Here is a 72,089-nt window from a genome sequence, read left to right on the forward strand (position 1 = left end):
TGCTATTCCTCTCGGCTGCTTTAGTGAACTTTCTAAAGTGAAGGTCTCCTCTTCACCCCTTATCTTCTTAATCAACTCCAGTGGTTCCCTCTTCCCTGCAGGATCAAATCTAAAATCCTTTGAATTCTAAAGTCATTCACAACCAGATTCTTCCCAGGAAAGGCATTACTCACCTTCACACACTTTATGAAACAACTAAATTGTGTTGTTTTTTAGTTTATTGTATATCCATTCCATTCTCATCTCCATGCATTCAAAATGATGGTCCCTCATTCCACAAGTGTTCCCCCTCTTCACTTCTTGGCCTCTTCAAGATTCAGTTTTGATTCCCACCTTTTGTAAGAGGCCTTTCTTACCCCCAGTCTCTACTGCCTTCCCTCTGTGATTACTGCCCATTTACCCTATGTATACTGTGTATGTATATAATGGTTTACATGCTGTCTCCCTCATTAAAATGTCAATTCCTTGAGAGGGAGGACCTAGTTTTTGTTTTTGTGTTCTTGGCACTTAACACAGGGTTCAGATCATAGTAAATGCTCAGTAAAACATACTTGTTGACTGACTGGATTGATCAGTTTTGAAGTTTTTAGAGTTATTTAACTTTTACTATTTATTTGAATGTTATAAAATTGTGTGCTACATGCAGATGATTTACTCTATGCAAAGGCTCAGATGGCCAACACTATTGATTCTCAAATAACACTGTCTCCAGTGGCAGTTTCCAAGATTTTAGACCAGTGATTTCCAAAGTAGGCGCCACCGCCCCCTGGTGGGTGCTGCAGTGATCCAGGGGAGTGGTGATGGCCACAGGTGCATTTGGGGGTCGTGCATAACTGTAAGGGGGCGGTGATAGTATGTGACAGGGGGTTCTAAGTAATATTTTTTCTGGAAAGGGGGTGGGTAGGCCAAAAAAGTTTGGGAACCACTGTTTTAGGCTAACAACCTGAAAATTTTCCAGCCTCTGAAAGTCTGACTTAGCAGACCATTACAACTGTCAGGTTAACCCAACACAAAAACTGAAAGGATTTACACCAAGTTTCTTCAAAATACTTGACAGAGAATATGTACGGGAGTCATTTTCTATCAGTTGGAAATGAAAGTAAAACATTTCTGGATTTCTAATTGTAGTTAAGAGGATAACTGGAATGAATAATTAACTTTTTAGGAAATACACTTATTGCAGAAAATCAGGTTCACTCTATTGGATGCAATACTTCAAAGGCTGAAAAAAGAGGTCAGGAGTTCACTGGTAAATCTGAGTCATTGGTCTATGGGAACAGATGAGACCACTGGGAGAGGTGTTGTCAGGGTGAGAAAGGCCATAGAATAAAACCTTGGGGGGACACATTTTGACTGAAAGGCTGGTCTTCAAAGGAGTAATCAGAATGGTATTAATTGTTGGAAGGCAGCCCATTTCCTGAAGAGCTCAGAAACAAATCTTGGTTTAAGGTATTGGAGAGGTTTTGTATTGATATGGCCATCACTAAAAATATGGCAATTCTTTAATGTGTAGAATCTTGCTGTATGGGAAATTCCCATTAAGAAACTTTGTCTGACAGGCATCATATTAAATTTGTTTGCTATCTTTGGCTAACTTCTATGGACTTTGAGTGTCTGCCTTGATGCACTATAGCAGAGGTTGGCAACGTATGGCTCTCAAGCCATATCTGGCTCTTTTGAGGGCCAGATATGGCTCTTTCTGCAGGAGCCATAAAGTCAATTTTATCTCAGGCTCTGTTACAGAAGTGCGCACTGTGAACACTGTACGGCTCTCACGAAATTACATTTTAAAAAATGTGGCATTTATGGCTCTCATGGCCAAAAAGGTTGCCGACCCCTGCACTATAGAGTGGTGAAGGAACCCAAGGTCTGAGCTCTACTGTCTGTGGAAGAGGGTCTGTAGCAATCATAGGATGATGGGGGAAAAGGGACAGCAAGGAGGGGCCAGAACCAGAAAAAGTAACCCTAAATTAATAAATAACTATGGGGGGCATTTGTTGGCTACAGAAGCAGCTATCTCTAATCTCTTTGAAGCAGCAGCTGTACCATAAGCTTTGTAAACAAATGCTAAATGAGAAGGAACTCCCTAGGAGGAAAGGGGGTAGAGAGACCTACATCACCAGGAACAGGATCCAACAGAAAAGTAGCTTCTTCCTTTTAACCTGAACTTATCCCCAGCTGATGAGCCTTGGAAAGAGTTTCAATTCTCTTGTTTAGATTTGCCAATAGAACCGTTCATCATCTGTAATTTTCCTCAAGGTTTCCCCCAAATCCCCCTCAATTCGTAATGTAAAAGATCACAAATGAATACATTTCTCCAGAGGAACAGAACTGGATATACAATGAAGAGAAATTGTAACAGGCCATACAGAAAATGTGTTTTTAGTTCTTAAACAGATTGTGCTGAGGATTAAAATATTCCCATTGAAATGCAAGTGTTTGGAAGGCATAAATTTCATCTGCTCAATTCTCCTTCTAGTTATAACAATTGTTTGGCACCCTGTATTTATTCAGTTCACTGTAGGCCTCAGCCTTCCATTTTTAGGTTAACTTCTGTAGGACTAGGTACCCACTCTTTGACTGGCTTGATCTACCTTGCCTATCTCTATTATCTGACAGACTGAATAAAGAGTTTAAGGATAAATGCAATTTCTTAGATGAAAGTCACGGCAGAAGTGCAAATATTCTTCATAAATAACCACACAGGACCTTTCTCTATCTAGAGATAATAAGATATCTTGCCCCTCTTTCTGCTGATTTTGACATATCATCCTTTTATAGATTTGAATCCTTATATTTCGCTAGCTGTATGCAGCTTTAAAACTTTTCTTTTTTAGTTTTAGAAACTGCCATGCCTTTTTAGAAGGCAATGATTATTTTATAGGCTTTTATAATGTATATGAAAATGACTGTCAATAATAGGCAAAACCCAGCTTCTGTGTAATTTCATTTCAGGATAGCTACCTGGTATAAAAAGATATTTAAGCCTTTCAGGTTTATGTAATAAACACACGGCACAAAAGTGACACAGTTTAACTTTATTTTTACTCATTTAAAGCAAAAATTTACAAAAAATCCCAACTTTTTAACTTTTCTGTTTCTAATAGATATTTGAATACAAAATGTTTCAAAGTAAAATAAATTAACACAAATAATACAGATGTAAAGATTATTTAAGCATAACAACTTCTGTATAAAGTCAAGTTTAACTCAGTTCTTCCTTCTATGTATGATGGGGGTGGGAATTAGCTATTGGAAAGTTATGGAAGGACTCCCCCTACATTTTTTTTTTGGCAGGAGGAAGGAGGGCAAAAGGAAAGAATGAGGAATTTTTTCCCCCATCCTCCTAGTTGGAGTGGTTCTATGCACAAGCTTCTGACCACACAGAAGCTTGGGCTTCATAGAAAAGTTTGGATGCATGGCCCAGGGCACACAAAGAGGGTGTGGTAGGGTAGCAATGGGGAAGACAGAGCAATTTTGTCATGGCATTCTCTGGCTCCTCTACAACACTCTGGAGCTGGCCTTTCTAATGTGCTGATTTTCAGTGCATAGAAAGAGCTTTTCTTGGCTGCTGGGAGTATGGCTGTGGCTGAGTGATTATCTGGGGGCAGCCAGGCATAAGCCCAGCCGCCTTGGAAAATTTGGGAAGGGAGTAGAGAGACTCTTCTCCTCTCTGTGGACTAGGAATACATTGTTATGTAGTTCTGAGTTTGGGGGTGGGGGTGGGAGTGGAATCTCTGTGAGATTTAGAATCATATCAAGAAATGCTTATGCCAACACTGGGTGGGGGCGGGGAGAGGATAATCCAACACACTTTCTGTTAAAAAGATTTCTGGTACAACTTTGCACTGTGATATCTATACTAGGGGATTTAAGCTGAAAAACCAAAGAGCACTGAATAAAAATCCTCAACATCAAACACAGCAGCACAGTAAGTCTAGTTTTGAGGGTTATGTCTAAAGCACCAAACTATATTCCTCTCAATTTATATGCTCTAGAGAAAAATTCAGAAAAAATTAATTCAGGAAAAAATGTATCTTATACACATGAGAATTTTGCTGCAAGAGGAAAACAGAGATGGATTTTTCATCTCCATTAATTTATCTTAGGTAAATTCAAAATCATATAAAGAATGCTCTATATTGTGATCTAAAAAAAAATAAGTCCTAGAGATGTTAAAAAATTTCTTGACAAACTTTAGCACTTGAAAGCTTACAGGGAGGTTTTTAAAAGTTTTCCACAGCCAGAAGATTTCTGCTGTTTAGCTTCTTGAACACATTAAATTTGATACTCCCAAATCTAAAATACAGAGTTAAAGGAGTTTCAGTTTTGCTCCAAGTTCTGAAAAATGACCACAATTGAAATACAACAGATATTTATGAACGAGTTTGAACAATCTCTGAAAAACTTTAAATCTAAGTGTAGATTTGTTTATTTCCAAACTAACTTTCAAAAGAAGGTGCAATAACAAATATCTACACACTACTGAAATATGATAAACGTGTCAAGACTTCTACCCTTAGGATTAATTTTCAGAAAGAAGAATTACTGGATCATTTTTTATGACCAACAGACTCTTTAAAAATCACAACAAAATATCTATCTACTGTTTTCTTAGCTGTCTTCCCTGTTAGCTAAAGACCTGCACTTGAACAACCTTCTCCATTAAAAGAAAGCTAAACACTTTCCCAGTTCAAAATTTAATGACATTCATTGCTTGTAACAGTTCTTGCCTATTCTTCAGTGCCTGCCTCATCGTTTGTTAGATTGCTTTTCATACTTCTCCTGGGTGTTCCGCTTCCTTGGAGGAGAATAACTAACTCTTCTCCGAGACTGGAAGTTGTGTTTGTACGGATGAGTTCTGTGTTTCTTTGGGTTTTCTTCTTTCCGGTTCTGACTTGGCTCGGGTTCCTTATTGTCTTCCTTCTGCTCCTGGTCTTGCTCCTTCTGGGAGGGTAACGTGTTCTTAATTGTATTAAGCAGAAATCTTTTATTTGTACCAGCAAGAGGACACTTCATCCTATAAAAACATCAAAACAATTAAAGGACAAAATAGCAACTTATGATAAAAAACTAAATGTTAACATTATTGTTTAAGTATTCAAATTCAAGAGCATCAAGTTTCTACATGTTTTCAGCTTTCCTTGTATGCCACCTAGTGTAAACTTGGAGTACAAGTGGAAAAGAAAAAAAATCAAAGATAGCTTTGATTTCTGAGACTGATGGCTGAACAGCTGCATTACTTCACACCAACATATTAAGACAATCAGTGCTTATTTTCACAGGGACAAAATGAATTTGAAAGCCTATGTGGCCAGGCAAATTATTATTATCATTAAATCTCTAGCCCTTAAGAAACATATTCCAAATCTGTTAGAATTGGAAGTTTTCTTATTGCATTAATTGTAATTTGATCTATGAACTCAATGTAAAATAGTCTGGAAAGATTCAATTGAACCCATATAATGGATCCAGTGGGGAAAAATATAATGTATAAATAATATGTGTATATTTTCCTTAAAAAAAAAAACAACAAAATCAGAGTATAATGCTATCATTAGAATACTTTTTTTTGTTACCTTTTTAAAAAAAAATTTGAAATCTTCATTTGTACTTTAAAGTCTATTTCTTGAAAAGTTTATTTCTTTTCTCTAGTAATAATCACGCTTCCATACTTGCTGCCCCTCCCATCTCACCTTTCCAGGCTTTTTACATGTTACTCCTCTGCAATCTGAATTCCACCTCCCTCTGGGAACATGCCATAAAACTTCAGAAAAACTGTGGCATTTCCAGAAAACCCATTTCTGAGCCTATTCTATTCAGTCAACAATTGAATAGTACTGATGAAACTGGTCCACTTTAGTAAAGTCTCCCACATTTAATCTTGGCTGGTGTTGTTGAATCAAATCTCAGGACTTTAAACAAAATAAGAAAAGGTTGTCAGTTTTCCCATTTTGTATATGTTATAGGCACCCATAAAATATAATCTTTTGGTGATTGGACTCAATCATTAGTTTTGTATATTTAGTGAAAGATTATTACAGAACTGGAAGCTTACCAGAAGAAGAAAATTGCTATTCAATTATAGAACTAAGTAGAGTCTGGTAACATTTTTACCATCTTCCTGAAGCAAATATTACTTCCTTGATTGACTTTATGGTCTAAAATTTTATTCTTAATGAAATGCCACAGAAGAGGTTTCATAAGAAACCTGATTTATTATGCTACATAATGCTACAAGACTTTATAACAACATTAAAGATAAAACTTTTAACATTGATTATGCCCAGAATTCTATAAAAAGTTAAGCATTAACCAGAGCTTAGACACAGTGACCTATTGTGGCAAGGAAGGTACATTTTCAGAGATATTGCCTCATGATGAGTTTGTAGGGTAGTGTTAAGATCCTCAAACATACAAACAATAATTAGCAAAGTTTGGTAAAATACACCTCCTTCCTCCTTCATTATTAAATTGTGTAAATAAGAAAGATGACAGTGCAATCGAGAAGTTTTCTTTAATTTCTGATTTACCAGTTTTTATGGGAACTGTGCCTATCCTTCCTACCATCTTTTTGAGAAAGATTCAAAATGCCTCAAAGCAAGTTGATATCTAGAACATTTTCCAAGAAAACACCAGCATATATTTTGAGGTCAGTACCTACTTGGTCCAATGTCTCATGCCAAATATAAAAGCTATTTGTTCAGCAACATATAGTGAAACCAGGTTTGAAAGATGAGCTCTAGCCTTTTAATTAATATATTTTGTTTTAGCAATAGAGGTAAACAAATTAATCTTCAAAACTGTTAAGTAAAACAATGAAGTACTTAGGAATGATTGCATATGCAAATGTTTATTTCTATTGTATCTTAAAAGGGCCAACGGTGCTTTTATTTATTTTTTAAAACCCTTATCTTCTATCTTAGAATCAATACTGTATATTGGTTCCAAGGCAGAAGAGTGGTAAGGGCTTGGCAATGGGGGTTGAGTGACTTGCCCAGGGTCACACAGCTAGGCAGTGTCTGAAGCCACATTTGAACCCAGGACCTCCCATCTCTGGGCCTGACTCTCAATCCACTGAGCCACCCAGTTGCCCCTAAAACTGTGCTTTTAAACAGAGCTGTGCCAATGTTTGCTCTGAGCAATTCAGTTTGCCAAAAAGAATTAGACTTCATACGTTTGTAGTAAATAGGTTGTAGAAGAAAATAAATGTTTGTATGCACGTACGGTACCTAGAGTCTGAAAACCCAGGCATTGTCTTCAAAGATTTAAAAGTAGTCGAACCAATGTTTTACCTGATTTGTATTTTAAAAAGCAAAGGAATGGTATTTCTTTCAAATCAGAAGGGAGAAAACCTATATATATTCTCCAAAACTTACATCTAATTGTCTGCCAAGTCCTATGAATTCAGACTTACTGGATCTTATATCAACCCTTTCCCCCTCACTCTCACTGCCCTACCAAAAGGGTCTTTATATTTCTGGCCTGAGTTCTTGTAAAAATCTCATAACTGAACTCTCTGACTTCTAGTTTCTACCCTATTCAATAAATCCTTTTCACTCCCGCCAAAATAATCTTCCCAATGAAGAACTATGAAGTGGGGACTAAACTATCATGCCCAAGCAAAACTGACTTCATTCAGTCCTGAGGTAACACTCATGCAAGATCTGCAAGGCTTAGCACAATGCACCATGCAGTAAAACCCCATGCCTATGCCTTGTTCCTCAAACCTATTCATTGTTTCTCTTACTATCTGATTGGTGAGATCATTACTGATCCCACAGGGTCTCCCCAGAAAAATCATGTTTGTAACACTTTCCCTTCTTCATTGCTAGGTCTGTGTATACTTAGTAGTACATAAATGTGAGTTTTTGTTAATATGAAACCCCACTATGACTTGCAAGCTTCACATCTTGTGTAAGGCCTCTACCTGCCCAGCTACCTCATTTGCTGCTAGTGGATCACTGAGGGCACTGAAGCTGCATGAGCCCTGAAACCTGTGCATTTAATACAGTGCATGTTCTGTATCCAGGAGCAAGAGTGTTAGAGGTCCTCTGTATGCCTGCCAGCAAGCTGGTCATATGACAACCCCAGCCTCTGGCTCAAAAGTCATCAGATTAACCACTGTCCACAGATTAAATTCCAAACTCAAAAGCCTTCTCCATAATAAGGTATTCCCCATCCTACCCCCCAGGGCAACAGGTGTCATGGTGGGTAGAGTCAGGCCTCAAGTTAGGAAGACCTAAGTTCAAATCTGGCCCCAAACACTTAATAGCTATGTGACCCTGAGCAACTCACTTAATCTTGTTTGCCTCAGTTTCTTCGTCTATAACATGAGCTGGAAAGGGAAATGGCAAGCCTCTCTAGTATCTCTGCCAAGAATCCCTCAAATGTGGTCACTACGTCATATATGACTAATCATCTATATATGCCCTACCCCCACATCACACCCCTGTCCAGGATTTATTCCATACCATTTCCTTTTACTTACTTTATATCACAGCCAAAAGCAAACATTCACTGTTGACCTCTTTTATTTAATAATAATCAAAACTAGCATTTATCTAATACTTTATGGTCTGCAAAGCACATTCTAAATACTATTTCATTTTATCCTCAAAATGGCATTATGGATTGTGTAATTAGAATCTGCTCCCCAGGACTCTAAATACCAACATCCCACTTTTGTTCTCACATTAGTGCTTACATTTTGGAGATAAAGTTTGTGTGTGACCCCGCCCCCCTCTCTCTTTTCCCCTGATTGTGACTGGGAAAGCAGGCTTTATGCCAGTCAGGAGAATCTATACTTTTTGTTAGATGATTAGGTCTGAACTTCTATTTCTTTTAGTTTATTTTCTTTCTACTTCAAGTGATTATTAATAAACTTTATAAAATAGAATACTTAGAGTTATTGGATATTAATTTAAATCTTACAATGTAAAGAAGAAACCAGTGTCCACTCTTGGGGATCTTACAAGTTTACTAGAGGCAATAAGCCATACACAAACACTTAGAATAAAAGTAATAACAACAGCAATAAATAATAATAGCTAACATTTATATAACTCTTACTCTGTGCCAGGCACCGGTGCTAAGTGATTTACAATTTTTACCTTGGTAAAAGGCAGGGCCTCTTATTATTCCCATTTTATATCTGAAGAAATGGAAGCCGTGGGAAATCAAAAGACTCGTCTAGGACCACAGTCTGAGACTGGACTTGAGGGCAGGTTTTGCTGTCTGTCAATGCCTCTTTCTCAAGCTGCTCTCTTCTCCCTTCTCTCTGTGTGTTTGTGAACACTATCCTTCATCAAGTGAACTGACTAACATGCCTGCTGAAACCCTTCTCTTTTCCAGGCCCAGTTTTAGCTGTCATTTCTTTATTTTGTTACTGTTAATATGTTAATTACTGTTAATTTGTCATTAGTCTATGGAAGGCAAAAAATAACCATTAATAATGAAAATCATAGGTATGAAAATTATTCTATAGCAACCAAGTTCTGATAAGCCAGATATCCAAAGAAGATATCATACCATTAGATCTGGAAAGGCACTTAATGATCATCTATTCTAGTCCAACTCATTTTACTAATGAAGAAAATGAGTCTGAGGTTAAGCAACTCATCCAATGTTCAATATTTATAGTTAAGTGTAAAGCAAGAATGTATGTCTTAGGGGTAAAGGAGTGGCAGCAGGAAAACCAAATAATGGGGGAGGTATCAAGTTGCAATAAGGTAATTATAGGTAAGAGAGATAAAGAAGAGAAAGAATAGCAATGAGCCATGCTTAAAATGCAACCAAAAGCTTATGACAGGTGAGAAATTGTTTAAGACAAACTGGCAACAGAAACTGGAGCCTGGGTGATGATGGTCTTTGATCTTACTTTTTTAATGAAGCATACCAGTATAGAGAAGCCAATATGGAAACAGCCAGCAGAAAAGCAAAGTATGTACAATGAAGGAAAAAATGGTTCCATCCATTTGTATCACATTTCAGTTATAAACTGAAAGTAACTCTATCAGAAGCACCATTTTCCAATGTTACCTGCTCTTTGGCCTAACTATGATGTGTTCCAGAAATTAGCCTCAATTTTTCTTTGGAGAAACTGAAGCTTTGAGAAATCAAGCAGTCTGTTAGCATCAAAATCAATGGCTGACATCTACAGCCAGATTTTCAGTTATTTAATACCACTTAATCCAATACCATTATATTTATGCAGGTCCATATTTGTCCTAGCCCAAGTATGTATGTTAAATTATTCACAGCCCAGAAAACAATTATTTCCATTTAGTATACTCCCTTTGCATGACTAAGGCTGTGAGACTAAAATAACATCTCTGTAAAGTGTGAGGCAAGGACAGTACTATATTCCTGAAACAGCATGGAACCAGGGTATCATTTTAATTTTGTTCTGGTTGATTATTATTTACTTTGTTGTTCAATACTACCATCTCCACCACCCATGGTGCTACAGTTTATAATATTGACATAAAATAAAGCCGCATGTGGCCACCTGAAAATGTTCCTTACTGTGACATAATCCTCACTATTACAAATGCCAATTCTCAATTATTTTGTACACAAAAGTCCTATTATGGCATGTGTAAAGTACCTTAATGGCATGTTGCACTCCCTGCAATCAATAAGCAAAAGTGTCCCTAAGAAAGAATTATTTCAGATTACAAGTATGTTTTGATTTATATAGCTATTTTCTCCCAAATAATTTTTAAATAAGTAGCATTCTTCTATTATTACAACCTCCTAGGAGCAAAATAAACATAAAATGAAGGGGAAGAGCAAGGACAATAATGAAAAGAGCAGTTAAGTAAACCAAAAAAGGTATGTAAACAGTGTCAGAATTAAGAGAGAATGTAAAGAGAATGCTATATCAACAAATCACTTGCACTGATGGGAAAGCCAATGATAATACATTCAAGGCTCACAGATTCCTGTTCATCTTCACTACTGTATGTGAAAGGAATATGGGGCACAAGAATGGTTTGGTGTCATCAGATAATACATCATAGGAACAAAGCAATGTGACAGAGTACTACTGTGAAAAGAACAATGTGAAAAGTACTAACCTGAGGATCCCAGGCACTGGGTTCTACCTCTGACCCTTATTGGTTGACACCAGGCAATTTCTCTGTGCCTCAGTTTCCAACATTTTAAGTGGTGAGGGAGCTGGAGAAGGCCAGTCCTCAAATTAGAGAGAAATGAATTTTCTTTCAAAGATACTGGCTGATTTCTTAAAAGGTCTGCATAGAATAATTTTTCCTTAGTAATCAGATTGATTTAGAACAAAGGAAAAAATACTGTATGAAACATAAAACTATTTTTAAATTTAGAAAAGCAATTAAACCTCAAATTCCATCCCTACTACATTTATTTATTGAAATGTTCTTTTCTTTACTGTGAGTTTTCTCAGACTTATTTAGAAACAAATACCATAATCAAAATGCCTCAGTCTAAACTGTATTGGCTTATAAACATGCTAATGTACTGTAAATGTGAATAGACTGAAAATAGCTTTGGAGGCAACTAAGTTAAGCCAAGTTTCTGAAATTTATGTTTACAAATTACTCTATGCTGACTAAAAGGAGGTCACATGTGCCAAAATTTTAGGCTCCATGGGGTCTCAAGTCAAGAATAGATTCTAAAGAGATCCCTCTGCTGAATTACATCCAGGAAATTATAGCACCAAATGACCACATTCCATTTGAAATAAAGAATGGCACCTTACTTTAATTTTCTTTAGTTCAGCAGTTTCTTTTTGGCATGAATAACCATCTCACCTAGATCTTTCTTACTGATCATGAAAGGAGAAGATGTAGTGCCTCTTATTTAAAAAAAAAAAAGGCAACTATAAAGGTCCTCAAAATTCTTTAAGAACACAAATCATGTTCTATCATCCCTTTGAGAACTCTGTAATATGCATTAAGTAATTAGTAAAGCAAAGTAAAATAATTCCTCTTGCTCAGGTATAGAACAAAGTCTTTCCTTACTCTTATGGAAGATGCTCACTTTTAAGTCTGCAAAGAATGAACCTTGCCAGTGGAGAAATGACCTGTAGCCAAGCATCAGTGATACCATTAGGGGTTGGCAGAAGGGAAGATGGAGAATATTCTTAGAACAACAGAAGTGACCTGAAAGTGACCCTGAGGGGCACTGCCTTGAGTCAAAAAGGAAGAACTCTACCCCCACCACCTCCCCAGCCCCAAATTATAGTTTTCTGAAGACTGCTGGCATAGAATTTCTTTTTTGGTCTCTAAGTACTATACTGAAATCTGATCCCATGTAGCATGGTACCATTCCTGACATTCACTTTGTGTTTCAGTAGTATCCAATGACCAGTCCAGTGAAAAATCATAAAAAATGAAAGCCAAAGATATTCAACAAAATACATTGAAATCTTTATCTATAATGTTAAAACTTGCATATACATAGACAGAAGGTAGTTAAATAAAACATAGTTTGGGAAGGAGAACACAGTTGGGAGATTAGGAAAGGTTTCATCTGAAAGATGGTAACAGAGATGCATCATAAAGTAAGCGAGAGACCTCTATGGGGTAGAGGTGAGGTAGGGATAAGATGAGAGACAGTGCAAAGGGCACAGGTAGTATTATGGAGTGTTGAAACTGAGAAATGGAAAAAAGGTCAGTTTGGCTAGATTGTAGAAGGACAGAAGAAGAGTTAAATCCAAACAGGTTGGGGTCAGATTGTGCAGGGACTTAAAAGCCAACTAGGAGGGTTTATATTTTATTCCAGAGGCAATTAGAAGCTGTTAGGGTTGGATTAGTAGGAGTCATATGTTCAGATCTGAGTTTAAGGAAAATTGCTTTGGCAGTAGGGTAAGAGACTTGAAGAAAGGAGATCACAGGCTAGACACTGTCCTAAGCTTTCTGTCAGGAGAAGGGAGGGATCAGTCAGATGGGAAAGTTGTTATTAAAGTTAGAAAAGGCAAGATTTGGCCACTGATTGAATATAAAAGGTGAGGAAGAGTGAGGAATGGAGGATAAAGATTATGAACCTAAGACACTAGAGAGATGGTGGAGCTTTTGACAGAAAAAATCTGGAACATCTAGATTGAAATGTTCAATAGGTAACTGTGGAGAGACCAGTGTGGGGGGAGGGGGGGAAGAGCTATGAAGATTCTAGAGTCACCTGCATAGAGATCATTAAACCAATAGGAGCTAATGAGTATGCAGAGGAAAAAAAACAAACTAGAATACTGGAGAACATTCACCAGCAAAATATGGATGATGGGTCAGCAAAGGAGACTGAGGGGTAATCAGAGAGGAGAAGAAAAAAGGAGAGAAGAGTGTCACAAAAACCCAGAGAGGAAAGAGTATCTAGGGGAGACAATGGTTAAGTGTTAAATGTAATAGTCAAGTCTAGGATTAGAAATGAGAAAATACCACCAGATTTAGTTATTAAGAAATAAACGATAATTTTGGAGATAATAGTTTCAGTTGGTAATGCTACTGGAAGACAAATGAGAGTAAAGGCAGAGAGTGTAGATATTTTTTTTCAGTTTACCTGAAAAAGAAAGGAGAAAGATAGAGAGATAGGTTAATAACCTGAGAGAATGAAAGGCTGTAGTGAAGATTTTTTTAAGGATAGGGGAAAGCTGGGCATATTTGAAGACAGAAGGAAAGGAAGGAGTTGATAGGGAGAGGTTGAAGATTAGAGGGGAAAGGGAGGATAATTGAGGTTGCAATCTAGTAGAAAAGATAGAAGGGAATGAGATTAAGTACATATGTAGAGGGAGCTGTTCATTGTAAGAAAGCTACATCTCTCTTTATCAGAGAATGAGGGAAAGGAAGAGAGTGGGACATGATGTCAAACAGGTTTTGGGTTAAAGAGAATAGGAGAGGAGAGAGCACATCATATCAAATGTCAATTTTTTTTTCCCAGTAAAGAGACAAGGTATACAACTAAGAGATCTGAGGTGATAAAAGATGACAATAATAATAATAATGATAGTAATAGGAAGCATTTATATAGCATTTCGAAGGCCTGCAAAGCATTTAACAAATATCTCCTTTTACCCTCACAACAACAGTAGGAATAGTGCTATTATTATCCTCATTTTATGGATGAGGAAACTATGGTAGAGACTTGTCTAGAGCTACATAGCTAATGAAATTTGAACTCAAGTGCCCCTGACTCCATATACCCAGGGCTCTATTCACTGTACCACTTAGTTACCTCTAAGAAGAGAAATAGAGTACCTGAGGGAAGACAAGGTTTGGAATAGTTTCTGTGGTGAAGAACCAATGAGAGAGGAATAAAAATATTACTTTGTTGCTGTGAAGGCTCAAAAGAGGTTGGAAAATATGAGTTTGTAATTTATCTACTCAGCATGGCTGTGAGATTTCATTTCTTTGTTCAGAAGCTCATGTGTAGGATTAAAGATGGTTTAAAGAGTAATCTAAGGCTGAACTTTAACTAGAGAAGAGCAGCAATTGGAAAAGGGGCAAGGGATTCAAGAGCAGAGGATAGTACAGAACTGAAATAGATAACTATTAGGTTAAGCCTGGAGAGGGAGAAGGAAGCTGGGGCAGGGTTTGAGAAAGTACTAAAGGGTAGAGGGAACAGAGAAAGATGAAGATAGGGACAGGTAGAATGAAAGCCTCCTATCATTTTAGTCAGACAAAGTCAAAGCTTCTAATTAGAGAAATAGAATACTTGTGGCTAATAGCAAGATCTACTATGTGACCATTCCTCTGTGTAGCTATAGTGGAATGAAGGGGTAGATCAAAGGACTTAAGGAGGCAGAGGTAATGGGAGCACCTATGTGAATATTGAAGCCCCATAGCATAAGGTCAAATGTTGAGGAGAGGAAGATGGTGAGAAAGGAGAGAGAATGATCTGGGCATTAGTATACTATAGCTTTATATCTTTGGCTCAGAGGAAATCTTTATGTGGACTTCAAAAGAGGAAAGATTACTAAGTGAAGAAGGCAAAGAGAAAAAGTGAGTGACAACAGAGAGGAGTATTTAGGTTCTCTAGAGATTCTCTCCAACCCCAACAGTGTAAAAGAAGGTACAGTCAATGCTGGAGAGGGTAGTTGGGATGCAGTGTCATCAGGAAGGATGCCAGGTCTCCATGAAGGATATCATGGGAAGAGTAGAGAAAAGCCAGTTCTAGATTGAAGAGAAGTTTGTTTTCTATGGAACATAAATTCCAGAGAGCACAATGAAAGGCATGGACATGGGCTGGGTTGGATATACAAGAATGACAGAATACAAAGAAGGGACAAGGAATGGTAGTCTCTGAAATCGTTGCTCATTAATTATTACAGGTCTAGGGAGTGAAAGAGCAGAAGCCAAAGGGGTAACACTTGTGAGGGAGATGCAGAGAGAAGTTAAGTTTCTAAAGGGTGATGCAGAGAGGCTGGGACTAGGTATGTTCTTTCACTTAGAAGGTTAATGAAGGGTGGTGAGATTCTGGGAATGGAGGACACCAAAGGCTGAGAGAGGGAGCTGGTCAGTGGCTGGATCTGGGTTTGGGTTTGGGTTCAGCCTAGGACTTTTCAGGCACAAGTGGCCCTGGTCTTGGACTATAGAAAAGTATACCCTTTTCATGGACCATCAGATAGTACCATGAAGGATTTATATATAGCCTAGAAATTTGTTCAAAGCCCTATCATACCTCAAATATTTCCAGAAATCCTGAAAATGCTCCTCAATATGATCATCCCTCAACTGAGGGGGAAGGGAAGATAGCCATATGATTTGTGTTCATATATGATTTCATCTTAATCACTTTCTTCCCTTCCCTCCATGGTTTGTCTCAACAGCCTTTCACCACTCTTGCTCACTCCCTCATACAACCCTCCCCCACCAAGAGAAATTCACTTCTACTTTTAAATTCAGAGGTTTTAAAGTCCAGAGCTTTTACTTCATGCGATCCTTTTGTTCCCCAAACTCAGAAGGCACTAATAGGTTTAGAGAAGTGCTCTCAATTGACAGAGTAAGTTAATATATTATTGGTTCTAAGTACCTAAGAGTTCACCCCCCCCCAAGACTTTTCTGTAGACAAACTTAATAGTCTCAACTCCTTATTGGCATTTAAAAGAGAATTAGGCTTCCATAAGGAGAATATGCTTCTTTGGCTCTGAATTGGAATTTGGAAAACATTTAAAAATAAAAACATTGTTATAAATGATGGCTAAGTCCAGATGAAATACTATTATTATATTCTAGGCATATCATAAACTAATTTGTGGCCTGGCCTACAAAATCTAAACCACCATTAATAAAGTTCCTATATGAAAGTTTAAACCAAGCAAATAATCTATAAGCAAACCTTCTCCCAAAACAAAACAAAAACCCAATAGTGTCAGAATTATTTCCCTCCCAGAGAATAAGGCCTTAGGAGAGGATCACTCTCACTAAATTTAGGACTTTTTTACCTAAGCAGCTGATCCTTTCATGCTAGAATAGTCATGCCCTAAATTTGGTTAAATATGGGGTTTTCACAGGAAAATTGTAGTTGCTGTAGTCAACCCTTTAAGATGAAAAGTTTCTCTTAAGACAGAGCCAAATGAACAGTCTATAGGTGGTAAAAATATGTGGCATCCTTCAAGCTGATCTTTGTATGAGCAGCATGATGATTTTCTAGTCAGCTTGTCAACTGAATGACCTCTGATTCCTAACCCAGGCTACTCTACTGCTATCAGATATGATACCATACAATTTTTCACTTGTTTATTTGGATTTTTATTTGGGGGTTTTGGGTTTTATATGATTATTCACTTATAAGAATGAACAATAGGGAAATGTGTTTTGCATGATAATACATGTATAACTCTGATCAAATTGTTTGTCAGCTCCAGGAGTGGGAGAGGGATGGGATGGGATGAAGGGAGACAATTTGGATCATATTACTTTGGAAAACTTATGTGGAAATTTGTTATTATATGTAATTGATAAATAAATGACACACTTAAAAAAGATATGATGCCACCTTATCCTGAAGTGACCCTTGACATTCTGACCAGAGACTGTCAAGCACTGACTGCTAGAGAACCAAACAATGTTAGATGTGCCCTCTTCATTTCCTTCTCCTCTTTTCTCCAACAGAACAGTTTTACTCAAGATACATCAGTTCCTAAGTTATGGGCAACCTATATATCCTTCATCCAACACTGAATATATACTCACTGTGCATTGAAAAGTATGTTAGGAGTTGAGGAAGATAAACAGTTTAGGAAAGACATTTAGGAAAGAATTTCTGTCTCTTGGGAGCTGTAATGATAATATGTATCATTATCAAATGATAATGCATTGAGATTTGCAAAAGGAAAAAGTATTATGTGAGGTTTAAGAAGTAAGGCTGTTACCAACTAGAACATGTGGGTCAATCAGGGAGTTTCCTGGTGGAGATAACACTTGCATTACTCTTTAATTTCATATTCTTACCTACTCTTTAAAACCTGAGAATCAGTCATAAACCAACCATTTCTTTAATTACTTTGTTATATACAAAACATTTAGTCATGGCCTAAGTGTTCCCTCTATTATAAAACTGACTCAGTATATTATCACAAGACTCCTGGGTTTAGGGTTTCTATCAAGGAAAAACATTTACTAAAAACTCCACTGTCCTACACTGCCTCAGGGGTAGAGGGACATTAGGTATAGAGAACATTTAAAAGACATTTCACACTAAAGAGGAGGAAAATGGGACATGAGATAGAAGGGTCACAGAAAGTCTTTTTTAGAATTTGGGAGATATAAATGTTTGCTTTCAAACAGGAAGGAATAAGTGGAAAGTAAAAAGTTGAAAATGCATTGGAGGAAATGACTGCAGGATCTAGAGGTAGGAGAGCTTGTGATTAAAAGTTATCAGTGGAGGAATCAGCATTCGTGAGAAGCAAGGATACCTTTTCACATATAGCCATAGGGGGAATGGATTAAGTCAGAGAAGTTTTGAGAAGTGAATGGTCTCATTCTCAGTTCAGTAACTTTCAAGCTAGGGTGTGAGAACAGGGAATGAACTAAGAAGTCAATAAAGATAGAGATTGCTGAATAGAAGTGAAGATCAAGCTAGAGCAATGGTTCCCAAGCTTTTTTGGCCTACTGCCCCCTTTCCAGAAAAAATATTACTTAGTCTCCTAGAAATTAATTTTTTAAAAATTTAATAGCAATTAATAGGAAAGATAAATGCACCTGAGGCCATCACTGCTCCCCTGTATCACTGCAGCACCCACCAGGGGGCAGTAGCATCCACTTTGGGAATCACTGAGCTAGAGGGTCTTCAATGTCATTTATTTCTATAGGCAGTACAAAAGTAAACCTCAGGCTAGAAGGCCTGGGTTATTCCAAATTCAGAATCAATGAAGTCAGAATTATTGTGCTTAGATGCAGAGACACCTTTTAGTACACTGCCTCTTATAATATCCTCTCTTAATGTTAAAACACTAAAGATTATTATGAGAACTCACCACCCCATAGGCCCCATTGTCTCTGCTCGAGTTTTCCCTCGTTTAGCTTCCTTGAGAAGTTCTTCTATTGCCTTCCTGGAGGGAGAAAATGAAGTTTTGAAAAACAAATAGATTAGCAAAGCTTAAAAGTAAATAAAACAGAAAATGTAGTGAAAAATATATATTCTAAAGAAGAAATGTCTAATTTTGTTTCAGAAAATTGGCACTTACAAGAACTATAGTGTTAGATTATCTAACTAAAATGGACAGCAACTACCATGTAAACATAGATGAAAAATACAATCTTTTTAACCAGTGGCCTTTTCACTTTCTGGGACCCCTTTAACTCTCTGGTGATGGCTACAGACTCCATCTCAGGAAAATGTTTTTAAATTAATAAATATATAAAGCACATAAAGATACAAGGGAAATCAAAGAATAGGGAAAATAAAGATTTAATATTTTTTCTCTATCCCACTTCACAGATCTCCTAAAATCTCAATGGGCTGACTCCTTGAGGATTTGTAGACCCCAGACTAAGCACTCCTCCTCTATATGCTGTTTGAGTACAATTAGAATAATAGCTGGTGTTTGTATAGTTCTTTAATATTTGTAAAGTGCTTTCCACAAATTATTTCAATTGAGCTTAATAAGCCAATGAGTCAGGGACTACAGGGATTTTAAACCTCATTTTACAAATGAGGAAACTGAGACCCAAAGAGTTCAAGATGGGATATAAGAACCTGACCCTAAGTCTAGAACTGAGCTATTTGCCTTTTGTTTTATATAGATTTCTAATGTTAAGACATTCAAGAAGTGAATGAGCATTAATTATTTCATATAATAATCATGGGAGATAATGCCAGAATCCAAGAAAAATAAAGATAACAAGTCAATGATTTTAGAAACTTACACCCTAACCCTTCTGAGGAGTTCAAGTTCAAATTTGTCTTTCATTATGATAATCTAATTCCTTCCCAATTAGACTTTCAAAATTTCCAAGTATGCTATCTTTCTTCTCTAGGACAAATAATTTTTCTTTAAAATGTCTATGAGGTCTAACCATCAGTTTTCATATTTATATACATGTATGGGGATTGGGCCTGGATACCTAACATATAAGTCCTTTATTTGTAAATCTCTAAAAATATGCAAAAAAGAGAAAAATCTCAGTAACAACTTTGCCAATTGACCTTATTTGAGGTTTAAAGATACTGAAATGGTTTGCCATTTCCTTCTTCAGCTCATTTTACACATGAAAAAATGGACACAAATATAATCAAGTGACTTGTCCTGGATCACATAGCTAGTAATTATCTGAGGCCAGATTTTAATTTGGGTCTTCCTGACTTTGGGCCCAATGCTTTTTCCATTGTACCACCTAGTTGTGTTAGGATCTTTGCTAAGTGCAAGAGTTGCAAATACAAGAAAGCAAGATAGTTTTAATATCTTAAACAATACAGGATGACTAAATCACTTAAAATTTTTTTCTTTTCTAGGTAGACTACTAGAATAAACATGATATTTACATAAAAATGTTCAAATTTATAAACAATATAACAGACATTATGTCCTTTAAGCCTCATGACAATTTCATACTACAGGCATCATCTCTGTTTTAAAGGTAAACAGACTGCAGTTCAAAGTTTACATGAGTCACATAAAATGAAAAAATGTCAGGTGTAAGATTTGAATCCATGCCTTGCCTCCACGTCCTAGGACTTGATCTTTCCAAATTTTAAGGATGTGCGATTTCAACATGTGTCCTCACTCCTCAATTGATATACCTCTCCTATACTTTTGTAGAATCTTTATCTGCATTTAAGATCTGATGATGGGACTTTCTAATTTGGCTGGCACCAAACAAGCCTCCTACAAAATCATTACTGGGGTTGTACTGGCAAACTTCCTAGCTCTCAGAACTTCTGTCAGCACAGGCCTTGAGAATCTAGTGTGGTGAGACAACACCTATTAAGGGCCATGCAAATTTTAAAGTGCTATGTAAGTGCCACTGTTGTTATGAATATATATATATATTCATTGTCTGTTCCATCTCTCTATCAGTTGCCCTGGTCATCTCAAGATGTCTCTATTCTGGAATCTTTGTCTTCTCATTAAAAGCTCCACTTTGTGTTTGTCTTTCCCTATTATAATCTAAGGTCCTTGAAAGTAAAAACTATCTTGTTTTCTTGTATTTGTTACTCTAGCACTTAGAAGAGAGCCTAATGCAGTTAGGTGATGCAGTGGATAAAAGCACTGGGGCTGGAGTCAGAAGACCTGAATTCAAATCTGTCCTCAGAAACACACTAGCTGTGTGATCCTGGGCAAGTCTCTTGATTCTGTTTGTGTTCCTTTCCTCATTTATAAAATGAATTGGAGAAGGAAATGGCAAACCATTCCAGTGTCTTTGCTAAGAAAACCCCAAATGGGGTCATGAAGAGCTAGACCCAATTGAAAATGAACAGCAAATGCTTACAGTATATAGAACACTGCACTTCAGCACACAATCTATATAAGACCAAGTCCTTTTCAGATGGAGTTTATAGCTACCTTCTACACGAGTATCTTCTTGATCTCCCTGGATACATGTGTCCCCACTATATTGTATTTATTTGGTATATAAATATATACATGTACCATACATTTGGTATATAAACGTATGCACATATTGGTTTTCTTTAGAGAACATAATCACCTGGCCTCTTTTTTAAATCTTTGTATCCTTGAGTACCTAACATAATATAGTGCTTAACAAATGCTTATATTATAAAGTAGTATAGTTGTTGTTCAGTTGTTTCAATTGTGTCCAACTGTTCATGATCCTTTTTGGACTTTTCCTGGCAAAGATAGTGATTTGTCATTTCCTTCTACAGCTCACTTTACAGATGAGGAAACTGAGGCAAACAGGATCCAGTGACTAGCTTAGGGTCGCACAGCTAGTAAGTGTCTAAGACCACATTTGAACTGAGGAAGATTAGTCTTCCTGACTCCAGGCCTCGCACTCTATCCACTGTGCCATCTAACTGCCCATATAGTCCCAATATATTTCTCTATTATGCCACTTTCCTGTACTTTGACTTTTACCCTAGTTACTATCTTAAACCTATAAGTTTAACATGAGGGTTCACTGTATCACACTGAAACAGAAACACATATACCTACCAACCAACATGAGCCCTGATATCCCCCAAATAAGCATTAAATTAGATGTTTTATAGCTGAGCTTTATGTTATCAACTACAGATAAATGAATCTGATCAGCAAACTATACTCTGACTTATATCTACCAAGAAATGAGACTTCTTATCTCCTACAGCAGTTCACTAAAAATTATCTTGTTGGGCTCTATAACAAATACTTTTGAGCCTTAACTTTTTTTTTTAAATTTTTTTTTTTAAAATTTTAAACCCTTAACTTCTGTGTATTGACTTATAGGTGGAAGAGTGGTAAGGGTAGGCAATGGGGGTCAAGTGACTTGCCCAGGGTCACACAGCTGGGAAGTGTCTGAGGCCGGATTTGAACCTAGGACCTCCTGTTTCTAGGCCTGGCTCTCAATCCACTGAGCTACCTAGCTGCCCCCTGAGCCATAACTCTTAGGAACAAATATTCTCCTTTCCTTTCTTTGTGCTCACTATATAAAAAAAGGCCAGAAGGAAAAATGCTCTTCTCTGGTCTCCAGAGATAGGTCAGTTTGTATATTTCCTCCATAAATACATGCAAGCATATGTGAACCACAAATATCCCTTTCAACGTAACTCTAAAAAAAACTCCAGAAAGAAACATAAACAGTTCTCAACTTATAAAAGGACTATATTCCAAAGTTCATTTTAAAGTTGGGCTATTTCTAGCAAAAGGTCTCCAAACTCTTCTGATCATGCACCTTTAGTTTAAAAAAAGTAAAAAACCTAAATATGCATTTTAATGTGCTTCCTTATTTTTAAAAGTATGAGATAAATATGAAAATAATATTTAACTTCACATTCAATAGGGAAACACTGGAATTATTGAGAATGGCAGTATCAAGGCCAGACCTGTGCTTTGGGAAAATTACTCCGGCAGTGGAACGATGGGAGGAGACTTCAGAGTGGGGGACAAATAAGAAAGCTATTGTAATAGTCTGGGCAAAAAGTAATGAGGGCCTTAACTAGGGTCATGGCCAAGCAAGTTAGGAAAAGGAAATAGCTAGAAGAGATACTAGAGAGGCAGAAATGACAAGATTTGGCAACTAAATGATTATGTGGTATGAGGGGGAAGGAGAAATTGAAAAAGGCCATGTTGTAAAACTGGGTGACTTGAGGTGTTAGACAGGAACATGAACATTTGGTGCATTTGCAAGGGAAGTTTAATATAAAAAGTTCAGCAATGCAATGATCCAGGGCAATTCTGAGGGATTTATGGAAAAGAATGATACTCACATTCAGAAGAAGAACTACAGGAGAGGAAACACAGAAGAAAAACAACTGCTTGAACACATGGGTTGATGCAGACATGATTTGGGATGCAGACTCTAAATGACCACTCCAGTACAATTATCAATAATATGGAAATAGGTCTTGATCGATGACATATGAAGAAACCAGTGGAAATTCGCCTCAGCTATGGGGGAGGGGGTGTCTAGAGGGGTGGAGGGGAGAGTAAGAACATGAATCATGTAACCATGGAAAATTTTTTTTCTAAAAATAAAATTTAAAAAATCTTTAAAAAAATTCTATGGATACTGACCACAAGGATCCATGATTGTAGTCTGCCTGACTCACTCAAAACTCATAAGGAAGAGGTAACGGTCTTACAAATTGCCTGTGGCACAAAGCCCACCTTCTGAGATGTACAGGTGGAAGTCGTATTACATGATATATATACATGTATGTATGTACATAAATACATACACACATGCCTGTATATATTCTTATATATGTGTATGGCCTAATATTTTAAAAGATCCATAATCTAGCTCTAACTTTTACCTTTCTAGACTTATTTTACTTTTTCTCCCTTGCATAAACAAACTCTAAATTTAAGCAAAAATTATTATTAGCGGGGGCAGCTGGGTAGCTCAGTGGATTGAGAGCCAGGCCTAGAGATGGGAGGTCCTAGGTTCAATCCAGCCTCAGACACTTCCCAGCTGTGTGACCCTGGGCAAGTCACTTGACCCCCGTTGCCCACCCTTACCACTCTTCCACCTGTAAGTCAATACACAGAAGTTAAGGGTTAAAAAAAAAATTATTAGCTATTCCCTGATCCTTTCTATTGCTGTGCATTATTTATAAAAGGCAACTAAAAAAATAAAAAATACACCATCTCCACATCTCTTAGTGATATACTTTTCTTGACGGCTATAAGAAAAAAACTCTTCCATGAAGACACCTTGATCCCTCACTGGAAAATAATTTATTTTGCCATAAATATCTTTATCTGGCCATCTTTTCATTTATAATAGTGATGGCAAACCTTTTAGAGATGGAATGCCAGGCCCTGCCCCGACCTGACCCCCCAGACCAAGTGCTAGGCACCTCCCCCCATGTGCCTACCCCACACAGGGGAGGGAGAAAGCACTCCCATTGGGCTGCTAGGCAGATGGGTGGGTGAAATGAGGAATGTCTTCAGAGTATGGAGAGTGGGAGGGGAATGGCTTGAGCACTGTGCTCCCCTTTAGCTTTGCTGCTTAAAAACTGCCCACCTTACCCCTGTGCACTCCCATTGGGCTGCTGGGCAGAGGGGCAGGGGATGTGAAAAAATGTCCACAGGAACAATGGAGAGGTGGAAGGGAACAGCTCTGCCTGAAGCTCCCTCTGCTTCCTAGTAATGAATTCGGGGGTGGGGGGTGGGGGGAGAGAAGAGGAAAGGGCAGTGCATGTGTCCAGAGAGTGTTCTGCGTGCCATCTTGGGAACCTGTGTCATAGGTCTGCTATCACTGATTTATAACATTATCTTCAAGGAGGAGAAGAGTAGAAAGCTTTTGGGTGAATCTATGGAGGGAGTTATTTAGAAGCAATACGTATTCATTGTGGGAAGGCAGGACTTGTAGCAAAGGAAGAAAAAGATGATGATTTTAGAAAATTAATCATGAACCTATCATGAAGATAAGACTTCGGCCCTATAGATATCTGCTATATTTCTTTGTTTGCCAAAACCAGGGCAGTTGAGAGGTTTACTGACTTGTACCATTTTCAAAAAGGAAGGAAATTATTAGAACTGATGCTTAGTTTAGAGGGAATGATGAAGCTAGATCACACTGAAAAGGCTAAATTACTTTACTTTTATTTTGCTTCTGTTTTCTTTTCCAAGCAGAATGATTTTTGTACTGGAAAGGATAAATTAAGACAATTATCAGGAAGCTTAAAGGTAAGTTAAGTGAAGAGATGGCAAGAAAGTCCTTAACAGACATCGTTAAGCTAAATCATGAAGCTCAGATGAAATAAATGAGGGTACTAAAAGAACTGGCTAATGTGATTGTTGAGCTAGTTGATGATTTCTAAAAGGTTATGGAGAGTTACAGGATTGGAAAGGAGCAAATGTACCAATGTTCAAACAAGAGAGAAGAGCAAAATCTGCAAGCTGGCAAGATTGATTCCAATTCTTGGCAAAATTTTTGGAATACATTTTATTAAAGAGATTGCTTCTAAACCTTATATATTTCAAACCATCAGCAAGTATCATCTATAATGGGGACAAGTTAGGAGCCTTCCCAATAAGACCAGGAGTGAAGCAAGGATGCCCATTATCACGTCTATTATTTAATATTGTACTAGAAAAGCTAGTAGTAGCAATTAGAAGAAAAAGAAATTGAAGGGATTAAAGTAGGCAATGAGGAAACTAAACTATCACTCTTTGCAGATGACATGATGGTATACTTAAGGAATCCTAGAAAATCAACTAAAAGGTTAGTGGAAATAATTAACAACTTCAGATAAACCCTCATAAATCATCAGTATTTCTGTATATTTCCAACAAAATTCAGTAGCAGGAGTTAGAAAAAGAAGCTCCATTTAAAATCACTCTAGACAATATAAAATACTTAGGAATCTATCTACCAAGACAAACACAGGAATTATAAGACCACAACTACAAAACGACTTTTACACAATTAAAACTAGATCTAAATAATTGGAAAAACATTAATTGCATATCGGTAGGATGAGCTTTTATAATAAAAATGACAATCCTACCCAAATTAATTTGCTTATTTAGTGCCATACCTAACAAACTACCAAAAAACCTTTTTGTAGAATTAGAAAAAATTATTACAAAGTTCATTTGGAAGAATGAAAGATCAAGAACATCCAGGGAAATAATGAAAAAAATGTGAAGGATGGGGGTCTAGTAGTACCAGATCTTAAACTGTACTATAAAGCAGTGGTCATCAAAACAATATGGTACTGGGGCAGCTGGGTAGCTCAGTGGATTGAGAGTCAGGTCTAGAGACAGGAGGTCCTAGGTTCAAATCAGGCCTCAGACACTTCCCAGGTGTGGGACCCTGGGCAAGTCACTTGACCTCCATTGCCCACCCTTACCACTCTTCCACCTAAGAGCCAATACACAGAAGTTAAGGGTTTAAAAAAAAAAAAAAACAAGAAAAAAAACAATATGGTACTGACTAAGAGACAGAAGGGTGGATCAATGGAGTAGACTAAGGGTAAATAACCTCAGCAATATCGTGTTCAATAAACCCAAAGATCCCAGCTTTTGGAACAAGAACTATTTGACAAAAATTGATGGGAAAATTGGAAAACAGTATGGGAAAATTTAGGTTTAGATCAACATCTTACACCCTATACCAAGATAAATTCAAAATGGATAAATGACTTAAATATAAAGAGTCAAATCATAAATAAATTAGGTGAACATAAAATAGCATACCTGTCAGATCTATAGGAAAGAAAGGAATTTAAGACCAAGCAAGAGATAGAGAACATTGTGAAATATAAAATGAGTTACTCTAATTATACCAAATTAAAAAGGTTTTGTACAAACAAAACCAAATGTAATCAAAATTAGAAGGAAAGCAACAACCTGGGAAAACATTTTTATAACAAAACTCTCTGACAAAGGTTTAATTTCTCAAATATATAAGGAACCAAGTCAAATCTACAAAAAAATTAAGTCATTACTCAATTAACAAATGATCAAGGGACACGAATAGGCAGTTTTCACATGAAAAAAATCAAAACTATCAATAAGCATATGAAAAAGTATTCTAAATCCCTCCTGATTAGAGAAATGCAAATTAAAACAATGCTGAGGAACCACCTTACACCTAGCAGCCTGGCCAATATGGCAGCAAAGGAAAGTGATAAATGTTGGAGCGGATGTGGCTAAATTGGGACACTAATACACTGCTGGTAGAGTCATGAACTGGTCCAACCATTCTGGAAAGTAATTTGGAATTACATGCAAAGGGCTTTAAAAGAATGCCTACCCTTTGATCCAGCCCTACCACTGCTGGGTTTGTGCCCCAAAGAGATAATAAGGAAAAATACTTGTACAAAAATATTTATAGCTATGCTCTTTGTGGTGGCAAAAAATTGGAAAATGAGGGGGTATCCAACAATTGGAGAATGGCTGAACAAATTGTGGTATCTGATGGTGAGAATACTATTGTGCTGAAAGAACTGGAAAGACCTCCAGGAATTGATGCAGAGTGAAAGGAGCAGAACCAGGAGAACATTGTACACAGAGATTGATATACTGGCACAGTTGAACGTAATAGACGTCTCTAATAGCAGCAATGCAATGATCCAGGACGATTCTGACAGACTTATGGGAAAGAATGCTACCCACATCCAGAGAAAGAACTGTGGGAGTAGAAACGCAGAAGAAAAACATATGATCAATCACATAGTTTGATGGGGATATGATTAGGGTTTTGATGTTAAAAGGTCACTCTACTGCAAATATGAACAACATGGAAATAGGTTTTGAAGAATGATACATGTATTATGGAATTGCTTGTCAGCGCAGGGAGTGGGGAGGAAAAAGGGGTGGGAAAAACCATGAATCATGTAACCATGGAAAAATATTCTAAATAAAAAAAGAGTCAAAACAAAACGAAACAAAACAAAAAATGATTGCTTCTAAATGGGAAGAAAATGAAGTGGTTACAGGTATCATCAAAAGCCAGCAAGGTAGTAACAACATGTTAGAGTCAGACTAACCTAATTTCCTAAAAAAAAGCAAAACAAAACACAAACATATTTATTGAGGTCTTCTCTCCCACTCTAGATCAAAACTCTCTGTGAAAAAGAAAAACAATTAAAAATATCCACCATGGTGTCCACTATTACAAAATTATGACCTAATACTGATACCCCTTGCCTCTCTGACAAGAGAAAAGATATTTTTATTCTGTTCTCTTATAACTTCACTGATTTCTCAATTACTCAGTTTGGCTTTCTTTTAATGAATCTGAAATCAATGTGTTTGTTTATTATAATTTTTTGTTTATGCTTACTTAGCTCTACAGAAGTTCATACAAATCTTCACATATTCCTTTGAATTGATAGGATCATTTCTCATTGCACAATGATGTATGTCATTTATGCCGTAGCTTTGTCCAATCATTCTCCAAACAATGGTCTCTCCCATTCTCCAAACAATTAACTCTTTGATATCACAAAGAATGCTATGGATATTTTGGCGTAGATAGTGTCTTCTTTTCCCCTTTTCTATTTTTTTTGGGGGGGTTTATGTCCAGTAGTGGGATTGCATAATTCCAAATAAATATCTACAATGATTGGAATAATTCAGAGCTTCACAAAGTATATCAGTGCCTCTGCCTTCCCAAAGTCCATCTTGGATGAACAGTTCTGTTATTTTTAAGGCACTATTTCTAGAATGTGAGACGTTATTTCTGTAACCCACTCAGAAATATCCTGTATTGTCTCTTACTCTCTTCATCTCTAGACCTATCTTTAAGGTACAATGTAAAATCTGAAAACTCAGTGATTTTACACACACACACACACACACACACACACACACACACACACACACACACACGCTCTGGAGGCATTTTCAGCATATCAGAATAAAGGGATTATAATTGAAAAGCTAGAAAATCATTATCTTTAATGTAGCCACTGATTTTCTTTGTGATTCTGCCCATTAATGTACTCCTGAGAAAAGCGGTATAACATCATGTTTGTAATTTTTATCACAAATTCCAAGTACTTCAAATCTACTGAAAATTAAGAAGCATGTTTCAAACAGGATCATTTTGTGACATGATTAATAAGTAAAAACTACAATTAAAACCTATGAGTATTAAATCAAATAAGGTAATGCTAGTACTAGCAGAATATGTAAAAATAAGTAAATACAGAACTTGAGCAGTTAGGGCAAAAAATTGAAGAGGTTTAGGTAAGAATTTACAAGTTATAATTAGCCCCTTTACATACATATGTATTTATTTTTAGACAGATAATTTTTCTATTGAAAATTTTTTTTAAATGTATAAAAAAATCTAACATAGGAATGGTTAATGTTCTTAATACCATCTTATATTCATAAAACTTTTTTTACTTTTTTAGAGCCTCTTTACATCCTATAATTCTGTCTAAGCTAAAGAAAAATCTGGTAAGGTAGATAAATTATGATCTCCATTTTAGCTGAATAAATTGATGTTCAGAAGAATTAAATAAATTTCTCATGAATGCAATATTATTAAGTAGATAGAGATAGGGGACTGGATTTGCCATTTCATTGGCATGAAGAACTCTCAGAGGGGGAAATTTCCTATACAAATGAAGTCTGACACTTTCTCTGCAAAGTCATCGTTTTAGAGTTGTCCCAAGGGCTGATAAATTAACTTGCCCAGGCCTTCTTGGCCCTAGGACAGTGATGGGCAAACTTTTTAAAGAGGGGGCCAAAGGAAAGGAAATGATCATCTGTCAGTCTGTTTCTAAGGTAATTCTTTCGAAGTTTCATTGTATTGTATCCTACTCACTGTATTTGTCAGATTAGGAATAATGTCGTGCAGCCTGATAGAACATTTCAGGGGGCCACATCTGGTCCGTGGGCCATAGTCTGCCCATCATTGCCCTAGGAAAATCCTTTATCCACTCTGCTGGGTATTGTCTCCTGATGATTTTTTTTCCCCACTCAACAATTTCTTCATATTTAACTATAAAGGGGAAAAAATTTTGGAGGCGAAGGGGAAAAGAGACGTAAATATTTATTTCCAGCAGGATGCAAATTCTCTACAGACAAAGGATTGTTTTATTTTTTTGTTTCTGTTACTCCAGATCAGTGAGTTGGTACAAAGGGAGTGCTTAATGTTCATGGAATATGTGTATTATTTTTAAATCATGAATTGATCATTGCAGTTCAGCCTTCCCAGGTTAATGTATTCAATATCTCACTACCTAATGTACTCTATATTTACTATGCCTAAAGAATATGTGTGAGTGGGGATGAGGAGAAAGAGGCAACCGTGTGGCACGCTGGTATGCTGGAGTTCAAATGTAGCCTTAGTTATTAGTTGTGTAACCCTGGATGAGTGACTTTTTTGGTTCCCTCATTTGTAAAATGGGAATAATAATGGCACCTAACTCTCAATGTTGTTATGAAGATCAAATGAAATGATAATTGTAAAGTTCTTTATCAGTGTTAGCTATTATAGGGGAAGAAGATGATTTCTTAGTATGGAAAACAACTTCTACCAATGTGGTTGGGCAGTAACTCTTCTGCAATTTATATTCATCTAGCCATGGAGATAGAGCCTTAACAACATAGTTGGCCTGAGAAACATGTTCCTCTATAGGGGGATGAGAGTGTCATAGATTTAGAGCTAGGAGGGACCTTAAAGGTCATCTAGCCAAACCCTCTCCATTTAGAGATGAGGAAACTAAGGGCCAGATGGCCAAAGAAGCTTGCAAAGGTCACACTGATGTCCTGGTTGAGATTTGAATACATGCCCTCTGATTCCCAATTTGGTGCTTTTTCTGCTATGCTTCCTTGGTGGTCTGATCTAAAATATCCAAAAGTCCTAGGCCTAGTGTTAACATTCTGAGGGAGGGATGGGTGCTGAATGGGGCATATCATCAATTTTTAACAACACCAAAAGGCTAGAGTTTTTCGATAAATTTTTTTTCTTTTCAGTTCAATCAGAAAAATAATTTCCAAGAGGTAGAGAGCTAGGACTTTGGGGTGACCCAAAAGGAATATACAATACAGTATAGCACAAAGGAACAATCAAAATAATATTGGGGGTAGGGAACATCATCAGGAGAAAGATACTGGATAAACATATGCTAAGGAATCTAGCAACATGCTGTCAAGAAGGGTAGAGAAGGAGTATTATGGTTCTCAGGCAATCTTACAGAGCAATGAACTACTGACTATCAAAACAAAGATGATGTTATTTAAGTGAGACAGGAATATGAAACCTAGGATCTTCTTTATGAAGAGGATGGAAGAGTAGTAAGATAGTGATGATGAGCTATAGAGATTAAGAACAAAATCCACATTTGTGACTGGATTTGTGGAATAGTATAAAAGGGATAGGATGAGATGGAAGAAATAATTGGACATAGGAGGAATAGAGAAGATTTAATATGTGGAGAGTGAAAAGTTTGGAGGGAACAAACTATTAGATAAAGGAGTACACTTGTGGCTAGAGGTACTGAGTGCTGTAAATTTTGTCAATTTGTTATGGAAAGCTAAATATTAAAAAAGAGTGCAGCAGATTCTGCTATGTATCTGTAAAATGTATAAATATTTGTGACAGGGTATTCATCAACAAGGGTATTTCAACAGATGTTAAATGGCTAACTGACATTTCAGATGAAATGTGCACATCTGGATAGCCATTTTGACCATTATCTTTCTTGCCTGCTCCATTATTTTTAGTGGAGCTCCTAATGCTAAAAATTACTTATTATTCACTTATATAACAGCATTTTCCAAATACCTCTCTTGGGCTACTACTCAATAGTAATGCTAACTTCACACTATGATATTTAGAATGAAAATATTTTACTGCATAAATATCCACTCTTATCAATAGTCAAAATCTACATAAAATTTTAGTGACCTTTGGCAGACAAGCCACATATTTTCAAATACCAGTGACTCACTTTAGTTATACATAAGACTGAATGTGTTCAACAGCTGCTAAGACAAACATATCTCATCAAAAGTACCTCAGAAAGAACTAACCTATGAAATAATTAACTCTAAATCAAAAGGTATGTGTGAAGTAGAAAATATCTAGGAAGGTTAACTGGCATTTCTGTTGGAAACTTTCACTGTAAGTCAATAATATCTAACTTTTAAAAGATATATATCCTATTAAAACACTAGTAGAAAAATAAATTCCAGGAGTAAACCCTTTAATTATAACTGACAGGGCTCTTTTGGCTCAATATACACAGTACCATCTCTTTAAGAATATAAATGCTTTGAAGAAGAAAAAACTGATGAAAGGAAAACTGCAAAAGAATAAGGGACTTAAAGTCCAGAAAGATGTGAATGGAAAGAAGCCAATAATAAAGAGTAAAGAAAAGCTAATATGGCAGCTGCTGTAAGTTAAAGAATAGCACAAAAATATGGCAGAAGATTAAAAAATGCAGAAATACATGATTGAGCTTAATGCTTTCTAAATGCCTTCTAATTATGTTAGAAAAAAGTCTCAAGAAATTGAGGGGGAAAAACACATAGGAAAATCTTTTTTTAAAAAGTTTGTTATCTGTAGCTTTCTATTTTTTCAGTGGATAGAAGAATTTGGTATACTGTCTTTTGACAAGCATACCACATACCGGAAAACTACCTCACCAAAAGCTTAGTTTGTAAATCACTCTCTTAATCCTAAAGAGCTTTATTTCATACAAATGATCTGCGGTCCTCTGCAGATTGTCCCATACAATGCTTCAGAGTTCTTGGATCTCAGCCCTGAGGATGGCCTATTCAGCACAAAGTCTGGTCAGCCTACTGAAGCTATTTCCTTCAGTTATGTCAAGGCTGCAGTAATCTGTTGGAAAACAAGCTGTCCTCCCCTTGTAGATCTTAGCGTCAGATTCACTAGATTATAAATTAGACCCACAGCCACTGTCAAGGAAAGGGATAAAGGAAGATAATGCAAAGCTCAAGTATTTTTCCAAATGTCTAATCAATTTAAGCCCTTTAAAACTGTTTCAACATTAAAAAATACTAAAGGACCCAGAAGCTGCTAATTTAAGAAAATGGTATTTTTATCACTGAATTAAGTAATTTCTTCTTCCTTTACCCAGGAAAGGGAAGGGTTGGTGGTGGAGAAGGCATACAGAATGCCAGAATTGGAAATAATCTATGATTATCAACCACTCCCAATCTTTTTACTACTTCAGGTGAGAAGTGGCTTGCCCAAATTCAGTCAATAGTCTTGGTAGTGGAATCAAAATTCAGCTTTTCTAAGCCCATTTGCTTCCACAACTGGCTGCCTCCTTTATATTTACCATTGTGAAAAATTCAACAAAATAGACAAACAAGAGGTTGAAATGGAGAAGAGAACCATTAAATTCTACAGTAAAGACCAGAGATATTATAATGATCGCCCTCCATCCATTCTATTGTAGATAAGGCTGGGAGTGGACAGGGCTCAGGAGATATGAGTGGTGTATGTTGGGTGAACTTGTTGACTAGCCACTGCCAATAAACTATCACAGGCCCTAGAGAGATTTTATTGCAGTTTATTTGTTTAGAGAAAGCAGCACTGGCTACTCATCCCAATACCAATGCATGCCTCACAAAGAGATCCTGGCCTCTTTTATAGTATTCAATTACATAAGTAATTCAGGTGTGGGTTCAATAGAATTTCAAAGACAGTAGAAGATGATGATAAAGATTGTCCCATTGGAAAAAACACAAAGCTAGCAGGTTAAAACTGGGGCTGTGGTTGATGTCTCAAGCCTGATTTCACTTCAGGATACCTCATGATCTTGCTTCAAGTAAATGAAGGCAGGATGTACAAGATGGGAGCCTGAACCAGAATTCTTCTCATTCCTATGGAACCATTGGAATGGAGCTAGAGATGATTTTTAGAGCTTTTTGTACATTATCAGACTACTTGCCTTTGTGACATTCTGATTTATAAGCCAGTCTTTTCTCCTACAGACTAAGAATCCAAACAAATATATTAACTCTCTCCTGAATGTGGCAAAGGTTGGGGGGAGAATTCTCCTAAAATAGAGATATCTTAAAAATTCTTATGGAGACTCAAATGAAGGCCATCTTAGTAAAAAATGCATGCTTGAAAGCTAATTATCTCAAAATTAGTTTTTAAAAAGTATTTAGCACAGTGCCTGAAATATATCAGATACCTAATGTTGGTTCTCTTCCCCTTCCCCTAATTCCTTCCCCAAATATGAAGTTTCGAGTTCTTTCTCTGAAGAAAAAACCTTCTTCCATGTGAAAATATTGGTGACGGTCAGTCTTCATGAGCTGATATGATGGAAGAAATTAATCACATCACAATCATGCTTTTGCAGATGGAACTTCTGTGAACTTAGCTAGGTAGAACCCTAGAAGACAAGGAATGCAGTCAATCACTGGCCAGTACTGGCCTTTCCATTATTATCTGCAAGATCACTTTCTACCATCACCTTTAAGGACCTCTTTGAGGCATCAGTGTAGGGCTCTCAGAAGGGGTTCTGTGATGTGGATTTCATAAGGCAAACAAAAATAGTTTCTTGCTCCTCTATAGAGGGGCTATTTCCTACCCTATTAGTTTTAAGAAAGGAGAGAGATAAAATAGAGCATCTATTATAAACTTATTATGAACTAGGCACTGTGGTAGGGTGTTGGGAGTATAATTGTAAGCAAAAAGAAAGACAGTCTCTGCCCTAGAAGTACTTATGTTCTAATGAGGACAATATGATACATAAAGAGGAGTTGAGAGGGGGCTGTTGTCAGGTAGAAAAGTAGTCTGGAGAGTCAATAGCTAAACTTGGTTAGAAGTGAAGCAGGCCTGGCACAAGTACTTTCTCCTCCTCCTAGAAAGAAAAACTAACCAACTAGAGGAAGAGACTGCAGAGATGAAAAGACTTAGGGGACTGAGGTAGAAAAAGAAAAGAATCAAGGGCTGAATCAGTTTAGAAGATTATATTCACAATAAAAGATGTTATTTTTGCTTAGGTGATACAAAAAAGTGTTTTGATATTTTGATATCTTAAAACTCTTAGGATTTAAGAAAACCACAGAAGTCAGAGTCGAGTGCAACAAAGAAAAAAAAAAAACAAAATGCAAACTACAAAATTGGATGCAGTGTCTTTGAGAAAAGTATTTCAGTGATTTAATGCAATGAACTTAGATGGCTTACAGAAGTCAGTAAACTTAACTTCTGCACAAATACGGTATAAAATTTGTTCTTAAAAGACTCCTGGGATTTTCCCTTCTTAGTTGGCAGTAGTTGTACAATTCTGGAGTATTACAAATACATTTTTACAAACTCCTGAATTCAGTGACCAGGAAGAACCATCAAAAAATCAGTACAATTAAATGAAGGACGTGAGCTAACATATGGGAGTCCTAATTGTTAAAGAGGATAAGTCTAAAGTATGGAAAATTCCATTACTGGAAAATAAAGCCTTCAAATGTAAATTTTGCCACAAAGGTTAAAAAAAAAAAAGGCAACCACTGAGAATAGCACAATTGACTGGGCAAATAAATAAATCAGAGAACCCCAAAGTAGCATTTTATTATTGAACTGCCTAATGATATAAATGAAGACTTTTCAAAGGAAGCAAAATGCTAAGTGATAAAATAGCATTATAAAATTTTTTGTAAAAATAACTAAAAATAAATTCTATCTGTTCCTTATATTTGTCCTCCCTATACCCATTTAAAAAAACAAACACAACCTTACATTTATCAAAGGGATGTCATAGTACTCTATTAAACTGTTCTATACATATGGAGAAATGCAGCACTAGAATCAGCCCTTTTACATTAAAATATAAACCTATAACCCTTGAGATAGAAAAGTGGCTGCAATTCAGCCAGATTTAGCAATGCTAAAATAGCTTAAAAATGAGAAGAGGACAAAGAACACACATACTGAATTGAGGCTGCAGGGGAAATTCTGACTGGGCAAGAAAAATGTGCTGATGAACCAAACTGTGACATGGCCACTCCTAAGGTCTATCATACATTATTACTTTTGTCCTAGCTGCTTCTCCCTCCCCAAACCAGAAAAAGGGGACCTTGAGTAAGGAGAATACTTAGCTACCTTAAGAGACATTTGAGGCCATCAAGTTCAACCTTCTCAATTTATATGCAACGCACACACACATATTTATAAGCTATATGAAATATTAAAATTTGCAAAAATAAGAGTCAAATTCCTCTGATAAATAATCAAAGGATATAATAATTTTAAAACGGTTATAATGAGTAGCAGTATCATTAATGATAACCATAGTTTGGAAAACTTTAAACAAAAATACAAATATTTTAAACAAGAAATATCTGTGCATAAAATTTTGTTAAAATTTGCAGTTATAACTTAAAACTTTTAATTTTATTAGGATAAAATAATGAAATTATATACATATTGTTTTATTTTAATATAATTTTTTGGTAAAGGGATGGGAGAAGAGTCACTAAGTCAGGTCTGGGAACTATAGCCACACTGTAATGCAAGGTGCAGAATTATAGACTTATAAAATTTTAAGATAGAATGGATCTTAGTAGTCTTCTATCAACTCTATTTGACAGATGAGAAAACTGAAGCACTGAAATTTTAACTTCTCCAAAATGATAACAACTATATTTATTAAATTCAATGCAATTTTTTTATTTTAATGAGTTTAATGAATTATAAAAATTGAAACTGCTGAAATGACTCCTGAAACCAAAAGATATCTATTAGACAATATGGGGAATAAAGTAAGGCAAAAGTGATATTCTATTTGTAATCTGATTATGCTTATTAAATTTTTGTTAACTTATGTGACTGTAGGCAAGTTTTGACCTTTCTAGGACTCAGTTTCCTTACCTGAAAAATAGCTTAGCCTACAAGTAAAATGTCTCCTAAAGGACATCTGTATGAACAGAAAGTGCTTTGCAATGTAACTTTACTGTTTGATGAGTATATATTATAGATTGTGTGCCCCTATAGCACCTAGCATGGTATCTGTATAGTTGGTTTGGGGTTTTCTGGGGGGGGGGTTGAAAACTATGATTTTATCAACATAGGGAACTCCCAAAGAAATAATTCTCTTTCAATACATGTGGACAACTCTTCTGCAACTGGGTTTTAGAAAATTATCTAGGATACTGAGAGATTAAGTGATGACTTGCTCATGGTCAGACAGCTTAATCTTAGGCAAATTGTGGTCTTCTTGACTCCAGAGAGTCTATCACTATACTACCTTTCCAGCACATACTAATACCCGATAATATTGCTGAACTGAATTTCTAAGTACATTCTTCTAAAATTTTATCATCTGGATGGTGCTTTATACTTTGCAGTTTCTCATTTGATTCCCTAAACCACAAAAGATGGTAATACATATTTCCTTGTAGAACACCTATGACATAAACACTGCTAGGAGGATTATCTCCATATTACAGAGGAAGAAACTGAGTTACAGAGATTAAGTTGCTCATACTAGCTTACATTTAAGAAGCAGATCTTAAGAGAAGATGTGCTTCCAATGCCAGGTCTCTTTATAATGACCAAGTTCCCTCTTATAGCTTATGAGAAAGTCTCAGAATATGAAAGCAGAAAGGGGATCGTAAGAGATAATTTTATCTGCTATATTTTTATAAAAGCTTAATCTAAAGCCCTGAAAGGTAAAGTGAGTTGTTTAAAGTTACATGGCAAAGTAGTGGTAGAGGGAGGACCAGAACCTAGAGTTTCTAAGTCCCTAATACTGGGGCTTTTGTTCTTTAATTACATCACATTTTACTTACAATAGCTATAAGATAAATCATATTGCATTAGAGATGCTAATGTGTATGTGCCACAAGTTGCAAAATCCCAGAAATAATGGCTAGTGTCTATTTCTAATATCATCATAGTCTCCCATGTATCTCTCCCACTCTGTACCCCACCTCCCATTCACAATCGTACCATTTAATAAAAAGTATTTTTAAGAGAAAAAAAAGTCAGAGCAACTGATTGATACATTGAAAAAGTCTGAAAAGAGGTACACCTGTGGAGCTTTCACCTCCACAAAGGGATAATTTGGAGTTATCTTCTCAAATCTCTTCGAGTCTTACTTGATCTTTATAATTTTGTTACATTTACTTTTTTTGGTATTACTCCAATTACTTTGTTCTAGTTACTGTGTACATTTTCTTGGCTCTGTTTACTTCAATCTGAATCAGTTCAGATAGAGCTTCTCATGCTCCTATATATTTATCATGTGCATGTTTTCTTATAGCATAGTGGTATTTTCTTACATTCAAATACCGGGCTTTTTTTCTGATTGTAGTTTCCAATTATCAAAAAAAGTGCTGCTATAAATATTCTGAAATATGTGAAGACATTTTTTCTTGTTGATGGCTTCTTTGGGGCATAAGTCCAGGAATGGGATCTACAATTCAAAGGATAGGGACATCTGAGTCACTCTGTGTAATCTCAAATCATTTTTGAAAATGGTTGTACCATGACACAGCTCCAAAAAAGAACAATTAATGTGAGTATCTTCCTATAACCCGCCTCACACTCTTGCCTTTTTGGGTCATTTTTAACAATTTGCAAGGTACAAGGTTATGTCAGGGTGGTTTTGATTCATGTTTCTCCTATTAGTGCTTTGGAGCACTTTTTCCTCTGGTTGTAAATACTTTGTAGTTATTAAAAAAAAAACTCTTCATATCCTTTGACCATTTATCTCCTGGGAGCATGTCTATTAGTTTTGCATATTTATATATCTATCTTTCTATATGGATTATATATCTTGGATATCAAATGCTTGTCAAGAGAAACCTGATACAAAGATGTTTTTTTTCCTCTAGTCAATCACTACCCTTCTTATCCTAAGTGAATTAATGTTTGTGCAAAAGCTTTCCAGTTTCTTTTTCTGCTGTCCTATGTTCCTTCAATTATTTTAATATCTTTTAAGGTATCCCTGTTCTTGCTGATTCTCTTTCCTTCACTTATAATTATTATTCTCTCTTCTCATTTGATGTCTCCTTTCTTCCTCTCCTCTGCTTCAGCTAGTTCTACTCCTTAGTAGTTGTTGGGTTGTTTTTTTCTTTTTTAAATAAATTAACCTTTACCTTCCATCTTAGAATCAATACTGTTTATTGGTTCCAAGGCAGAAGTCTGTTATGAGCTAGAGCTAGACAATAGGAGTTAAATAACTTGCCCAGAGTAACATAGCTAGAAAGTGTCTGAGACCATACTTGAACCCAGAACTTCCCATCTCTAGGCCTGGCTTTCAATGGCCTTTGATTTGGTCCCAGTGAAGAGATCATTCCACTCTATCCCCTGCTCCTCCTCTTATAACACTTTCCCATCTTGTAATATAGTTATATAAAAGAAGCTTTCACCTGTAGGCAGTGTTGCCAGGTTCTGCCCATAATACTCCTATTCACTATCTCATTGTTAGCTCTATCAGATTTCTGTCTTCCTTCATCTCTTTCTATACAAGCAGAAAGAAGTCTCTTAACTCATCTCTCTGTTGCTGGCCTTGCCTGTTGGATTTATCCACTCTTGTATTTCTGTTGTTGGATGTTCCAGGAGCCACATAATCTCTTCAGTTCTGTTTTCTTTCTAAACATGTTTCAACCTCATCTTTATTACTGAATGTCCAACTTTTAGGTTAAGTTCAGATTTGCAGGATAGGCTATTCTGGGCTGCATTGTTAGCACCATTGCTCTCTGGAACACATTCTTTTCTCTTGTCCTTTTTCCAGAGGGTATCAAAGAGTTTCAGGTAATTCCAATGTCCTTTATTTTGTATTTGAAGGGTTTTTTTTTTCTCCCCCTGATGGCTTGCAAAACTTGTTTTTGTACTGAATTGTTAAATTACTATTAGTTTTGGAGTTTTCAGCCTTCATTTTTAAAAAATTCTTTTTTTCCAATTGGAATTTTGTTTGTTATATCTACAAGTTCTAAGTACTCTTCATTAAGGTTTTTTTTGTCCTATAAAATTCTTTTGGGAGACTGCTCCTTAGGTTGTCTCTGTACATCCTATCTTTGAGTTCTTTATGTCTGGCTTATATAGTAACATGCATATTTTGATTTAAAAATTTTTTTTGCGCCTTTCTTTCTTTGGTATTTTTGGATTCCTAATCTATTGCTTCATCTTTTCTTTTTCTGTTGAGACTTAACACTACAGATTCAAATTTTTCTATTCTATTATTCATTGCTTCTGCTGTTCAAAATAAATTCTGCTCTCATAATTCTCACTTCACTTTTAAGTTCTCAATAATAGTGTGTTATGGTTCTATGTTCTCCTCAAATTCCAAATGGTCCTTTATCTCATCGAAGGTTGGATCATTTTCCTTTATTTTGTGATACTTATTCATTCATATGCCTGAACTTTTTTCAAGATCTGGAGTCCATGCTTCCTTCTATTGTTACTTTTTCAAGTGGATTTATGTTTATGTTCATGGTTTTTGTGTTTTCTTCTTCCTGAACTCTTCAGTACTTTGTCTTTACCCACTTATTTTCCTACTCACTTTCTCACTCTCTTCTCCCTCTTTGAGATTTCCCAGGAGCTAGATCTCAAGTTGTCTCAGCATCCTCTTACATTCAACAATTCACCAGTCTAGGCCTCTGCCTCAACTGACTTTTGGGTAGTCAGAACTGGCATGGCTGAATAATGTGTTCTTCCCTCAAACTTGGTGGAATGCTGTACAATCCTTCCTCCCCTCCCTCCCCCACCCTAATCTTGTCCTATTGACCTGTTCCTCAGTTCTTTGTAAATGTTTGTTTCTTTCCTTTTCTCTCCCAGGGCTGACCAGTGGGATGATATGGTAAAATAAATCCTAAATTTGTGACCAAAGAATTTTGGTTTAAATACCATCTGCCTATGTAATTCACCCTCTATGGTCCTCAGTTTTCTCAACTGCAAAATGAAATGAAAAGTTTAGATTAGACAGTTTTCAAATTCCTTTCTGCTCTAAACTCTATAATGTGATGACTTTTTTTCACCTTCGGTTTACAAAGACCAGCTTTTAAGTTGTAGATGGACTATGTCCTACATAAGAAAGAAAATGTTCCCACCAGTGAAATCATATACACCAGAAGCATGTAAATATGAGTTTGTTTTTTTTTGTTAGAGTAATACTATCCCCCCATTTTGTAGATGAGGAAATGGAATCTTAAAACCTAAATGATTACTTGAAATGCATTTAATTTCATCTATATGTAATCATCTTCTTGGTTAAATAATGAATATGGAAAGGAATTCATACAGATGCTGAATTCAAGTGGAACATCATAGAAAGTATGGTTTATTTACCATTTGCTAAATTCTGTCTAATGATACTTAATATTCAGAACCTACAGTTTGACTATAAAATCAATGGATGATTTTCATAACTGCCTTGTGGAGATTTATCTCATTGTTTTATAGTTTTACCTTAAACAATTGATTTGCAAATACATTGCTAATTTCATTACTGTCATGTTGAGTTGAATTGTTCTGTGGCTATGACTAAATATATCATGTCCTGATGTTGTATCAAATTCTGTTCCTGCTTCTCCTAAAGTGCATCATTTGATGAAACCAACTAGTTAAAATAATAAAAAAACTGAAATGTAGAAAAAAGACAAAATTAGAAAATGGTGAGCTATAGGGCAAACAATCATCATCAAATTATTAAATCCTTAATATACTGGGCACTATGCTAAGTGCTGGGGATACAAAAGTTAAAAAGAAAACAATTCTGACCTTAAGGAACTTACATTCTAACGATATAATTTGCAGCCACACACACGTGTATATAAAGCATATTTACAAAATGATATAAGGAAGCTTGCAAAGGGATAAATATTCAGAGCTGGTGGGAACAAGAAAGGCTTCATGAAGAGGGATAGTGTTTTTGAACTTAGGTGTTCCAAAAGTCAGAAATGAGAAGGAATGAAGTTCCAGGGCTGTAGATGACTCCCAAAAAGGCAGAGTAAGAAAGTAAAAAGAACAAGCAGCAGGTCAGAATGGCTGGATCACAGAGGAAGATGAAGGGAGTATAAAGTATAAGAAGACTGAAAAGATGGAAAGGGCCAAGGTTAAGAAGAGCCTTTAATGCCAAACAGAAAACTTATAGTTGATCCTGGAGGCAACAGGGAGTCATCATTAGAACTTGAGAAGGTAACAAGACCAGGCCTGTTGTGCTTTAGGAAAATAACTTCAGTAGTTTAGTAGAAGATGGATTGGAGTGGAAGAGGCTTCAAAAAGAGTGACAAAATGGGAGATCATTGCAGTAGTCTAGGACAGTGGTGTCAAATTCAAATAGAAAGGAATTTCTATAGGTCACATATGGAGTTAGAAAACCATTAACGACATTATCTATGTTATATTTTTGTTACATATTTTCCAATTGTATTTTAGTCTGGTGGAAGCCCTTGGGAGTTTTGACATCTCTGATCTAGGAGAAAGGTAATGAAACTTTGAACTAGCTACAAGTGGAAAAGAGGGGGTCTACATATGTGAACTACATTGTGAAGTAGAAACAAGATTTGGGAACCAACTAGATGTGTGATATGAAGAAGACTGGAGGATGATGCTAAGTATTCAAATCTTGCTAACTTGAAGGATGGTGGTTCTTTGGATAGTAAAAGGATAAACTGGAAGAGGTGAAGGTAGATAATGTGTTCTGTTTTAGAAATACTGAGTTTGAGAGGCCTATGGCATATCCTGTTTGAAATGTCTAATAGACTGAAAGCTCAGGAGAGTAGGATATGATATATAGTTTAGAGTGATCTGAATAATTAAGCTCATCGGAGCTGATAAGGTCACTGAGAGAATATAGGTGGAGAAAAAGGTCCAGGACAGAGAGTTGGAGAACAGCCAGTTGGCGAGCATGATGTGGATGAAGAATCAGCAAAGAAGACCAAAAAGAAACAGTTGATCAGGTAGGACATGAGAGTAGCATCCTGAAAAACTAAGGAGAACTAGATAAACATGGTCTAACTTGCCATTAGGAGGATTACTCCAGAAGCAGAGTTAATGATGGACGGAAAAAGGGCGAGACTTAAGTGGAAATGTCATTTTAATAATCTAGGTGAAAAAGATATGAGAATTTAGTGAGAAGGAAAAATCAAAGATGACTCCAAGACAAAGGTCCTTAACCTGCCTTAAAAATTTTTTTTTATATCTATGGTTCAATATAATTGGTTCTTCTATAATCTTATGTATTTTATATACTTAAAAATACTGTTCTGAGAAGGGGTCTATGACACTGAAAGGTTAAAAGTCCCTATCAAAAAGCTCACAATTTAATGAGATGACAATATGTAAACAAACAAGTCCTATACAGAATAAATTGGAAATAATCAACTAAATATTGGCTCTCAAATTAAGGGTTATTGAGAAAAGTTGCTTAGAGTAGGTGGGATTTTATCTGGAACTGAAGGAATCCAGGGAATATGGGAGGTAGAAACAAGAGGGAAGGCATTGTATACAATGAAAACACTTAAGTCAGGAGATAGTGTTTTATTTAAGGATCAGCAAGGAGGGCAAGGTCAATGGATGAGAGAGAGAAGAGAGAAGAGAGAAGAGAGAAGAAAAAGAGGAGAGAGAGAGAGAGAGAGAGAGAGAGAGTGTGTGTGTGTGTGTGTGTGTGTGTAGGGGGTGACAGGGTTGAGAATGGGTATAAGGTATAATAAAACAGGAAAAGTAGAAAGTCATTGGAGTTTATTGGTTTATGAAGGGAGGGGTATGGAGTGTAATATGGTGAGATCTGCAGTTCAAGGAGATCACTTTGAGAGCTGAATAGAGGATGGTTTGGAGTGGGGAGAGATTTGTGGCAGATAGACCAACCAGCAGGCTATTACAATACTCTATGTATGAACTGATGAGGGCCAGCACCAGTGTGGGTGGATACATTAGAAAAATATTTTATTAATATTCATTTTTAAACATCCTGTCATTCCCCAATGATACTATAACCCATGTTTACACAGACCCAATAGAATCATCCCTTATAAGAAATAAGAATAAATAAGAAAAACAAATGAACACAATGACAATCTGAAAATGTCTCATTCCACACTTAATTGCATATTTTATGATTAATCATCTGAAATTATGATTGATAACTGTCTAATGCTTTGCATTACACTGTTGTGTTTTGTATAGTTTCCAGGACAATGCCATATATGTGTGTGTGTGTGTGTATAATAAATACACTTTAAGTGAATTAAATCTGAGAACCAGAGATCTAGGTCTAACAAAAATATTTAAGATTGTGCTATGGAATTATACGGACTATATCAAGGTAGTTTGTAATGCTTGAAATACTGAAATATAAACAACAGCCACGCCCTAGGCATCATCAAAACAAGTAAATGAGGTCTGTAGTTTCCTTATTTATTATGTATAAAAATAATTATCTGATTCTGAGCTTGTCTGCAATTTTCTTGTTGAAAAAATAAGTATAATTTTGATCTGATTTTAAAAGATGTTGCAAAGCTATTGTTGATTCTAAATTATGCTGCCCCAGAAATTCACATAAGAAATACCATTAAAAATAATTGACTTTTTTTCTATCAAATTAAAAATCTTTTTTTTTCAGAATGTAAGAAGAGGAAATATAAGGTTGTATTGATTTAAAATGCTTTCACATTCCTGCAATAGTCAGTTCTATTGAAAAAAAAATAAGATTCACTCTAGGACAAAATGGACTTAAATGGGTCAATCTGTATATATAGACAACCCTCTCCCCTTACATAGAGCTATATAGTACAAATTTATGAGTTATGACAATTAAGAGCATATAAAAGCACTTAGATGATACAGCAATGTGATTTAGACATCATTAGTTTGTAAATTGCTTGAAAAATGAAAAGTACTATGCAAATACTAAGAATTATTATATATTAAAAGCTCTTGGTATATATTCCATGCATTATTTATTAAATGCCTTTTAATAGGCATAATACTTTGGCCAAAGAGAATTTCACATTTATCATCAATATTGGTTGACTTAGAGAAAAAATATCTTTCATTGAGAAAGTTAGGCCTAATGATAAAAGACTTTTTCATAAGTCTTCTCTAATACATATTTAAATTGTTATTCCTATCCCTTATTCTGTTCTCTTGCCCTTCCTTAGTCAATTGCCTCTGAGTCCCATTTACTCTTTTTTGTCATTCACATCTTCTTTTTATTCGTCCTCTCTCTTCTCAAGGTTTGTTCTCCATGAACTATTCTTTGGCATCTTATAATATTCTATTTTTATAAACAAAGAAAATAGGGTCTTACTTATGGGTTTTTTATTTCATCTTACATAAGACTAAATACTGGTAAATAAATTAGTAGTCAGGATTATGTATAAATATTATATTCCTTTAACTATAACTGTTTCTGAATACAATCTTTTATGTTTTTCAAAGTTTGCTAAGGATGTTTGGGCATTAGGACATCTTGATGAAGTTGCTGAGAACTCAAAAATGACCATCTTTAGTGCGCTATTTGGGAAGTATTCACGGTTTGGGGGGAATACATATATATCTTACACATTCAAAAATAATTCCTCAGTATTTCTTTGTAATTCTTTGCAAGATGTACCCAAAAGAAAAAAATTTCATCCATCATCCCTAACCCTTCCACCAAAGTTTGGTGCTAGCTAATAATCAGAAAATACTCTATCAGAAAAACAAAATCAACTAATATGCTTAGTACTCCAAATATTTCACCAGCATATGTAAAGAAAGACCAAATTTTATCAAGAATATTCAACATTACAAAGGTAATCAAATACTAGATCTAATAAATTCCTTTCCCCAATGGACATGATTGGTCAAACGAACAAGAAAAAAAACAAGTTATGTACAATTTTCTTTTCAAAAAAACTTAAGATCACATTAGGAAAAACATCATTATTATACAGTCTACCTAACAGAATATAAATGAAAAAAGTCCTACTCCTAAGATTATGAACATCCAGTTTCAAGTCTTAGATCAATATGTTGTCTTGGGAAAGAATTTTGCTGAGTCTCAATTTCCTTGTCTGTAAAATGGGAATTAAAAAAAAACAAACAAAAAAACACTTGCCCCTTTTACAGCGGCTTTGAGGATCAAATGAGAAAATGTATATAAATGATTTTACATATTACAAGATAGTATTAATCAATGAGTCTAAGTGGCATTATAATAGTATTAATTAAAATAGTTTACCATAAGGTTGTTACAGAGAAAACACACTTTAAACCTTTAAAAACTACATTATTTGGAGCTATTATTATTATTTAGTATATTTACAAAACCATGTAGAGCAGGTGTTTACTCATCTGTTCCCTGACTAAGTTTTGGATAAAAGGATAAATCTGCTGCTCCCCTGGATAAGGGTGTGATGGCGTTAGGCTCTGTGCCCCACTTACATCACTCCGAACTCATTTGCAAAGCCACTGTTGTGTCTTCCAGAAAATGCTCCCCCTTCAGTTATCCCATTTACAAAACAGTCTTGGCTTTTCTTTGTTTAAAATCGGTATAAAATTAAGAACCTTTCAGATTATTTCAAAATCCCATTTCCCTTCCCTGCTACCACTTTTCTAGACAATTGTGGAGCAATTATTAACTGTTAGGATAGTAAACATTCAAATTCATACTGGATTATACAGTTAGTCATCTCACAAGGAGCCCCCTGTGATCATATCTCACACACTGAGGTCAGGAAGGAGTTTAAGGAGCCCTTATGACCAGGTTACACACTAAGGTCAGGAGGAGACCAGATTATTATATTCAAGTTATTCTTAATCTATGGAAAGAGACTGATGCTGCTGAGATCTGAAAGAGCAGTTTGGGGCCTTAGAAAAGCTAACTCTTTATGTTCAGGTAATCTCCAAAAATGAATCCAGGGCTTGCACAAAGGGGAACAGAGGAGGCCTGCCAGTAACCTTTGCATGTTCACAGCCATGAAGTCACCAATCAAATACAAAGAGTAGGTATATTCAACCGCACTCTTTATCACAGACTTTTGTGGCTCCAGATTATCAGTGCTTGGCTGAAATAGTCATTTACTGGGTGAGCACTGATTAAGTGAGCCAGAAGGATGCAGTGTTAACAGAAGACCACATCTCCCAGGAGGTGAAGGATCAAGTCCTCAAAGATCTCTATCAAACCTTGAAAATCTTACCAATGGAAATTAGTATAATACTGATTTTTACCCCATCACCGGGACCATGAAGTGTGTTGAGATGACATTCAATGTAAAACTCTAATAAAAATGGAGCCATTAAACCATACCTGAGGATCCCTAAGTGCCACATAATGCCAAAAAATCCTACGTTTATAGTTTTCATTTTTAAAATTAATACATTAAACTCTGATAGGAACTATACTTTAAACTGGCTTTGACCACAATCAGGAGAGTAGGCAGTGAGAGTAGTGGTGATCCTGACAGTGAAAAGGCACTTTAGATACTGCATCATCATTTTAAGGGAGATCTAGTTGAGCAGCTTCATTTTAGTAGAAGAGCAGGCAGATCACTCAAGGCTATCAACTTCCTAGTCCCATGAGCAAGGCATCTGTAGCCAGAGGTATTCCAGGTTCCTAGAGACCCCCTAAGGCGCACCCATGTACTTTCCCCCCAACTCCATCCCTCCCTCCTGGAGCCCATGGTCAGGGTACTACTTCCAAGTGAGAACTTGCCTCCCATTTCTACTGTTAAATTTTATATTTAAGCACCAGATTCTATTTCTTTTTGTCTGCTGAAAAACACTCATTCTTTATTAGTGGCCACTTTTCTTCAGCTCTTCCTACACAAGCAGTAAATGTAGCAAAGTTTTCAATAATTAATCCTTGGTAAGTTATTTACCTGTTCCTAGGAGCCACCACCCCAACTGTCATTATTTCATTTCACCTCCCAGTTATCAGGATAGTTCACTTATATATTGCTTGTCTTCACTTGTCCTATTGATACTCTTTGTAAAACTGACTCATCTCTCTTTGTGTGATTTTCAAACTAGATTAAACGTGCTTATGAAGTCCACAGAACCAATACAAAATTGTGAAGCAATGAAAAACAAAACAAACGGCCTTCTTTCACCTTCCCCTGTGGGGCTTTCCTACCTGCCAACCCCTAGCCACCAATGCCTTAATGCCTTTATGATACCTCGTGGTTCTCCATGGTTTTGGCCACTTTAGCACTCTAAAAGAGAGCCTGACCACTCCAGTATTACTCATGGCTCCTAACCTGACCCAATCCTACTTCCTCATAAACATGATCATGTTTAAAGTCCCACAGTGCTCCATTATTTTCTAAGTAACCTAAACTAGACTGTGCTAGTTCAAACATTAGATTTCCATGGAAAAAATATAAGATCCTTGAGACATAAAAAATTTCTTTTTTGTCATAGGAAGGGAGTTTTAAATGTGGGTCTACAAATAGATTTCTGGGGAGGGGGTGAACTTAGATGGGAAAAAAAATTATAACTATTTTCACTAACCTCTAACTAAAATTTAATCTGTCCTTCAATTATTTAAAAGAATTTTTCTGAGGACTACACAGGATTCAGTATAATACCAAAGGGGTCCATGGTACAAAAAAGGTTAAAAATTCCTATAAGTAGATGCTTAATAAAAGCTTATTGATTTCTTACTTTAGTGGTATGGATATTCCCTTCAAGTTCTCCTCCCTTTCATGCCTTTATAGATAGAAAGTCTTCAAGGGTTGTTATTGCTGAAAAAATTCTCAGCTAGTCTAGTAAAGAACCTCTCTAAATCCTGGTAGAGCAGTCTTGAGATGACAATATTATTATAAAGCCATATTCAAAGACTTTCCAACTTGACAGAACCTATGAGAGCTTGCCCTGTGCTGGTATAACTTCTGAGAGTCAAGGATTATCTTCATATCAGAATGAACATAGGAAAATAGCATTTTGTTGGGAAGATGCTATTATGCTCTCCTTTCTAGATAGCACTTTCATTTTAATAGGACTTTTTTAGAAATAATGCCTTAACTCAAAGGACTGAGATAAAGTTTGAAAGGTAAGTTGGAGACAGATTCCAAAGATCTTTGAATACCATGCCAAGTGATATGCATATTATCCTGCTGGTAATCAGGAAAGAGGGAAGGACAGGGAATAAGTTTTTATTTAGTATCTGTTATGTGCCAGGCCCTGTATTAAGTGCTTTACAAATATTATCTCACGATCTTTACAGCAGCCTTATGATGTTAGTGCTATCATCATTTTACAGAGGAGAACACTGAGGAGCTAATGAAGGTTTTGGGATGGGGAATGATATAATCAACTGTGGGCATTAGAAAAATTATTTTGACCACAGTGTAAAACTTGTGTTATGTTAGGAAGAAAAGCTAGTACTGGAACGATTTCTGGATTTGTAGTTCACGGTCTTGGGTTAAAAAATCTTGCCTCTGCCATATATTACCTGTGTGATTTTCAGAAGTCACTTAACCTGTTTTCTCATAACTCCAAGGGCTCTTCCAACTCTAAATCTATCATTCTATGATGAAGTCAAAGTATGACAGGACTATGACTTCCCTAGTCATCATGCTACTCAATGTAGCCAACAAACTGCTTTAGTTATTTTGGTTGTTGCTCTATTGAGATATGGTGTTTAGTGGGTTGTAGTTTATAAAAATCCCTATTTTTTAGAAAATTGTCACATGCTTCCCAATTGTATCACTTACAAATTAATTTTGTGATTACGGGAAACTTTACATTTATCCCTATTATATTTTATCTTATTACAGGGTTCTGGATGGCCCAGATCTTTTTAAATTCTAATATTGTCCTTCAGTGAATTAGCTCTCCCAGCTCTGTCACCTGCAAATTTGATAAGTATGCCATCTGTGCAATGATAAATAGTATAGGGCCAAGTACAGGGTCCTGGAGTCACTGCAAAGAGGTCTTTTTTCCTGACAGAAAGTGAATCATGAATAAACTACTCTTTGGGTCCAGTAGTTCTACTAGTTCTAAATTCTCCTACCATCTACTCTCAGTCCACATCTTGGGTGAATAAATCTACTCAGCTTTGGACCAAATGCCCTTAGATGATGTCATTCTAGTTGGTCAGTTCTTTAACAAAGATGCAGACACACCAGGCCATGCTTCACCTCAAGTGTATCTCCTGGTTATTTGCACACATCCCATGAAGTGGAGATACCTTTCTACTTCTTGATTTTTCTAATATTGCTGACAGTGGACCAGCAACTATATATACCATTTCTTTGTGCTAAAGATGTAGTTCATCCTAGTCCAAAGGCCATTTTCCTTGGCAAAGGAAACAGACACAAAAGATGAACACTTCTACTTTCTCCCGTTTGTAACCATCATTCCATCTGGCAGCTAGTTAGAGCAGTGCATAGAATACCTGGCCTGGAATCAGGAAAACAGGAGTTAAAATCTTTACTCAAACTCTTTACTAGCTGTGTGACCCAAGGCAAGTCCCTTAATCCAGTTTTCCTTAGTTTCTTCATCTGTAAAATGAGCCAGGGAAGGAAATGACAAACCACTTTCATTATATTTGCCAAGAAAACCCCAAATAAAGTCATAAAGGCAGTTCTGTTGTCCTTGGTTTTCTTTCCCAGCTGTAGCCTCTTCTGTGATTTAGGTCCAGAAATGATTTGTATAAGCTAGAACTAAGCGATTTTACAGTCATCCTCCACTGCTTCCCTTTGCTTCCATTTTGCAAACCATGGTTGATGAGTTGGTATGTGTCCACACTAGTCTCTTTAGGTTCTTTTCCCTTCTTACTAGAAATGATTCTGTTTCTCCAAAATTTCTTTGCGTTTTCTATCTTTTCCAAACTGACTTCTGTAGAATTTTTAGCTCGTGGGATCTTATTTTGAATTTTTCTTAAACCTTTAAAATGTTAGCTTAGCAAAAAGCTCAAGATCAGCTTTTAGCTCCCTTCTAGTCCCTAATTCCTAAATTAACCAGCTTAAATAGTCTCTTCTTTGGTAATGTTATTTTGTGTTTAATTATCTCTATCGTGAAGTTAATATAGAGGCATCGATGATAACTGATACCTTAATGCTCTCCATTCTTTATTATACATTCACATATTTATATAATTATAGTTAGTTTATAGTTTTTTTCTCTTTTTGCTGACACTATCATTCCTTCCATTTCTCTGAACATTTTTCCCATTTGTCACTTTAGTATGAAACAGCTTACAATAGTATTTATTCTAATGATATGCCCATCTGATTATCCATTCCCTTGCCACTCTGTACAGTTTAGAGATATATATGTATATATATAAACTTTGTACAGTTTTCTCTCCTTTTAATTTTTTTCCCCTTTCGGTGAGATATTCATAACAGTGGAATCACTGAGTTTAAGAGCATGACTAACTTGTTTTGGCTTGTTTCCCCACAGTCAGGTTGCTTCCAGAATTATGAATTGATCTGCATCATGAGCAGCAATGTGTTCCTGAACTAACTTGCCCAGATGACCTTTTCCTTGACTCACATGAACTTTAATAATTTTATTATGGGCAAATGGATGAAAATTATTGGAGAGCTCAGTTATTTTAATTTGCATTTAAAATTTTAAGTGAGGGGGCAGCTGGGTAGCTCAGCGGATTGAGAGCCAGGCCTAGAGACGGGAGGTCCTAGGTTCAAATCCGGCCTCAGACACTTCCCAGCTGTGTGACCCTGGGCAAGTTACTTGACCCCCATTGCCTACCCTTACCACTCTTCCACCTATAAGTCAATACACAGAAGTTAAGGGTTTAAAATTAAAAAAAAAACATATCTAAAATTTTAAGTGAAATAAACATATCTTCAATTTTTTATTTACTACTTGCCTTTCTCTTCTGTGTCTTACCTATATATCATTTGTTCACTGGAAATGAGTATTACTCCTAAACTTTTTAATCTATCCCCTGTAAATTCTGCAGCATCAGGAATTTATCAATTCCCATTCCTCCCCTTCCCCATGTTTCTTTTCATTTTAGTTTTACCATTTTTCATTTAGCAAAAGTTTTAGACAACATGAAATATATTAGTTTTGTCCAAAATCATGTTTTCCATTGTTTCTGTGGTAAGGAATTAGCACAATAGATAGAATGCTGGGTTTGGAATCAAGAAGACTTGAGATTGAAATCCCACCTCTGACACTATCTACTGACAAATCACAAAGGTTTATATTCTTCAAAACCAGTTAAGTATAGATATCTCCCAAGATTCAGGTCTCTTCTTCTCATTTCTTATACTTCTCCTTTGCTGTATCATATTCTTGCTGGTTGCATTTGCCTTATCCCTACTATTTTATCACAAACTCCTGGAGGGCAGGGATTTTGTTCTTTCTCTATCTTTGTACACATTTAACCCAAGATCGCATAGTGGAAGTATATGAGTGTTCAAGGAGAACTAGCACCTCTGATATGAGGACTTGCTAAACCCTTTTCAGGGTAGCTCATCCAATTTTTGTGGCCACATTTCACCCAACTCTTACCAATGGCTTCAAGAAGCTGTAGCTCCTACAACAGCCACACCTTAGTAAAACCATCTTGCTTAAGGGGCATCTTTTTTTTTATCATGGTATACAGTGATTAACACATAGCAGGTGTTAAATAAATATAATCTAAATTGAAATGAGTATAATTTTAAATTTAATTCACTGATTTATCTTGTGGTATGTAGTATAAAGTTTTGAACTAAATTAATTTCTCCAAACATATTTACTAAATTTACTGATTACTCTTTTCCCATAGTTTAATCATTTCCTACTTTTCATGACCTAAATCTAGTTTATTATTTAGTCACACACCTAGACTTGACAGGGATCTCAAAATTTACCTAGCTCAAATTCCTCATTTCACAGAGGAAAGTAAAGCCCAGAGAGGATAGGTGACTCACCTAAAGTCACACAGGTGGCAACAGAGGGTGAGAGCAAACCCAGATCACCTAATTCCAAGTCCAGTTTCCATTCTTCATGCAGCCACTTTTATTAGCTGCCTTTATTTCCACATAGCAACTGTATTTTTTTCCTCTCACATTCTCATATATAAAATCAAGGTGTCAGATTCCTGTCACTTATGTAACTGTTGGAACAATTGATTAAATATCTTCTGGTTGCCAAGGATGAGTATGTTTGTCTTCCTCCAGGAAACTAAGATCCTTGAAGACATAGACTGTCTCATTTTGTCTTTGTATCCTTAAACCCCAACACTATACCGGTCAAACAGAAGGAACTTAATGCTTGGTGCTTGATAATTACATCTACAAAAACTGCCTATTAATTGTTTTTTTTTTAACAAAGTCTTCTGTTCTGTAGCATTCTGATACACAATGCTATCTTTAAATGCTGTTGGGGGATGGAATAAAGATAAACAACAGCATTGTCATAACCTATGTGCTGGGCACTGTACTAAAGGTTTCTTACAATTATTATCTCATTTGATCCTCATAACTCTGTGAAGTAGGTGCTATTAGTATCCTCATTTTTAAGTAACTTACTCAGAATCACAAAATTGAGGGTGGATTTGAACTCAAATCTTTCTGACTCCAGGCTCAATGCTCTATCTATTTCACCACAACCTGCCTTACCTAATATATGAATTAGTGAGATATTAGGTTGCTGGGAACTCTGGGAGAAAATTAATTTAAATGTTTATTTCCTAGCAAAATCTCATGTGATTCCTTACCTTTATCATCCAAGGTAGTTCAATGATAAAGGCTTGAGATTCATCTAATATGCCATAGTCTTATTGCTCACCAGGACTGTATTAATAGACCTTGTTTTCAATTGTATGGAATTGGGTTGACCCATAATTGTTGGCAAATTATACAAAGGCAAGCAAGCATATTACCAGTCCAGAGTCTTGCTTTGTTATAGAAATAGTACAATAAAGATACAGAAGAATCAGTGAAGGGTAACTATGGTCATAACTACACATAAGGTCCTTACCTTAATCAGAGAAAGAGACAACTAAGTATTAACCAGGGGGGAGGATAATAAGGTTTTAATAACTAAGGAATGACTACCTCGAAATTCCAAAGAGTATAGAACTGATTTCTTCAATATTCCAAGGTAGAACAAAGACTAGAAACTTTTGACTCAGACTAGATAAAGAAACAGGAGAAAACTAAGTGTAAAGGACCAAGCTGAAGTAAGAACCCAGAACACAGAAAACCATTAAGAACAATAACTTTGAATTTACAAGAAATCAGTACTTTTTAACATAAACTCTTACTAAGTTATGTAACTATAATTTTCTTAAATAGTGGGCTGAGTATAACAGAGACAGTCTGCTGAACCAGATTAAAATGTAACTGGAAAATGCTTAACAAAATAAATAAAAATACCACAAAACATAATGTTAATGTGGTTTTCTAAGTGAATGTGCAACTGCAAGGATTTTTATGTATGATTTAGTGCCCCCTGTTTCTATTTGAATTTGACATCACTGCTGCAGAATATTTCCTATAAAGGCAGAGTACTGAAGCCTGTCCTTAACTTCTTGTGTGAAGTAAGAGGCAGAATGATACAATGGAGAGAAGTGCTGGCCTTGAAGTCAGAAAGGTCTAGGTTCTGAAGTTCACAATCTACATCAAAAAATTGCCAAAACTTTGATCATGTAGCTTCTCTCTTTCCCCTAAACCTGTAGACTTTTATTATTATACCTATTCAGATGACCCTCAGATCTATTACAATCTATGGAATATGTCCAAGATTGAATTATGAGATTTAATACATAAGAATAATCTAAGGTTAAATAAAACATAAAAAGCACTTAGTACAGTATAGTAGGTGTTAGATAAATACTTATTCCTACCCCCTTCTAATTGTCCGGCACCAGTCTATCTGTGTGACCCTGGGCAAGTCACTTAATACCATCTCTTTTTTTCATCTGTAAAATGAGCTGTAGAAGGAAATGGCAAATCATTCCAAAGTTTTTGCCAAGAAAAACCCAAAAGGGGTCATGAAGAGTCAGACTGACTGAAAATGAAATCATTATTTATACCCTGCCACCAACCCTCCCTTCTTCCAAACTTTGAATGGTACCACCTTCCTTCAGGCATCCAGGCTTACAACTGGGGTGTCATTCTTGATTCCTTTGTCAAGTCCTGTTCATTTCTTCCTTCCTAATATTTCTTATATTTTGTCCTCTTCTCTCCTTTGACACTATCACCACACAAAGTAGGCCCTTATTACCTCACTCCCTGGATTACTGCAATAATCTGTTGGTTGGTCACTCTAACTCAAGTATCTCCCCACTTTCAGTCCATCCTCTTCACTCAATTGTCAAAGTGATCTTCCTAAAATACAGATCTGATCATATCACTCCCCTATTCAATAAATTAAAGTGGCTCCCTATTGTCTCAAGGATCAAATATTAAACCATCTGTTTAGTTTTCAGAGTCCTTTACAACCAGCCCTCCTCCAACTTTTCTAGTTTTCTTACACTTTACATCCTCTATGTACTTTTCCATCCAATGACAATGGCCTCCTTGCTATTCCTTGAGCTAGACTTTGCCATCTCCCAACTCCAAGCATTTTCACAGCTGGCCCTGGTGGCTGGATCTTTCCCTTTTATTTCCAAATACTGATTTCCTTCAAGTCTCCCTTTTTTTTTTTGCAAGAAGCTTTTTCGTGTCCTCTTTAATCTGAGTTATCTCTCCTCTGAGATCATACCCAATTTATCCTGTATATATCTTATTTATATAAAGTTGCTTGTATTTTATCTACCCCACTAGAACCCGTACTTCTTGAAGAGGAAGTCTTTAGTCTTTCTTCTATCCTCAATGCTCAGCCCATAGTAGGCACTTAAATAAATGCTTGTTCATTGGGAGTGTAGTTAAAGAATGAGAGAGAGGAAATGGACTGAAACCTTTATTAACTGTTCCCATTTTCTCCATCCAAAGGGCCACAATCCTAGTTTTTGCCTGCACACTCCTTCATACAGCACTATTCTAATAACCAAATTCATCTACCTGTTCCTAATTCAGATACTTAACCTTTTTTGCCTTGAACCCCCTCTGGCAGTCTGATAAAGCCTACGAAACTCTTCTCATAATTTTTTAAATGATTAAAATAATATTCAGGATTACAAATGAAAACAACATGTAACCCACCCACCCCATTCACACAAGCTCTCAGTGTGCCAAGCTAAGAACTCTTGCATTAGTCTTACCCCTTTTCTTCAACTCATCCTTACAGTTGTCAAAATTGTTTTTCCTAAGGCCTAGGTATAACAAAACTTCAGAGGCTGTTTTCCATAGTGAAAAAAAAATAAGCGTGGTAGGGATCATACCTTCAAAATATTTCTATCCTTAGAACCCAGCATAGTAACATGTACATTGTAGGCATTTAACTGAAAACCCGATTTTCCAAAGCAATAAATAGAAACCAGGGTTTATGGACTCCTACTGTTTTTCCCCCCAATATTCATTCTCGACTATGTAATTTCAGTCCATGTTTCTTAATAATATAACCGAAGAGGGAGCCCTACCACTTTTCCCATCTTTTTTCACCTCCTCTTCCACAGCCAGCACTGTTTCCCTTCCCATTTTTTGGGGGGGGGGTGTCAATGATTCTTATTTTCTCTGCTCTCATTTCTTCTCTCCCTGCCCCCCCCCCCTCCAGTTACTCGTCCCTTCCCCTCCCCAAGCCAGGTAGCTTGCTCTTCTCCCTCCCTCTCCAGATGGTTCAGCCCCCTCCGCAACCCTTCAGCTCAAGCAGCTCGTCCCCTCTCCGGGCCTGGCCCCCTCCTGCAAGCTGGCCGGGCCCTGCCCGGCCCGGGCAAGGCGAACGCCGGGGCTATAGGCCCCTGGGTGCCCATTCTCTCCTCCGGCTCCGGCCCCACCGCTGCCCAGACCGTTACCTCTCCAGTTCCTCGTCCTCTTCCATTGCGTGGCCGAGGGCAGCTTCCGGGTTCCTCAGGTGGCGGGGGCGGCCCCGGGGATGTGCCCCATATCTCGGTCCCGGTGGGCAAAGCAGGAATGTGGGAGGAGCCGGAGGAGGAGCCGCGGCGGCGCGGCGAGGCAAGGACCCGGCCGGGGGGCGGGGCCTTCCGGCGATCCGGCCCCTGCCCCTGTCGGAGGTCTCCCCTCACCTGGCGGGGCCTTTCCCTTTTCGTCTGGCCAGACCCCGTTCCCTCCCACCCCCCCCACCCCCCTACGCGGAGTGGTCTTCCTTGCGCCCAGCAGGGTCTTCTCCTCTCTTCCCTGACGGGCCCTCCTTTCCCACTTGGCGGGTTCTCGACCCCTTTACTTCGAGACTTCTCCCTTCACCTGGTGAGGCCTATCCCCCTCACTTGGAGTTTGCTCCCTTCACCTGACAGCCCTCTTCCCCCTTACTTGGAGAGGTCTTCTCCCTTCACCAGGCAAATTTCTTCACTTAACTGACAGGACCTCGCCCCTTCACTTAAGAGTGATCTTCCCTCACCTGGCGGGATCCTTTCTCCTCCCCAAATGGCTGGGTCATTACCCACCCACCCCCAAGACTGGCTAGACCTTCACAGCCACGCACTTTCGGGGCTACACTCAGCCTCAACACCAGGTGACCCCCGGGTCCCCACAAAGCACCTTTCTCGGTAATAGGTGAGGGCCCCTCCCCCAAGCCTCTACCCGTTCGACCCCAACAGACGCTGCACGGCCCCGGACCCGTAGCCAGCACCCGCAGCTCTCGCGGGGGGCTCTGCCGATGCTCCTCTATGGAATCTCTGGGGGCACGAGGGTGTGGGAATCTCAGCTCGCTTAATCGTGTGCATTAGAGAATAAAGGGAGTTTTAACCTGAGCCTCTTTGGGAAATCCAGTCCCCGCTTCGGAGCTCAGCTTGGGCAAAAGGATGTGTCTGTCTTAAACTTTGGAGATGACTTGGAGTCCCGTTTCCATCTTTTCTCCTCCTGTTCCTGCTACTGTCTGTAGTCTCTCCCTCAGCCTGCCGGCTCTTTTTTTTATCTTTGCTCCATATGTTTCCTTTTCCTCTCCTCTTTTCTTCTGTTCTGGAAACCCTTCTCCTCTGGATCCCAAGAGCCCCACATCCCCGAATCTCTCCTCTTTCCCGTATTGTTTTCTGTTCTTGGTTCAAGCCTCCACCATCCCCTGTCTCTCAGGTGTTCTTTTCCACGTGCTTCTTCCCTTCCTTCCATTCCCGTTTCCACCTCCGCCCCCTTTGCTCCTTTCCCTGTTCCAGCGGTCTTCTCCCACCATTTCCACATTTCCCCGTGCTTTCTCCACCTGTTCTCCTCCCCCTCATACATGTGACTCTGCCTCTCCCCCAGCTGTTCTACTCCCCAGGTCCCCGCCATAAGGGGGTGGGGTGCAAACCGCAGGGCAAGAGCGCTTGGGGAAACCTCCTAGCCAGAATCTTCTGCAGGGAAATCAGGCAAGTGACGGAGACAGCCCGGGCTAAGGAGCCGGAGGGTGGGGGGTGGGGGGTGTGAGGGTGGGGGCCATTTGAGGGAGCAACGGGGCGGGGCCGACTCACTCTAACATGGGAGGCTCTGTTAGGTTCCCGCCCCGCCTTCTCACTACTTCGATTGGGAGAGCCTCTCTCCGCTCCGCCCCCTCCACGACCTGAGCCGCGTCGGATTGGCTAGAATGCGTGTCGGGTTGGGCGGTTCGGTCGCGGGCTCTCGCCCCCGGGTTGCGAGCAAGCAGGGGCGGTTGAAGCGCAAGTGAAGTCTTGGCCGGAGTTTGCCTCTTGCCAGGAATCCCGCGGTGGCGGTGGCGGCGGCCGCGGCGGCTCTTGGTGAAGCGAAGCCGGATCACATCTCTTCCTCTCCCAGTCAGCGGTGGCGGACCGAGGCACCCAGAGCTCCGTGCAGCGGTGGGGCAAGCCCTCGATTCCCGGGTGAGTAACTTTGGGCTGCGCCTCACGTTTTGCTCCCGCTCGCGTATTCCTAGCCGCCTCAGCAGCGGCCGTCTGTCTCCCTGCGTGCTGGGCTCAGGTGCCAGCGCCCTGGGGGGGGGGGCGCGAGGAAGAGGATCGGCGGCGGCGCCTTCGCTGCGCCCCTCTCTCCCTGCACCCCGCCTTCGTCTTCCTTCTTGGCGGCTCCTGGTCGAAGGTGGAGGAGAAAGAACCGGAGGACGGTCTCCCGCTCCCCTGCGTTGCCCTGTCCTTTCTCCGGACCAGGGCAGAGGGTGGGTGTGGGGCTGGCATATCTAGCTTTGGGAGGTACGCCTTAGCTGCTTGCGGTGCCCGACCGGCGCTTCGGGACAAGTCTTGGGGAGAAGCGACTGACGGACTAGACCGACCGCTTGTTCGCACCAGCCTGGGCGGGGACCGAGGACCACGCTAGTGCTTCTGAACTCGGGGTCTTGCTACATGTTTAGGCGGGGGAAGGAGCCCTTGCTTTTCATTGGGCTGTTGGAGGACCCTTGTTGATTCATTTGGGATAATGTGAAGGGAGGTGGTCCCTCCTTCTCCCGGTCCCTCACCTGTTGCCTTTTCTCTACTCCTTCCTCTCTGGGTAGTGGAGATGGAGAAGAGTGGCCAGAAACCTTCCTGGTCGGATTTTGCCAGCTCCGAAATTCCTCAGAATATGGGTAAAGGTGCCCACAAAGCCTTATTTTCAAGAAATAACACCTTTTTTCAGACCTTAAATGTTGCAGGTAAGAACAGTTACCCTGTTTTGAGAGAAGGTTGAAAGGCAGCAAGCAAAGCGTTGGCGGTGGGGGACTGAAGATCCGGGTTCAAGCTGCCATAATTGGCTGTGTGATCCTAGGCAAGTCACTTCATGTTTTTACTTTAGATTAACTATAAGATGGAGAGAGGGTTTTCCAGTTTGCATTGGTAGCAGTTCTCATCTGGGAGTACTCTAGGACTGGTAACTGACCATAAATTGCCTTGATCTAGGAGTTCTCCTCTGGGAGTAAGTAATCAATTAAAATAAATTGACAGGTCCAGTCCATAACTTTACAGTGAAGATTGCTCCAATGCTTAGCACATAGAAGGTGTTTTTAATAAATGTTTGTTGAATTGAATTTTGGTGTTCCAATTTGTATACTGTTGTAAATACAACAGTTCTTTCAGATGCTGCTTTTCAGTGTCTGTGCATTTCTAAAAGTATACTAGCTACTTAAAGTGCATTTTTTAAAAAATTTGAAAAATTACAGAAGCCTAAAAGGGAATAGAGAGGAAGGAAGAAATCATTGTAGGTGCCTGTTAATATAAGATGGATTAAAATTATGAGTTTTATCCTTACTTTTCATGTGAATAAAATTGTGAGTTTTATCTTCCTTGCTCTCACAGAATCAAAAGGTAATAGCTGGAAGGGACTTAAATCATATAAATGGGCCTTTTGAAGATCAAAGTTATACTGATATTAAATAGTGAGCAGGCCAGGGTTTTGAACCTAGGAGCTCTTCCCTAGGCTAGCACTCTTTCCCTAAATCATCTTCATATATTCCTTGCCAAGGGGAGTGATTAGGAAAAGCAATAAGCTATAGAGAAAGGAAAGGAGATGATCTAATGTTATGCCTTCTCTAGTATATTTACTGTGAAATCAGTGCCGTAACTTGCTCATATTTTGCCTCTCCCTTTCTTTTAAAGAACAAACTGGATTGTGGCTGTGTTCTCATAGGTTGCATTCAAAGCTAGATTTTACTAGGTAGTGTAATTATTGTCAGGTGATGAGCATATCAGAAGTTTTAGAAAATATACTTTGGGAAGGTATAATTACCTCATACACTATTAAAGTGTTGATTATATTCATACCACACTGCTAGTGGAGGGGAAAAAAGAGGTTCTATTTACCTTGTTTTGGATTGTCAAAAACCAAGTAGGCCTTAATAACAAAGTTTTTCCTTTTAAGTGTCTAAGATACAGACTTTTATGAGTGAAGTATAGGTCAAGTCTGTACCAACATTAATTAATACCAGTTTCATTCTAAATATCGTAGAATCAAACTTATAGATCCCATTGATACCTTCCTCCTTCAGTGAATTTCAGGTTGAATGCTTGAGTTTATAGTTTGTAAGTTTTTATGCTTATTCTGAAAAAACAGTAATCATATAGGCAGCAAGGTGAAATAAATTGGATTTTACAGCCTTTATCTGTAATTATCCTCGTAATTGGTGAGGATATGGTCAGATTCTGTTGAGTGAAAAAAGCACTTCCTTTTCCAGGTGTAGGATCATTAGCAAGTTGATTAACCTCTCTGTTCATTTTTAAAATAGAGTGGTACCAACATATTGGGTTTTTGTGAATAAAGCATTTTTTAAACAAAATATTCTATAAATGCATATATTGTAAGTAGGCACCTTCTCTGTAGCTTCTAAACTTAAAGAGTTCTTAGAGTATTGAGAGGTTAACGATTTAACCTCTCAGGGTTATACGAGCCAGCATGGTTCAGAGGTGAAACTTGAACTTGGGTCTTCTTGGCTTCCAGGCCAGCTCTCTACTCATGCTGCTGTCACCAGCTTTCAAATAATGGACATTATAAGGCATTTACTTGTGTGTTCTTCACCGGACCTTAGCTTAAGTACTCTATAAGGTAGGTATTACCTCAGGTAGTGTCTCTGTTGTAAAAAGAGAGACTGAGACTCCAAGAAGTTGACATGCCTATGGTCACATAGCTAGTAGTCTTCAGAACCAGAATCTGATCTCTCCTAACTCCTGGTACACATCTTTCCAAAATTAAAAATACAATAAAGTGTAGTAATAATAAAATTTAACTTTTGTTTAATGATTTAAAATTTATATTTGGTATAGAATACTACAATTATATAAATATTAAGATTGAGCTACATTTGTACTTTTCTGAAAATTGATTTGTATTTAAAAAAATAAATCCTGATGTCTCTTATCTGCCCCAGTTTCTTTAAAAAGTGCAAATTTTTTCAAAAGAAAAATATTAAGTTTTTAAGCTTTCTAATGGTTTGAATTCCAAATAAGTGAGACTGTTTTGAAGTAGCCTAATGATGTAGTTTTATGGATTTTGTTTCGAATCATTCACAGTTTGGTGGTGTTGGGATGACTTCAATTGGTTAATATGGTGTTAATGAGTCCAGTGTTGTGGATTCTACCTCCTTATGTATGTTTTGATTTGTATGGTGGCCAGAAAACTTAAACCTAATTCTGGTCTGCTCTCTATCTGGTTTTAGAAAGTCACTGGGAAGATTAGATGAGAGTTTGTTTAGGTCTTTGAGTGGTAGTTAATTACCACATTTATGTGCATAATTTTTCCCTTTTTACATACACTTTACTCCTAAAAAAGGAGACTGCCAGGTTCATTTGAAAGGGAAACCTAAAGCATTATAAAAGAAATTAATTCTTACTCTATTGATTTCTTCTTCTGTTAGTTTGTAGAAATTCCCTTTTGAAGTCTTAATAAGAATTGTTGAAAAGAGGTATAGTGAGTGGTTAAGTGCCATGCCATCTATTAGTGAAGGTAGGGTTTAATTAAATACAATTTATACATCTTTAATTCCTTTTGCCAAATTTCATTGGTTCTGAACTTTGGATGCTGATAAGTATGGGAGAATTTTGTGAAGAAAAAAGAAAATCCTACATTTTTTACTAGGAGGGAGAAGATAGAAAAGAGAAAGAAGTATAGTGTGGGAGGAAAAAACAGGCAAATAAGTTGTGCAAATAACAGCATATGATAATATTTCAGTGCATCTATGATCACCTCTGTGGCGGTTACTGCTTTCAACAATGCATAAACTCACCCATTCATTATACCCTCTCAATATGTACAACTCTCTTGTCCATGTAATCCTTCAGATTCTTCATGGGTTTGCCCATTATACTGGGGGTGATAGAAATCTTTCTTTAAAGCTTTCCCCAGCATTTAGATCTCAAAGGAGGTCTTCAGGCTTTCCATCAGTTAGCTTATTCCTTGCCTTGACCATATGTTCAGACCTACTTTCTTTATTGCTTACATATTCTCTACTGTTTTGTTTTTTTCAGCTTGCACAGTTCTTCTTTGTTAATATGCAATAGCTTGCTTTTGCCCACCATGAGTCTCCCTTTAGGTAACCTACAAATTTATTTCTTTGAAGACTGATATTTTGTGATGTGTAGCTATAATGCATCACACCAGGACAATATTGATGTGAAAAAGATAGGCCTTTTTCAGAAGGATGCTTAGGGTTATTAAATGTGCTGCACAGTTTCCATATGCAGTCTCACTAGATTACTCTTCCAGTTCAGTTCTGGGCTTGGCTCATGGTCTATTTGCAGGGTCTGTCCCAAGATGTACTGATGGGTCCTGCCTAGAATTTATTTCTCCAGCTGCCTCTCATGGTCTGGACAATGGGTAGCCTTTATCTACTTGAATTTTCATCCAGGGAGAATGCTTTTCATATAGTAAATGTCCATTAAATGCTTTTCATTAAGTCATTCATTCCATCACAAGGTGAAGGAGAAACAGAAGGCATTTTGGAGAGTTCATGAAGATCAGAATTACCTAGCTCCTAACTGTTTTGTAATAGTGGTATTTAACCTTATTAGTATAATGCTTTCCAGTCTCCATACTATTACCACTAATCCTATTTTTCCATTTTTGAAAAGGATAAGTATAAATTCATCCTTATGGCCACATCTCTCAATGGAGAAGGATAAACTTATAATTTCAGCTCAACCATATCTATATAATATTTGCACAAAAGATTTGGAAAAGGGAGTACCTGGTAAAATTTAAGTTGCTCTAGTCAGTGAAATACTGAGCCATTAGAAATTAATTGTAAGAATATCTTTCAAAGCTATGTGAGTGAGCAGAAAAAGTGACAAGCAAATAGACAGGTGTATAGTAATACACTTAAGGGAAGGGGGAAAAAAATCTAATCTAAAAAATATAAGAGAACAGGCTTTTAGCTGTCTGTTCAGGAAAATGATCTGGGAATCATTCCAGACTTTCTTGAAGACATTGATCTAATATTCTGCTGTGGGAAAACCCACCTGGATGATATTACTTCTACATTTGAAAAAGTATTGACAAGGAGGGCCCTAGAAAACATCAACCTGCCTTTACATAAAATCATGATGTGTTTAGATGTGAAATATAGATTGGGGAATTCTCTTTTAATTCAGAAATTTTTACAGTAAACTATAGGAAATAAAATGCAGATACCTCACATTATTCAAACTTGATTGCTTAGCATTTTCTATTATTTTCACAATGTTGTTAAAAGGTTTTTCTTTTTAAAAAATGTACACGCTACTAATAGTATCCAGATACACCTTAATTTTGATATATTGAGTTTGCCCTCTTGGAACAGAATTACAGCTTACTAAATGCCATTTAAAATAGATTTAATGCAGTTTTGTAAGTAGCTAGTGTTTGCGTGACAATAAAGTTTCAGGAAGAAAACACTATCAGATGAAATAAGTATATATGTTTATTCTGAATAAATATAAACTTATTGAACATTGTTAATTTTAAATGTGTTTTTGAAATGTTTTGATTTTTGTGAGGTTATATTGTTTAGTTATCTTCAGTTGTTTTGGACTCGACCTCATTTGAGATTTTCCTGGGAAAGGTTTGCCATTTCCTTCACCAACTTATTTTACAGTTGAGGCAGCTGAGGCAAATGGGGTTCAGTGACTTGTTCAGGGTCATCCAGCTAGTGTCCGAGGCCAGATTTAAACTTGAGGAAGTTATCTTTTGACCTTGCCTTTGTTTATATTGAATAAGGTGTAATTTCCCAGAACCAATCAATTGAAATTTTTTTTGGTTATGTTTATCTTGCTTGTGTCCATAGAGAACATAACATGATTTAGATTTCTTTTCCACAAGCCTGTAATCTTTAAATGCTGTTAATAATTACTAGCATTTACATGGTACTTTAAGGTTTGCAAAGACAAACAACAAAAAAACAGGTTACTCTTATGATATTCTGCTGGCATTCTGTGAGTTTTTCATTTTACTGGAAGGTAGCAGTATCATATAAAATTATAATTTTAGAAATTGTGTTGAATAATTTACTCTGTGATGTTTAACATTTAACTTTTCACATCTGTTTATAGATTCTTTCTAGGAACTTCACCGGCAAAGAAATAATACTTTAAGGGATATTTGGAATAAGCCCTTAAACTTTTTCAAGGTAAGTTTAGTGGCCATTTTGTTTTAATGAAAATATCACAGGTTTTGGAATAAGGATATCTAGAATTGGATCATGAGTGGAGTGGCTTAGGCAGTGAACAAAACTTTGTTGAAACCTGACGTTTTATCACCCTTATTTTTGAGATAGGGTGATAATACTTGAACTACCTTATGGGGTTGGAAAGCCTTTATGAACTTTAAAGAGCTATTTAAATGAGTTATTTTTATCATGGTGATGATGATCCCATTTGTTAACCATTTTTTACTTAATGCCTTTGTAAGACAGAGAGATACTGTGCAGAATGGGACATTGATTTTAGCAGGACAATATTTCTGATAATCTGATGAAGAAGTAGTTTCACAGGTAACACTGATGTTACACAGACCAGGTTTTAAGAATTGTTCATTTCCACTGAAGAATGAGTATTCAATTAACACTATTTTTAATATTTGTTGAATTTGTAGAAAAAGTACTGGATATTTTTTGAGCAGTAGAAATACTTGTATAAACCTAAGTTCTAACACAGTATGATATTTTCATAATATCCTGGCTGATACTCACCCTGGTTTTTCTTGTTTGCTAATATTTTAGTTGTTTCTGTCCATGAGTCATTTTATGTTCTCTATTAGCACAAGCAAGATTGTCATAACCAAAATAAAATCAACTAGAAAATGCAATACTTTAGTCAAAATAGCAAGAGTAATTTAATAAATAAACTGAATTTTAATTGAGATTATGTTGTGGGGTGGCTTTGATTTAATTTGGTAGGCATAAAAATGTGATACAGGAGAACAGTCTCATGGTAAATATGTTGTTTATGTCTATAATTCTGCAGAGTAGGAGGAATAGTAATGAAAACAAAGTAACTTGAATTTTGATTTGGTATCACTACATGAAATGAAAAGTCAGATTGACAGACCAATTTTGTGGCAGATATTACTTATTTAAAATGAATAGTTAAGAATTTTAAATTCTACCATTTCCCACTTCCCCTCAATATCTCTCTTAACGTATATCCATTAGCATAATGTATTGAATAGTTCTGGACTTGGAAAAAACTATGTTCAAATCCCTAACATTTACTAGATATATGATCTTAAGGAAGTAGTTTAGCCTGTCTGAGCCTCAGTTTGCCTAGTGGCAAAATGGACATAATAATAACCATAGTAGTACCTATTTTATAAGGATGTCAAATGAGCTGATCTGTGTAGAGCACTTTGAAAACTTGAAAGTTCGATGTAGACATGTTAAGCTCTCATTTTAATAAGCAACTCATACATGAAGGAAAAATTTAAAAATCAATACTTGATTTACTATAAAATTCTAAGCTATTAAGAAAACCTCAAAAATTGAGAAATTTTTGTTGAATTGTAGACATTCTTTAGAAAGCAGAAAATTGAAAATCAAATCAGAGGAAGGAACTAAAGTGTTTTTCTCAGTCTAGCAAGAGAAGTAATGAAAACAAATACAGATTTCTGATGATGTTAAAGAATGTGAATTAATAGTTTTAACCCAAAAAGGATATCTTGGTAGCTGAAATACTTCATAATTACAAAATATTATAGTATATATTAGCCTGGATTTTAACTAGTTTACCATAATTACAATAAGTCAAAAATACCTCATAATTAAATTTTCTGAGAAATTGAAAGCTCTTGGAATGTTACAGAATCTTAGTGTGAGAAGAGACTTTTGGTACTCTACCCCTTTTCATTTTTTCAGGCAAAAATCTGATTTTTATTCCTTGTCCCTAGAATGTTCTCCTTCTCTATTTTCACCTGCTGAATTTATGTTCATTCTTTACAACCCAGGTTAAAGGCTCCCTCCAGAAAATCTTCCCTGATTTCCTCTCCTGTTCATCTGTGAATGAGCTCCCATTGTAGCACTTTTATTGAAATGTTCCCATGTGTTTATTATATTACATTGTGAATTATAATGATTTCAGTTCTTTGTATTTCTCCTTAATATGTGATGCGCTCTTTGAAGCATTGGACTGTTTCTAATTTAAAGTTTGTGTTTTCTCTAACATATTACACAATGTTGCATATGTGAAAGATGCTTTGCCTTGTAGTTTTCTCACCTAAAGCATGTGATGTGTTTAGATTAGGAGAAAGATTGAAAGAGACACTAACATGTAGTACATTTTACTTATAGCAGTACTATATTGAATGCCATAGAGAGGATGAATGCTTTCTCAGTTCAATTACCCCGGTTTTCACTATGTACTGATCCTGGGATACATATCACTCACTCATCATGGATTTAGAACTAGAAAAGACCTCAGAGGTGATTAGTTTAGTCCCCTCTTTTTATAAATAAATGTTATGTTTAGGATTTATTTAGTTTTATTAAGAATAAGTTTTAAGGTCAGAGAAAGATGTTTGCCCACTTTACTACTTCCCCTTTAAGAAAGGAAACAAAAAAAGGAGGTTGTGGGCTCTTTAAAAACCTAGGAGGAAGAGAGTGACAGTTGGGAATTCTGGGGGCCTGTCTCTTGTACTTCCTCTCTAAAGGAGGTGGCTGGAGAATTTGCTCTGAGAAGATCTGTTATTTATTTGAGAGAGTTAACTTTGAGAAGTTGAATTAACATCTAAGAAACTGAAGAAGAGTTGGTTGGAGTGAGAGCTTTTCTAACCAGAGAGAAAAACAGCTCCCAGAGGGGGCTCTGTTCCCTCTCACTTGAACAGTGTCAGTGTCTGGCTCTGCCAGGAGAGTCTGACAGCCTAGAGATTCTAACAGCCATATTTGGCAGTTAGCTTCAAGCAGTTTGTTAATTTTCATAGATTATTTTAAGGAGGTTAATATAAATTTTAAGTTCATCCATTAGAATAAGTTTAGTTAGATAGAAATTGAATCTTAGATAGTTGAGAATAGCTTAAGGAGGTTCACCTCAGTGAACAAGAAGAAAATTTTAGATTGGGGGCTTTTATTTAGAAATATTAGGATTAGGGTAAGATATTCCTGTTTTTCCCATCTCCTGATATCCTTCCTGTCCTTGCCTCTCCTCATAGATATAAATAAGCGTTGTATTAAGTTGTATCCAAGATTTCAGTCTACTACCTTCAATTAGGTTACCCTGATAGCTTTAGCTTATTTATACCAGCTGATCAGTATCAAACAGTTATCAATATTCAAACCCAATATGAGATCAATATTACCTACACCATAAGGAAATAGTTACATAGAGGTCACATGACTTTCCAAGATCACACAGGTACAGAGCTTAAGAGTTGTCTTTAAGACATTGGTCTCATATTTTTAAAAATGAAAGTATATATATTTTAAAATTATTTTGTCTCTCGTTCACCTATTTCTATACATACACACCCCCATTGGGGGGAAAGCCCCCCCCCCCCCAAAGCCTTTGTGACAAATATATATAGGAGCAGTTAGGTAGTACAGTGGATAGGCTGCTAGCCTAGAGTCAGGAGGTCCTGGGTTCAAATGTGGCCTCAGAAACTTCCTAGCTATGTGACCCTGGACAAGTCACTTAGCCTCAGATGCCCAGCCCTTGGTACTATGGTAAGAATTTAAAAACATATATCCAGAGTCAAGTAAAACTAATTCCCACATTGATCCTGTTTAAAAAATGTCTCATTCTGTACTGAGTCATAATTGTGTCTCTGACACAAAGTGGATGCTTGCTTCGTTATGGGTTTGTGGTTGGTCATTGCAGTGAGTTTTTACATCTTTAAAAGTTGTTTATCCTCTTTCATTTTTTTTAATCTGATCTATATTTTACATTATATCCTCAATGTTGACTTTTCTCTACTTTCATTGTCAATCTCCAACTGATATTATAGACAGAGAGCTCCATATGGCTTATGGACACAGGAGCTAATATTTTATAGTCAGAATTAAAGGGTGCCTAGGTGTTTATGATACACCAATTATAAGCAAGCAATACCCAGATACATGTTGGGGTTGGTATTTAATTTAGCACCTTGTTGGCTATACATTACGAATGTCTTAATCACCTTTAAACTTCTATCTACACATAGGAAACATTTATTAAGCCCTAGCTTAAGCCCAGGTACTATACTAAGCACCGTTCCTTTCTTTTTGTGGACACTGATTAGCAACAACATAACTCCTCTCTGAAACATCCTCAGGAAGCCATTCCACATCTGTTTAAATGCCTATGATGAGGTGATTAGTACATTTTCAGACGGCTCTAATTATTAAAATGTTCTTCCAACTTTTGAACTAAAATTTACTTTTTTGTAATTTTATAACAATTGGTCGGTCCTTCTCCCTCTGAATTAGTGTTATTCTTCTACATGACAACCCTTTAAAAAAGAGGATTGTCATATAGTACCTAAGCCTTCTCTAGAAACCCAGTTCTTCCATTTATCTTGTGTATCAAGTTCTCTTCATCTTTGCCCTCTCCTCTGGATGTTCCCCAAATATCAAAATTCTTTCTAAACTATAATCTTTAGTATGTAGTTGGTAAAATATAATCTGTTAATATATTGAGTAAAGAAACAATTTACTCAATATCGGAGAATTCATTGTGGAGTATAAACTTAAAAATATAATGAATGGGGGAAGACATGCTGAGAAGAAACAATTTAACATCAAAGAATTCAAGTCAAAGAGAAACTATATGAATGTAATGTATATAGAATGGCTTTTCATTATAGTACATATCTCACTCAGTATCAGATAATTCAACTTGAGTGAAACTTTTTGAATGGCTAAGCTTTTGTGAAGATAACTAATATGAGGATTCCAATCATAGTACATAGTGAAAGTTAGATGATTAAATAAAAGGGAAATTCTGCAGATGAAGCAAATCCCCAAAACACAGGGATTTGCTCCCTAGTTTCCCAGAGTCTACTCTAAACCTTTTGTTCTGGTTTTAATTGCCCATAGTTTTCTCTGGAGAAAAAGACCGTCTTTTTAATGTCAATATTCCTCCAATATTTTTTTTTTAAACTGGACTTGTGCATTGCGTTGGTAGGGAATGCCTGATGTGGAAAATCTTCCTATCTGTTGGTAGGAGATCCGGACCTGCTTTTTAACTTATAGTCTTAGGGCCTAGGGCATTGAGAGCTTGAATGATTTGCTTAGCACACAGCCAGTCAGCATGGGTTAAAGGCAGGGCTTGAAGCTTATTCTCAGACTGACTGACACTCTCTCTCTTTCTCTGTCTCTCTGTCTGTCTGTCTGTCTGTCTGTCTGTCTGTCTGTCTGTCTCTCTCTCTCTCTCTCTCGTTTTAAAAGAGGTCTCTAGGTTCTATCCTTGATCTGTTACTTGGTGAGAAGCAAAACTTCAGATTTGTTTTAATTTGCATTTCTCTAATTATTGATTTAGAGAATTTTTTTCATATGTCATTAGCTTGGATTTCATCTTTTGAGAATATTCTTTGGCTCTTTATCAATTGGGGCATAGCTCTTATTCTTAGAAAATTGAATCAATTTCAATGTTTCCATTATATCTTAGAAATAATTCTTTATCATACTATCTTTACTGCAAATATTTTCATTTCTACCTGCTTCTCTTTTAATTTTAGCTGACTTGTTTTGCTTGTGCAAAACCTTTTTAATATTATGCAATCAAAATCACCTATTTTACCTCATGATTCTCTCATGCTTGGTTATGAACTCTTCCCCTATCCGTATATCTAACAGAAAATACTTCTTCCGTGCTCTTCTAATTTGCTTATGATGTTACTTTTTTGTTGAAGTCATGTACCTACATAGACTTTATTTTAGTATATGTTGTAGTGTGTTGATCTGTTCTTAGTTTCTACCAGACTGCTTTCTAGTTTTCTCAGCAGTTTTTGTCATATTGAGTTCTTACCCCAAAAGTTGGGATCTTTGGCTTTTTCAAGCAATACACTACTGTGCTTACTTGTTTATTTATATTTTGTACTTAATCTGTTTAACTGCTCGGTCTATATGTTTTATTCAGTACCAAATTGTTTTAATAATTACTGCTTTTATTGTTAAAACTCTTCCTCTCTGTTTTTTTCTATTATTTACTTCAGACTCTTGACCTTTGTTTCTCCAGATGAATTAAACTTTTTTCTAGATTTATAAAGTAATCCTTTTTTAGAGTGTTTCAAATGAAAATGAGCAAGTAAAACCATTTAGGTAGTGCCATACTGACATTTTTATTATATTTATTTTGCCTACCCATAAGCAATGAATAGTTCTCCAATTGTTGTGTCATTGTTTTTCAGTTGTGTCTAACTCTTTGGGAATTTCTTGGCAGAGATACTGGAGTGTTTTGCCATTTTATTCTCCAGCTCATTTGACAGATAAGGACACTGAGGCAAACAAGGTTCAATGACTTGCCCAAAGTCATACAGTATAAGTGTCTGAGGCAGACATAGTAAAGTGAGGTAGATTTGAACTCATGAAGGTGAGTCTTTCCTGACTCCAGGCCCAGCACTCTAAAGCACTGTGCCACCTACCTGCCCTAGGGAGCCCACTTTAAACGGAGGCTTTGGAAGGAGTTCTTTGTTCTTTCTACTCCTTGAACTACTTTCTAAGAGAAATTTTTGTCTCTTCCTGATGGATTTTGTTGACAGTATATAATCTCTTCCTCTATTTAAGCCCTTTGATCCCAGATTTTTTTCATATTGCCAACTGTAAAACTCTTTCCTCTTCTCACCTACCTAGCCTCCCTTCCTCTTCTCCCACTCTCCATTAACTGAGAGAAAGCATAATCAAGCAAAATGAATTCACACAATAATCGTAGCCCACAATATGTTTCTCATGTCCATCACCTCTGTATCAGGAGGAGAGTAACATGTTTCCTGGAGACATGGTTGATCATTACATTGATCAGTTTCTTAAGTCTTTCAGAATTGTTTGTCTATATAAAAATTAATCCCAAAGTAGAGAATGATTAGCCAGGATGGATCTCTTCTTGTTTTTGACAGGGCTGTACTTGAAGCCATACCAGCATTATAGTAACTTGATAGCACTTGTACTCTATTGGCATGAGCTATCAGGAATCCAGGATCACCTCCCTGGCATGTCATATCACAGTGAGCCTGAAAAGGTTTTAGAGGGTGTTAATAACTTTGTTTTCTTCTTTTGAGGTCCATGTCAGACTGAATAATAGATACAATATTAAAGAACCATAATTATTTTAGAAATTATAGCCTATTATTTGGTGAAATTGTAATGATAAATGTAAACAGAAGGGTTGGAGTTGGCTTGGAATTTAGAGGAAATAGAACCAACTGAGTAGTTCTTGTCATTGAAAGTAATTTGACAAGATATCATTGTGAGCATACTTGGGAGAGACACTGTGTCTAGAGAGAGTACTCCATTGATAGCAAACAGGGATACTGTTCCAAATAAGCATAGACCGTATGTAGTATCATGAAAAACTATCCAACTGCCTTTGCCCAGGTTACAAAACCTTCAGATTACCTTTTGTTTGGCTTTTTGTCATTTTGTTTTTTCAAGTACATTGAAACTAGGAAGAGTGTACTTTGTGGCTAGCAGTGATCAATAGCCAAAACATTTATTGTGTCAGACACTGTACTAAGCCCTGGGGATATAAATCCAGAAAAAAAGTCTTTGCTCTTCAAGAACTTATTATTTATGGGGAAAGACTGCACATAAAAGTAAGTAAAATAA

General features: G+C 36.9%; 1 protein-coding gene across 2 annotated transcripts; it reads right to left on the minus strand.

Moving 5' to 3' along the window:
• Positions 1–3,023: 3,023 nt before the first annotated feature.
• POLR1D (RNA polymerase I and III subunit D) lies at positions 3,024–57,654 on the minus strand. 2 transcript variants are annotated; one of them, XM_044668284.1, is made up of 3 exons: positions 57,228–57,654; positions 18,452–18,526; positions 3,024–5,020 (listed from the first exon to the last, which is right to left on the minus strand). In XM_044668284.1, exons 2-3 carry the CDS (start codon positions 18,466–18,468, stop codon positions 4,753–4,755), a joined length of 285 nt encoding a protein of 94 aa, XP_044524219.1. In that variant the 5' UTR covers positions 18,469–18,526; positions 57,228–57,654; the 3' UTR covers positions 3,024–4,752. The 2 variants fall into 2 exon arrangements, with proteins under 2 accessions (XP_044524219.1, XP_044524218.1); XM_044668283.1 differs by lacking the exon at positions 57,228–57,654 and adding an exon at positions 56,317–56,546.
• Positions 57,655–72,089: the final 14,435 nt, after the last annotated feature.

Source organism: Gracilinanus agilis, chromosome 3 (assembly GCF_016433145.1).
Source record: "Gracilinanus agilis isolate LMUSP501 chromosome 3, AgileGrace, whole genome shotgun sequence".
In the NCBI taxonomy this organism is placed as follows: Eukaryota; Metazoa; Chordata; class Mammalia; order Didelphimorphia; family Didelphidae; genus Gracilinanus; species Gracilinanus agilis.

Bases quoted from the DNA above. Each gene is read 5' to 3' on its own strand.
- POLR1D (XM_044668283.1), bottom strand. From the start codon at position 56,342: ATGGAAGAGGACGAGGAACTGGAGAG. The intron at 18,527-56,316 runs GTAACGGTCTGG...TTCTCCCTCCAG, and splicing joins GAGGACGAGGAACTGGAGAG to GAAGGCAATAGAAGAACTTC. The intron at 5,021-18,451 runs GTGAGTTCTCAT...ATGTTTTTATAG, and splicing joins ACAATGGGGCCTATGGGGTG to GATGAAGTGTCCTCTTGCTG.